This window comes from Cynara cardunculus (assembly GCF_001531365.2).
Source record: "Cynara cardunculus var. scolymus isolate 2C chromosome LG 2, CcrdV1, whole genome shotgun sequence".
In the NCBI taxonomy this organism is placed as follows: Eukaryota; Viridiplantae; Streptophyta; class Magnoliopsida; order Asterales; family Asteraceae; genus Cynara; species Cynara cardunculus.
Genome location: NC_037529.1, coordinates 22,586,692 through 22,647,712, shown reverse-complemented (window position 1 = coordinate 22,647,712; position 61,021 = coordinate 22,586,692). Strand labels below are relative to the sequence as shown.

The window sequence follows — 61,021 nt, the reverse complement described above, 5'->3', positions numbered from 1 at the left end:
CTTCTACAAACTGTGTCTTATCTTGTAGACCCTTTCGGGACCAACAGAGGGGTAGTTGTTGTGAGCCAAGGAATTGATGAGAGTTGTGTCAGGATTAAAAAAATTACAAGAATCCTGTTCCAAACTTCAAATTACCAGGCATACCACGTAATTTATTAGTTCTCAATTCTTTCGAGACTAATATTGAAAAAGGCAAAGCCTAGACCAATTCTTGTCACAACCCCACCAGCTACTCATTTATCACTTAACAGATAAGTGTTTCAATAACACTTGGGGCATCCAGCTCACAATCTATCAGTTTCTTATTCTGAGAAAGTTGATATTGAAACAGAATGATATATGTCCCCCCTTCAAGTCTTTTTGATCACGTATTGAGTCAGATAAATTTGTGTAATCCGCACGATTTATCTTTTTGAGCATAAACAAAAACATATGTTGCTTTATCTTTCTACACTACACAGATTTTGCAAATTATATGTTATTTTGCCAAAACATTCATAAATATGCTACTATTCAGCTATTGATGATTGAATGGAAGTCCTGGTGAGATGAACCTCATAAAGTCTCATATATGAAGTACATCAGTTGTACTTAATATATCTGTTATATTTACAGGACAATCTTTTTATAAGATTGAAAATAATTTCATAAGTTGAAATTGGTTGTTATTTTTCCAATCCCTTAATCTGAAAAGATTATACAAGTGGATTTGAAAAGATCTACTTACAACTTTATGAATTGACGACTCTCGCTGAAAATTTCATTCATTCTGTTGTATGATGCTAATGATTCTCATTTCATCATAAGGGGGAGTATGTTATGATGAATGAAATTATCAATTTTGGATGATAAAAGGGGATTATGATATAAAAATCAAGGGGGGATAACATTAAAGGTCGGCAAAAGACTCAAAGGAGTGTGACTGAAGATTATTCCTGTGCTACATTGTCTGAGAGTTTTTTAATGTGAAGATTATCTTTACAAAAGTTTACTGATAAAGATTTCTCAACGAAGAGAATGTTTAATTTTGAAGGAGAATGTTTATTTTTTATCTGAAGAAATTCGTTTTTGGGGAGAATGTTAGTTATCTGTTATTTGAAGAAGATTCTTTGAAGATCATATCTTGAAGATCATTTCTGAAGATTGTTGCTGATATTGTTCTTCATTGTCAAAAGAGAAGATCGTTGCTGTTCTACATTCGAGGGGGAGAATGTTAGAAGATTTTCTCAATAAAATATCGTCTAAAGATTTCAATATGAAGATTGTTTTGAAGTTTTTGAAAAATTCATAAAGAGCTTAAAGTGACAAAGTTCAAACGAGATTCAAAGTGCGTAAATTCTTTCAAGCCTGAATACAAAGGGGGAGAATGTTGGGACTAAATTTCAGTGTTAAATTGTATTCGTCTTGAAAGTTAATAATTGTCTATAATTATATAGATATCGTGTTTGACTTTGTAAGTAAGTTTGACTTTGACTAGAAGGATTCCTAGTTTGACCCTATATATACATTTGTCTTGTAGTGATTTTGTAAGAGAGTGTAAGAGAGAGCTCAATTGTAAAATTACGTACATAATAGAAGTGTTGACTATTTGACAAATCCTCTCAACTCTCCTCTAAAGTGTTCTTGAATGTTTAATGAATCTGCCATGGATTGTATGAAGATATATGAAGATTGATCATTTTGTGGACTTACACTTTGTTAAAGTTGTTTCACCACCATTCAACTTATTTGCTTCCTCTCTAATTGAAACTTGTAACAGGAAGTTCATGAGAATGATATTGTCTTGATTGCCTTGTCCTTGAGGATACGATATTGGTTCTTATCAACTTTATTACTTGTGTGACGACCATAATGACTAGTGTACACTTGCGTTATCCACTGTGGACTGTTTGCTAACCTACTGTTATTACACATGTTTCGCTCGTTACCAGAGTTAGACTTAAAATTAAGATAACACAAATATTTTAACTAATAGTTTATAGAGGCTACAAAGAAGTGCAACAACCTTCATAGGTTGCAAAACTGTATGGAAAGAAAGGTAAGATATGTACTATACTTGGACTTGTACTCATTTTGAATACTGCCAGGAAAAGGTCTAATTTGCACTTTGAAAGAAATAAGTTCAATCCAGTAGTAGCTGTTGAGAGTTATTGTTGTAGCAACCCATGTTATGTTGTAGCAAGGTTCTACCACACTCTGACGGTAAAAATCCAACCCGATCTTGCACCTCTACTTTCTGTTTATTGTTTTTTTTACCTCTATAGTATGTTAACTCATGCCCCAAATATTCCTTCGAAATCACCATCTGAAATCCCATTTCAAGTGGGACTAGTTAAAACTCATACTTTCAAATTCCCTAAGGATCGATAACATGGTATTTTTACCATTATTACCTCAGACGACATTGGTTGAATATGTATAATTGCATGATCTTCCAAATGTTATAGCTTTTTTTGGGGTTATATTTTTTGACGAACAAGTCACCGTTCTCGAGGACTTTGCAAAGAAAACAAAATTTTAGTCACTTTTAAAATATGATTTTTCTACCATCTTGTGTTACTTGTTTTCGAGTGGTGATACCAATGTTACCTCACGAGAACGTATTTGAATTGAATCTAAATATCAAAAGAACTTTCCATTAGAGAAGGAGGATGAAAAAAACACCACTTCCTGTTTTAACCCCTCCACCTATGGCAAAGGGGGTAAAAAAACATTTTTTTAAGGAATTTTTTCCCCGATAAGGGCCCCCTCCAAGGCCAAACCCGGAGGAGAAAAGTGTCCCGAATTGCTAACTTAATAAATGAAAGCATCATGAACTATGTTATTCCTGTTTTCAGCCAATTGCATTCAAGGATACTTAGACCCAATATTGAGGCCAACCATTTTGAACTTAGACCTGTCATGTTTCAAATGTTGCAAACAAGTAGACAATATATTAAAAAAATATAACTTTAAAAGAGAAATTACAAAAAAGAAATATGAACTACCAACAATTTTATACATATTGAAGAGAAAAGACAGGAGGCTATATATTAATTAAATAAAAGATAGAATGCAGAGTTGGGATGATCAAACTAAACCCAAAACACCCTTTTTATACTAAAAGGGGGGGGGGGGGGACCAAAAAGCAACAAACAAGCTTTTTACAAACAAAATAAGTGGCAATCAATTTATTATTTAGACAACACAATTCATCAACATCTTCTTTAGATATTAAGAACCGAGATAACTGCAAAAGATAAGAGAAATTTTTCATAAGATCTACCAAAAATCAGCTCTAAAAGTTGCTAAAACCGTCTAGACCTGTGGTGCAGAATTCCAACAACGTTCTCTTCCAAAATCTTGATTTTTAATCAAAAGTTACCATACATGTTGTTTCCACTTCCAAACTCTATAAACAAGAAACATATAAAATAGACTCTAGTTATCATTCGAAGATGTAAAACACAAGAAAATAGTGGAGAAAGTATGCTATATTATCAATACAAATAATACTTATCAGACACCGAAGAAGAATTGTGAAGAAAGCATGCTCATTGGAGCCAAAGAAGCATGGGAGGATCGGTGGGCGAAAGGAAGGGGAACGTGTTCTCTAGTGTGAGATGAGATGTATATATATATGTATATATATAGGTATGATAAATAGTTAATTACTTTTTAAATTAAAATTAATTATAACTAGAAGGGTACTCGCGCAGTGCAGCGAGACACATATTCATTTTAATGTTTCGTTTTATTTTTTGTCTCTGTTGATATATAATATGGTTTATGTGGTTTTGATAAAGATAATGTTTTTATTTTTGAATAAAAATAAATTTAAAGATGTCATAAAAATTTGAAAAAAAAATATCGATATTAATATCAAATTAATTATTTAAAAGTTCTCATTTTTTTTACAATTTCTTTAATTTAATTTTTTATCATAATTTAATGTAGGTCTAGTAGCGAAGTAATTTATTTTTACCTTAACAATATAATTTTTATAAAGATAATGAGATGCTTATCCTGTATTTAGAACTCAATATTATAAATCTTTTATATTTAAATGAGATGCTTATCTTGTATTTGGTTATGTTTATCTGAAGTTAGTTACACGAATTCAAACATGAAATTTTAATAAGTTGTATTTACGCACAATTTATTTGTAATCTGTATCAATAAATAGTACTTCATGCATAAAAAATGGTTTTTAAGGCAGCGTTTGGTACGCAGACTAGACAAGACAGGACGGGACGGGACATGACAGGACAGAACAGGACGGGACAGGACTAATTGTCTGTCCTATGTTTGGTACGACTAGGACAGGACATGACAAAACTGTTAAAATGACCAAAATTACCCCTAAATGTTGTTCAATGTTATTTTATATCATATAATGATTGTAAAATGACAACAAATTAACCAAAATATATTTTAATTACATAGTTTGTGTAATCAAGTTTAATACATTTAATATAAATCCAAAAAAATGACAAAAGGGTGTTGACGAACCAACCCGACAATAAACTGTTGGATTGGAAAGCAAATAATGTGTATATCCCCAAAGAATGGCTACAGAATGAGCCTCATTCTAACCTAAACATGCTCTGCTTACTCTTATGTAATTAATTACCAAAAGTAGTTAGCCTGCATCATCCAAATGTGCTTACTTCTTATTAAAAGTGCTGTTAGCCTGCTCCATCCAAATGTTTGCAAGAAATTGCTTCCTGGCATTCTAGACTATATGAATTCAATATCACAACTAGTGAAAACCGTACCGATTGCAGAGGAGAAGAGGCGATGGAATCGTACGCAGGCAAAGAAGCAAGATGAAGAAATGGAGAAATCATACCGATTGCAGAGGAGAAGAGGCGATGGAGGATGGTGGAAGAAGACGATTGAGCCGATGTGGAAGAAGACGAGGTTGTGATGAAGTAGACGATTGAGCCGATGTGGAAGAAGACGAGGTTGTGATGAAGAACACAAATGGTGGGATAATTAGGTTTTTTAATGGAAGAAATAAGGGTAATATAGTCATTTTATATTCTGTCCCATGTTGTTCCACCTTTTTTGGTGGAACAAAATATATCAAGTTTTGTCCCATGAATTTTAAAAATAGTCCCATCTTATCCTATGTATTTTTTGTCCATGGCATGTCAAACATGAGACTATTTTTTTTGTCCCGTCCGAATGTAGTCTGCATACCAAACGCACCCTAAAGAGTTTTTGTCAAATACTTTATAATATAGTATAGATGATAAATGCTTAGAATATGCCTGAGTTAACAACTGTAATTTAACGAAGTTAGTCATAGGGACGAAAAGCGAAATGAAACAAAAACCACAATGACAAGAAATTTTTGTGAAGACTAGGGACTAAAATAATTATAAACGCCAAACTGCAGGGTCTAAAATTGTAGTTTGCTTTAAATTAGTTGTGTAACAGAAACGTCAGCTTGAGGGGGCTGAAATGACAATCTTTAAACTTATGGGCCAAACTATATAAACTATGAACAAAATGTCCAAAAGTTCAAAAAGTACAACCCACAAAACCTTTGTACTTAAAACCCTAAACCCTAATTCTGTTTCACCTTCCTCCGTAAGGCATTTGCAGTATCATCCTCCATACTAGGAATAATGCCGATGAAAGCAGAAGCACAAGCAAGGGTTTCAGGGAGGCATAGATTGACGCCACACCTACCGTGCGATCCCGACTATGAGCCCTTAAGGGAGCTCTTCAGCCATCATATTCATTCATTCGATCACTTGGTCGAGTATGGTTTAGAGAAGGCACTCATGAACATAAAGCCCGTCGAGGTCGTCGATCCTAACACCAAGTTGAAGCTAAGAAATATCCTTTTGCTTGTTTTCTTTAAAATTTTGTTATTGTAGTAGAATTTGAATTATTACTCTGGTTTGGGGTAATTTTCTTCTTATTACTTATTTAATTTTGATTCTGGAATAAATTGAGAAACCTTCATTTGCAGTTTTTTTTTAATTTTGTTAAACTAGAAGGTTTTATATTCTTTAGATTGAACTACATATCTTTCTACTAACTGCTATATTGATTTCCATGGAATTTTTTTTATCAAGAAGTGTTACAGATTAGGGTTTATTTTTGCGGCGTTCTAGATTCCAGTTGGCTACTTATTAACTTAAAGTTTATGAATTAATTGTCTTTCTGAAGAAAGAAGATAATTTCTGAATAAGTTGGCTTGTTTTTAGTTGATTGAAAAGGGTTCTGGAATGTGATACTGATACCTTTTGTACAAGTCTCATACTTGAGGAGCCAATTAGAGATTTCCTTGTTTGATTGGTTTATCCAGCCATTCTGCGTGGCATGTACATTTTTGTTATTTTGTTTCATTCTTGACCCACATCATACTCTGGTTTGAAAAACCTGAGCTATATCCACCGCAAAAGGAGCGTGGAACATTTCGTGAAGCTCTCTCTCCGTATGAGGTAGAACTAGTGCAGCAACAAAATTTTACTCTCTTCCACCGAAAAGTAAAACTATGTAAACTTATTGGATTATTTCTATTTTCTTACTACAGTGTAGACAGGCTAAAATTTCATATACTGGTAAATTTTTGGTGGATGTCTGCTTCAAATATGGCGATGGTCCTGGTGGAGCTGTTATAAGAGAAAAAATCAATTTTGGGCAGTTTCCTATTATGTTGAAGGTAAGGGAATGTCCACTGATTTATTTTGCACCGTATGCACTCAGTCAGAAACTGCAAGGTACATTAATTATGTTAAAGGTAAGGGAATGACGTCTTAAACGAGTCAATTATGAACAGGGGCCTTTATCCAATGATCGCCTCAACTTTATATGCTCTAGATGGGCCATGCTGTTTTTATGTTAGACCTATGTGGTTACAGAAAACTAAATAGGAATAAAAGAAGAAGAATATAATTTATTAGTATGGTAAGTTGATGAATGACTGTTGAAGAAATGTAATGAATACTTGTTTTGTAAGACTTCCAGTTGCAATTGTTTAAATTATACGTGTAGTTGTCAGGATAGTAAATTTGTAAGAAAGGGGAAGGTGGGATTTGAGTGGACACATATAGGTAAAAGAAGGTAAGGTAGGCTTGTGGTGAACCTAGATGGACTTATGTGCTTAGTTTTATTACGCAAATACAGATCGCCTTGTGTGATCACACAAAGCCATTTCTCATATCTATGTTTATTGCTTATGTAGTTAGTATATACTATAGTATGTACTAAAGTTTAAGATGTATACAGTTAACAACTTGATGATGCTAAAAATGTTTATAAACTTTTTGCAGTCTAAACTTTGTCACCTCAGAGATGCTGATCATCAAAAGCTGGTGGCTTGTAAAGAAGAACCATCAGAAATGGGTGGGTGAGTAATTTTATACTTTATTACCTTTTTTATGGTATATGAAGGAACTTTAAATTTTTAGCTGCTGAATTAAAGGATGTTCAGTTTGTCACTTTATTCACTAGCCACCATTCAGATGATCATCATATTATGATGTTTTCATCCCTTACTCTATTGGTTTAACTCCAGAACATGTTTCACACAATGGCACAGTTCAAACTAGATTATCTTTTTTAACAAAACTTTTACTTATTTGTTTGTTATGTAGAGGTTGATGACTTTTATATAATTTTATACTTCGATGGTAATTTTTGACCATACCACCAGGAAGAAAAGATATTGAATTTTGTGCCCCAAAAATGATCACCAAGTGAGACCACCAATAGGAAACTTTGAAAATAAATATTTAGAGAGAGAAATAATATTTTACTAGAAGAATGAAATATTTTAATATTATAATCAATGTTGGATTCTCCAAAATGGGGAATCTGTTGGAGATGAATGTAATTTTTTTTTATGGAGATTTTGACTTTTGGTTCTCCATTTTGGAGAAATTTTGGGGAATCTGTTGGAGATGTTCCAAGTGATATTCATTGAAGAAAAGCAAGAGTTATACGGCCAATGCCAGTCTGGCCGTTCTGTTTGATGCATGCAGTGGAGTTCTCTTTGTTTACATGCTTATCTTTCTAAATTTCTTTCGTACTACTTCTAGTTATCACTGTTTTTGTATATGACCGTATGTGGTTTCTTCATTCCGTGTTGTAGGTACTTCATATTAAACGGGCTTGAGAGGGTTGTCCGATTATTAAATGTGCCAAAGAGAAACTATGTAAGTTACTATTTATGCTATACAGAACTAACTACAATCTGTTAAAGGGTGTGGTGAAGATCTCAGCCAAATAAGTTTGTAACATGCATAGGTCTTTGCTCTCTACTTATTTATTTTTCTTCTCTTTATATTTGCCACTTTCTCACTCATCAATTTCCATATATGCAGCCAACTAGCATGGCCAGAAGTGCATTTCGCAATCGACGAGAAGGATTTACCGATAAAGCTGTGGTGATAAGGTTTCTTTTCTTTCTGATCTCCGAGTAACTACTTCTAGGGCTCTCCATTCTTTTTTGTGGATTTAGAATATAATTCTCATGCGTAGTTTACCCTATGAGTGGTCTCGAACTGGAATCTAAAACGCCCTATAGGTATATGCTTGGAGGTGAGTTACCTTCCTAGAGCAAAATGGCAGAAATTCTTTCTATACCATTCTGTTAATCATTTCTTGGAAGAACAAGGCTCTACTGTAGGCAGTTTTTGAGTCATGAGGTAGCAGTTTATCACTAGTTTTTATTTATATTTTAGAAAGATAGCAACTAGTGTTTCATGCTTCAGTAGTGTTAAGACTGTGTTCTGATGTACATTTAAAAGGGTCTAATGGGAGCTGCTGAGTTTGTTTTTTAGAGATTCCATTATTTAGGAAGTAGTGTTTGAACAGAAAAGCAAGATAAGCTTGTCTTTGTCTATATGCTCTTAGGAGGTTCTTTGGAACAAGCATTTAGAAGTATGATTACAGAATTCAACTCATCTTCTTTTGCATGATAGAACTATAAGATCTTTGAACAACTAAGATTCATTATTTTGCAAGGCACAGTTCTTTACCCTTTTGCTAGTAAGTGTACAAATTTATTACAATGATCTTAAGTTCTCAGGTCTTTATGAGCACAAGCTCTCCTAGAGCTTCTGAATCCCGATTATCATATAGCTTTTGTCAACCTATCCTGGAGAAAGAGTTAGAAACCTTGGCATCTCTTTTATATAATTTAACAATGTAGATGAATATTTTTTTTAGATGGTTCCAAATATGTATTTTCAGGTTTCATGGCTTTGATCAGAGGATACATAATTTTTATGTATATGATCAATTGATCATCTATAAACCATATTTATGAATGTATTTTGGAATTGACAGCAGCAAATACAAGCTCTTGTTTTTCAAAATTTTAAAGCCATTGTATAGTTATATTTGAATCATGTGGTCTTCTTGCTTCAATGCTGATAGTTTCTTTACATTTAACAATAAGTATATTTATGAAGTTGTTGGTTGGTTTTTTGTGTTCTTATCCCAGATGTGTTAGAGAAGATCAATCGGCTGTAACCCTCAATTTATATTACCTTAGCAATGGGAGTGCAAGGGTTGGATTTCGGTTAGTAATGATTCTGGTCTTGTAAAAGTCCTTGGTTACTTTAAATAATCACAGCTGACTATTTTTAGTATGACATTTGTAGGATACGAGGGAGGGAGAATTTGTTACCTATAGGACTTGTTTTGAAGGTATTTTTAGTGCACATTTGTTCAATATATTATTTTGGTCGTCTACTCTTAGATGGAGAAAAGTCTGTTGCTTTGTGAATTTGTTTATTAAGGTTTTAATTTGCTTGGCCATGTGGCTGCAGCTATATGCTTCCTATTTTTCTTTCTTCTCTTCTTCTTTTTCCATATACAACTGTTCTATTGTTTGGAGATGTTCCTTTTTACTTGACTTGGTCCAATATACACTCATCAACAAGCATTCAGGGTGTTGAAGGAACCTAAAGTTGGCAGTTGTTCCCGACTTAAATGTCCTTTTTCTAAACTGTTTTTGGACTTGGGAACTTCTCATTTTTATTTAAAAAGGATTATTGCTTGCTATTTGTTTCATCTTGTAACTTAGAAGTATGATATTGTTTTACTAACTTGAATTGTTTGGCTTATGCTTTTTATCTCTTGCTGGTTTTGTTATTCGTTTTATTTTATTTCAGTTGAGTTTTGATATGATTTAACACACTTACCATGCCTATGTAAGGTCGTTATATATCTAATTTTATGTTGAAACAGTAGCACAATATCTTGATGCTAGTTCATTGTTAAAGTTCAAATTTAATGTTTTTACATATGGAATGATCCACATACTCGTAATATTTAAAGGTAGTTGTTTTTATAATGTCTTTAGCTTTCCAATAGGTGTAATTGTACATGACATCTACTGAACTCTGAATTGATTGGGCAATGCTTCAGCTCAAACTATTTTAGTGATTGAGCACTGAGAGAAAATTCTCTATTGATAAGGTTTTTTATCGACAAGAGGGATTGTCTTGGACCTGTTGGAAAACCTGTTCACAGCCTTCCTATTAAAGGTGTCAATACACTTTGTTTTATATAGGTATTCTTGAAGTAAGGAAGCCTTATCAAAAGGTAGTTCCTCTTTTCTTTGGTGGTGAGGAGTGCACATGCTATGGTCTTTAGTCACTATTTTTTGTCGGGTTATTGATACCTAAACCCCGTATGTCTGTAAAGTGATGCCATATGATAATACAGTCTACATAGGAATTCTTCAACAGTTGAAACTCAATAATGATTCGCTTAGATGTTGTGGAGGTGTTCTTTTAACTTTCTGTCTTCTAGATTTGATCTTAAGTTACTGTTCCGTTAAGAACTTAAGCTGCAGCTGGAAAGTGATCAGATATTCAAACAGCTTGGTTTTATCTACGCTTTATTTCTTGTGCTCTATATAACATGTAGACACATGAGCATGATGCCTTAATCAATTATTATAGCAGGGGTTTCCGTAAAAGTTTCTCATGTTTTTTTTCCTCTTCCTCCTTCATTAAGGATGTTGAACATTTGCCTTTGCTTCTTTGACATGATTTGCTTAATGGGTTATCTTGTTCCCTTGCAACAGGCACTTATTGATGCTACTGATCATGAAATTTTCATGAGTTTGATATCCGTGTACAATGATAAATATGAGAAAGCAAAAGGTTCTGTTGGCACTCAGATTTTGAGTGAAAGGGCAAAAATCATTCTTAATGAAGTTAGAGATCTGTCTCTTTTTACTCGCATTCAGTGCCTGCATTACATTGGTAATTGTTATTCTGTTATCACCTTCTGTTCCTATTCATATTTCATAGTCAACTCATATTTAGATGCATAAATTCCATTTACTTTTCTCATTTTAATTAGGAGAGTACTTTAAACCTTTCATGGATGGCATGGAAAACGAAAGTCACTCTGCTGTAAGTCCTACTACTTCTGTAAGAGGTTCAGTTATCTATATGTGCACTGATACAAAAGATGTAAAATAATGTCACAGATATCTTGCCAGAGACCTGTAGGACTCTCTGTAAATGTGTGTGTGTGTATATATATATATATATGTATGTATATATATATATATATATCTTTTCTTAATTATCTGTTGATCTATCTTTCAATCAATTTTGTGATATAACTTTTTTTCTTTGTAAGCTTACTTCAACTTCCTTCTTTTTGTAGGTTGCTGATGCCGTTTTAAGAGAATTCATATTGGTCCATCTTGATAACAATCATGATAAATTTAATCTGCTGATGTAAGCAACTCTCTCATTATTATTATTGCTTGGGTTATGTGGTAATGTGGCAGCAATGTTGTACGTACATATTTTTCATAGCAACTATGCATGATCTTAACTTTTTTCCAGCAACCTTCATGTTTCTTGTTTTTACTTTGTTCAGTTTGTGGGTAAGGGATGGGATTTCTTGGCTTTTAAAGTGCTGACATATGTTCTTTACCAGCTTCATGGTGCAGAAGCTTTTTTCTTTTATTGATCAAACCTCTGTACCAGACAACCCTGATTCATTGCAAACTCAGGAAGTTCTGCTGCCAGGTCACTTGATTACAATATATGTTAAGGTAGAAGTCATTTCCTTCCATAATAAATATTTATGCTAGAATTGCGCCCATTCACAGTCTCTGAGGTGAGACCTCATATACTCTTCCCTTTCCATGTTAGAGAACAGGAAAGTAAACATTTGAATCATTTGACTATCAAATCAAAATTTAAATATATCTTTTCTATTAAGTGAATGAGCAGAAAAATACAAGTTGATCCCAAATGTGAACTAAAAATTCTGAATATTAGCTACATCTTGTCATACTTCTGAGGTTGTTGGAAGGTTAACAACAAACATTTAATTATATCATGAATGGTCATTACTACTCCATATCATCGTTCATGAAGCATTGCATGTTGAACTCCTACCTCAGGTAGCAGATTCCCTATAGCATCTCAGATGAAACTTTTGTCATGACAGTGTACCAACCTGTTTTTTGCTCTTCTATGGCACAAGTTTATCCAAGCACACAGTAGTGTGGTCACAAACATTGTTATAACCTTCCATGCCAATAAACGCACCACTATAGCTGTTATCAAAGCTGAGGAATTTCATTGCAATATATTTCTGAAGTTACCTTGAGATTTAACCAGGACATGTGTTTCATCACCATACTCGTAAATTTTTAGTGAAAGCTAGAAAAAAACAGGTGAACAACAAGGGGCATTATAGTACACAGGATACATCCATCAAATACGAGGGAGGACACCCTGTTACTTAAGTAATTCTTGATGAGGGTGATATTTGTCCGAGAACAATGATAAAAATACAAGAATTATAGTACACAAGATACATCCATCAAGTACGAGGGAGGACACCCCGTTACTTAAGTAATTCTTGATGATGGTGACATTAGTCCCAGAACAATGATAAAATACAAGAAGAAAACAGGTAGGGGAGTAAAGGAAGAAGGGTCAGCCAAACTTATTGAAATTTTTTGCGTTTAACAACCTAGATTGGTGGACAGTTTTATGCATAGGAAGGTTCATGTATTATCAAATTTGGTGTATTAAAGTTTCCTTGGCCATGATTTGGGATTCGAGTTATTGGCTTTAGCTGGGCAATAGGCAATGGATTTTTATTTTCTGCAGTTTCTGTTGGAAGATATGATAAATCTCAATGGGTATTTTCTAGTATATCGTTTCCTGCAAGGAATTCCCTTCTTGAACTTGATTTGTTCCAGGGTGAAAGTTCTTTGTAAGCTAACTCAACTAGCATGGATTACACAGGCCATTTTTGTTGATGAAAAATCTTCCTATTTTATGCATCTCTTTTATTATGAACTGATAAAAGGAGATCTAATTTCCCTTATAAAATCTAGCAATTGCTCTCATCTTCTTTGCACATGTATTCTTTAGTTATAATATATGTTGAGGATTAAGGCGGGGAATGGAGGGCTGTAACTGTTAATAAATGAATGTTCAACATGACGTTTGTGTATTAACATCGTTGCTTTCTCATTTTCAGGAAAAATTGCAGGAATGGCTGCTAAAAACTAAAAGACAGCTTCAAGAGGAAACTAAAAATAGAAAGAAAAACTTTGAGTTCGGCAGCTGTATGTTCGATGCCAATCTATTACTTATTTTCAAGCCGTAGATAATGTTTAAAATGAAATTATCGCACAATCCCCATATATCTTCTTTGGTGGTCAAGTCTTAAAGTTTGAAGAGTATCACTTTTAACTTTGCTAATCTAGGGAAAAGGAGTACAGAGTTAGACCAATTCACACCAAGGATGAGAATCATAGAGAAGCTGATGTCTGAATATGCAGAGGTTTTACTCATTGTTCAATGGTGAAAGTGAGAACGAGGAGATCTTCCCCGACTGTATTGCTAGCGTTGATTGGGGGAATGTGCTTTTAAATAGAACATCAGATTAAGAAGTAGATTTAATAGAATAAAGGGAGGTAGGTATATGAGCCATATTAGTACTATTCAGGTTTGAGCGAACTGAGATGCCATAATTGGCTTTCTGATTATTTTGTTGCATTCTTGACTCTTGAGACGAAGTAGCTGCCTGATTAGTGGGGTACACTTCCTGTTCCCGTGTACAAGAATGATGGCAATATTCAGAGTAGTAAACACCATGGCACATAAATTGTGGAATGGAGTTCATATCACTTTTCACATCATTAGAAGGCTTTGTATTGATGTGGGTTATGAGAAAGAAAATTTTCCATTTTTCCTGCTGCTCTTGGATTGTCTTTTTGCTTTGGTGAATTTGTTGTGTCTTTTCTCATTATTATTTCAATTGTTGTATCATTTATGTTGGTGTTCAGAAAAGCATGCTACTATTAATCGTAGTTTGTATGGCTCCTCCATTCAATGGAATTTTTTGGCTATTGGTTTTTTATCGGTGAAACACTAACACAGCAACCTCTTATGATATTCTTTTGGATGCCTATACTGCTTGTAGCTTATATTCTATAATGTTAATTGTTATTTTGTGTGGGGCATGAGTTGATGCAAAATTGGCATGCAGCAAATGATGTTGAGGTTGTTCTGGCTTTCCATGCCATTAGAATTTTCTTAGTCCTGTTCTGTAGTAGAAGTCAAAGCCTGTTGTTTTACCCAAAATAGACATGGAACTTTGGTCAAGTTAGATTTCTCTCATGTCTTTTTGGCTTGGATTATTGCAGTAGCTGATGTGAAGAAGGCACTGGATAAAAATCCTGCAAAACAGGTTGGTCTATCTGTTGAAAATATGCTAAAGACTGGAAGATTGGTTACACAGTCGACTCTTGATCTGAAAGAGGTACTGCTTTTCTCGGTTTACTCTATTTAATCTTGTAGAAAATGTTATCAGTTTAAATGGATACTTCCTTAATAAATTCACAGGCATAAGCTGCTTATATTGATGAAAATAAGCTATTTATGTATCATTATTGCAATTTATTTTTACATGAAAAATCTTAATGTTCTATAATGCTCATGAACTCATCTGAAATAGAACTAATTCATTGTAGCGTTGTAAAAGAAAAGGGCATGAGGCTCAATTTATGGTTGCGATCGTCTGTGTATAAGTTGGTAAAATTAACTTTAGGTGCCATGTTTCTTTGCTAGAAAGCTGGTATGACGGTTCAGGCAGAGAGGCTCAATTTTCTACGTTTTGTGTCACATTTTAGAGCTGTTCATAGAGGTTCATCACTTGCAGGGCTCCGCACCACAAGTGTGCGTAAGTTGTTGCCAGAGTATGTATAAGTTCATGTATTCCAGTTCTTTTCATTTACTTAATGGTATCATATCTTCTCACCTTCTCTCCCTCACTCGGTACATTCCACATATTCACAGATCCTGGGGATTCATATGCCCTGTTCACACGCCAGATGGGTCTCCATGTGGACTGCTAAACCATATGACAGCTTCATGTCGTAAGTTTACACATCTGTTGATACTTTTTATGTTATACATTTGAAACTGTTGCCTTTGATAATAATTTTCTTTAAAACCGGAAGTCATGGAGGACTGTAACAAGAAGCCTTCTATCACAAACTAGTTGTGTTTGTTACTATGTGGAATTAAATGCATTAAGCACATTTTTATCTGTGTACACTACCATAAGATGTATATGAGCTGTTCTGATTTTCCTCCTTTGTCTCCGTCTCTGTTGGTTATTTCATATACCAGAATGACGCTCAACACTTAGTGTGCTGACACTACCAAAGGTTTTATTTTTTTTAGAATCTGTCATGTAGGCTTACCAAAATGTGTATCATGCTTAAATTTATCATAATTTCTAATATTTGGTAACTTCTCTATCGAGAATATGGCATTATTGTGGTTTTTCTGTTACATTGGGTGTTGGCATTTTACTAGGAAGCTATGCATGCTGTTTCTCCAATGCATGTATGTATGAAATTTAGATGGCAGAGCTCTGCATTTTTAATCTACATTATTTGTATCTAATGTTTTACTTCTTCTGATTGTCCCGTTACTGCGTTGATAATCAATTATAGGTATCACCTCATATTATGATTCAGAAGGGATAATTAGAGATTTCTCAAAAATACAGAAGTCTATTCTGAGTGTTCTGGTTGGGGCTGGTATGATCCCTGCATTACCAAAACTTGTAAAAGCTGGTCCTCCAGAAGTTCTTCATGTTTTACTTGATGGCCGTGTTGTTGGTGCTATACCCACTGATAGAGTGGAGAAAGCTGTCAGCCACTTACGAAAATTAAAGCTATCAGCGACTTCAGCGGTTTGTTTCCGTTCAATGTCAAAAGTTCTTTTTGTTTATTGCTCTCCAGGTCTTAATTTATATAAATAAACAGATCCCTGAAGATCTGGAGGTGGGATATGTACCTATTAGCATGGGGGGAGCATTCCCTGGTCTGTACCTGTTCACAAGTCCTTCACGATTTGTTCGACCAGTTAGACAGAAATTTCTACCTCCTGAAGGAAACAACAATATTGAATTGATTGGGCCATTTGAACAGGTAAATCCATTGATGTTTAGTTTCATACAACTAAAGTCTCAGTGCAGTGCTAGACTCGCCATTTTCAGAAAATATTTAGGACTTGTGTTCATTGCGTGTTGGCAGGTTTATATGGAAATAGAGTGTGCGGATGGAGGAAATGGTGGAAGGTTAAATGAGTTTCCTGCCACTCATGAAGAAATTCATCCAACAGGAATACTTAGCGTTGTTGGTAATCTTACCCCATGGTCTGATCATAATCAGAGTCCAAGAAATATGTACCAGTGTCAGGTCCTGATTTTGTGTTTGTTAGACATCTTTTTGATATTTTATTTTATTTTTTTCTACAAAATTGTGACAATTTTCATTGATTTACTTCCAACTTGCTTCTCGACTTGCAGATGGCAAAACAGACAATGGGCTTCTCTTCACAAGGGATCAATTGTCGCGCAGATCAAAAGCTGTATCACCTTCAGGTTCGTTTATATCAATACATATCTCTACGTTAGTCTTTTTTCCCACTTCTATGCTTCCCTTTACCTATGCCCTATCTTTATGTAAAAAGTACCAACATTCTTGTGCCATTGTTAACTGTTTCTCTCTAAATGCTACTTTTTACCGTTCATAATTTTTTTGAGTACATGGGAAAAAATCATTGGACAAATTGATTTATGTCATTCTGATATGGCTTTTAAGTCTGTTTTGTAGACGTGGGTTTCTTTATTGCCACTTAAGGGCTGTTTGTTTACCTCTTAATAGTTCCATTAAGAGACAGCCTCTGAATCGCTAAGACGTGAATTATGTTTGGCAAATAAGTCTGCCTCTTAATGGTTCTAAAACCCTTTGAATGATTTTGTACCTTAGGCCTCCCTAAACCATTCAGCGCGCTAATTTCATTTTGAACAATTACCAAACAACCATATTTCATTTTGCACTATATCATAAGAGCCTCTTAATCATTTTGACCACTTAATCATCCTGCACGAAACCATTCAACAACAGCCAAACAGCGTCTTACATTTGTAATACTGGGTGTCACATTATTCACTTATTTCTGTCTTTATCATTGTAATTTTACTCAACCTGATCAGTTTTTGCTAGAATACTAACCACCGATAACATACACTTGAATGCTAAACGTCGTAATACTAGCCAATTATGTCTCATCATAATTTTTGCTAGTCTGAACTTCGGAGAGTCACATTGTTAAACTTGGAAGTGATTTAAAGGCTTTTACTACGTATTTGGAAGACTTGTATTTGATTGTCGTTTCTCATTAAGTTACCACATTATGCTATAAGAATCTTTTTGTTGCTTTAATTCTTCATCTTAGTGTTGGATGAATGGAAAAGCCACCAAACTTTTTAGTAATCTTCCCATGCAGCCTAAGGGTAGTATCTTCAAGGGTGTATTTTACACCTGCTGCAATGCTCTGGCTACTTATACTTTTTATTCTATAGTGTATTATGTATTTAACTTCAAAATATTATTTTCTTTGAAACTTGATCACATATTTCTGTTTAAAATATAAATCATCACTCTTAATTTTCTGTTATATCAATAAATTAAGTTGACATGATTTTTAATTCTTCTTGGGCTTGGTCTCCCTGTTGAGCTAGGTCTCAGTTTATTAGTACTTGATGGTGCGTTGGTTTAGTGATTTGTAATTCTCACAAGGATCTGAACTCATGATAGATACCTAACATATCTTTTTTGTGATTTGTAATTCTCACAAGGATCTGAACTCATGATAGCTGCCTAATATATTTTTACAAAGTTACAAGAATTTGATACTTTCATTTTTTGAATTCCTACTATGATTTTATTGAATACTCTAAATCTTCTGTCCTGGTATCACAATATTTTTGTAACCTATTTAGCAATTGTTGTTTCTAGATATTAGATTCATAATAATCCCCAATTGTCTAGTTCAAACTTTGTGCTGGTTTCACCTGTGCTCAGTTATTCGTTATATAATTTGCTCAGCATTATTGGAAGGTTTTTTCTCCCAAAGAACTACTAAAGAGTTCCATTGTGTCTTTGTTTACTTGCAAGCTATTAATCTTTCTAGAGTTCGGCTGTGTTTGAGATCTTTTTGTTTGCTAACAGGGACTCGTTATAAGATTCTTATAAGGATACAAGTCATGCAAATAATTTATACTGTGCCTAGAGTTGGTAGCTGCAATGAGTTTTTATTACTGTAAATGATTAGATGTCTTCTTTATGTGTTTTTAAAATTGGTTATCGCAGACTCCTCAAACCCCAATCGTCCGTACTGCTACATATGAAAAATACAGGATCGATGACTCTCCATTAGGGACAAATGCCATTGTTGCAGTTCTGGCTTATTCAGGGTAAGTGTTTTATAGAATAAGTTACCTATCTTTTTTGTTTCCTGATTAATGGTGGTCTATTTGATCTATGTCATGCAGATATGATATGGAAGATGCCATGGTGTTAAACAAGTCATCTGTTGATCGTGGTTTTGCTCATGGGTACATTTACCAGGTACATTTACAAGTATCTTTATGATTTACTAGTCTATGTTCTTTTAGAAAATCGTCATTTTTCCCACCATACACTTTTTTGCAAGCCCGGGTCTTCATGGAAAGAACTGTTCTACTGTCTGTGTAGATCTGACAGCCGACTCTACTTCAGAGTGGGATATACTTGGTTCATTTGGTTTTGTTAAATTCAGGGCATTGGTTAATCCATATAGATCTTGTCCAGCAACGTAAAGAATGATGCATTGGGTTTTTTAGATAAGAGTTGTCATCTTTTGTAATTAAATATCCCATCTGGCTTGGTCAACTGGCTGGCTCTTGGCAAAAGTGACAAATGTGATTCTCTTATGGGTACGATGGTTATTTTTGGTATATCTAACTGTGAAGGTGGATAGCCTCCTTATTTTTTTTGGTTCGAAATAGTAACTTATATTTGAAAATCACTCTTTCAGTGTGTATGGGGCTGTTAGGTTGATTTTCCATAAAGTAATGTATATATAAAGTTCTCTGTGGATTAATCTGTCTATATAGATTGGGAAAAACATTTTCATAGATGGAAGGAGTGTGTTTTTTAATTGGGAGGGGCAGGTTTTGAAAAAACTTGTCTTTCTGCGTAAAGCTCTCCCCCCTGGAAGCTTACTGAATAAGCCACTATATATATCATTAACCCACTATCAAACAGTTATATAGCTGACCGAATAAGCTGTGAGTCCCATTAAGCTCATTTAGCTGCTAACAGACAGGCCATATGTCTGGCTTACTTTGTACATAGTGGGGGGGGGGGGKGGTTGAGAAAAATCCTACTATATAATTTCTTCGTGTTGGGAAGAGTCCATGGAAATTGCTTGTCTTATGGAGCATCCATCTGAAACCAGATTTTAAGTCACTTCCGGCCTACTTTTATCTGTCATATCAATTATACTCTCATATATAGTGGAAGCTTGATATCAAATAACCTCTCTGAATTCTATTTGCAGACTGAGTCTATTGATTTTGCTGATGAGAAGATCAAATCTGATCGTGGTCAGAGAGTATTTAGAAGAAACTATACAAAAACGGAAACACATTCATTCATCGATTCAGATGGGCTCCCGTATATTGGGCAGGTTTGCTTATGCTTTCCACTTTTTATGTCTTATGGTGTATTTTTTTCATCAGAATTTACGATGTCGACTGTTAAAGTGCTTATTACCAACTTTCAGATGATAAAACCAGGCGAGCCATATTATAGCACGTATAATGAAGTGACGAGTAAGGCATCCGATGCAAGGTTGAAGGGCTCGGAGCCTGCTATAGTTGATTATGTTGCAGTGGATGTGAAAAACAAAAAGCAGTTACAAAAGGTGATTTTCTTTTTTATACTTCAGCATTGCATAGTTTTATTACTTTTGTTTGTTAAATGTATCAGGGCTCGGAGCCTGCTATAATTACCTGAGGATGGACAACTATTTTATGTTTGCTACTTTTGTTTGTTAAATGTATCAGGCTCTCTATCTCATTATAAATGCTACATTTATCCATTAATATTTAACTAGAATAGAAGGGCATAAGATCAAATCAAACAAAATGTTATGATTATTATGAGTAATACACTCTTGCTGCTCTTTTTAGTTTGATCTGAGATAGTGAAGATATAAATGTTCAAATTTATGTCTAATAGTTCAAATTTTAACTTTTTAACATTTATGAAGTTGCATGGAATGTTAATGTTAAACACATTAATCAAAAAGCATTTTTGATCACTTCTATATTAATCTTTTATGGTTATTGTTAATATCCATTGTATGGCCTTGTCATTTTGCTTGAACAGGCAAACATACGTTTACGTCGTGGCAGAAAGCCTGTAATTGGTGACAAGTTTAGCAGTAGACATGGGCAGAAAGGTGTATGCTCTCAACTCTGGCCAGATGTTGATATGCCGTTTTCAGCAGTTACCGGAATGCGACCAGATCTTATTATCAATCCGCATGCTTTTCCTTCAAGAATGACAATTGCTATGCTTTTAGAATCAATTGCTGCAAAGGTATATTTCTATGCTCAACTATGGGGCTGTTTGGTTGGTTTTTTATCAAGTCCTGTATGGATAAAGCTATCTGTGTGGATTAATCTGTCTGGGAGGGTTTTTTCATGGATGGAATGAGCATGTTTTAACTGGGAAGGGCAGGTCTGGAAAAAACTTGGCTTTCTTCATAAAGCTCCCCCATAGAAGCTCAGTGAATAAGTCACTTTTTATCATTAAGCCACTACCATATGTTCATGTATAGCTGACCGAATAAGCTGAGTCCCATTAAGCTCATTTAGCTGCTAAGAAAACAGGCCCTACCTCTGGTGCATGCTACAAGTTAAACCGTATCATTGAACTTCTTGTGTGGTACTTCAAAATATGGTTGATTTTCACCTTAGTAAAATGGACATATTAGAGGGCCTTACTGGGTCGGTTTTGTTAATACTCCCTTTTGTATTTATTGGGAACTGTGTGTTATTATTTGTTTTGTTTCTTTAAATAATGCTGTTAGTTGTACATGCAGCAGCAATCTAATTTGCTGCACATTTAAGTATAGAAATGAGTTCTAACCTATGTACTCACATAGTAATTTAGCTCATCTATACTTAAGTACATCTACATGGGCACAGCAATTAGCTCTTGGTTACTATAGATGCACTATTGAAAAAATATGTAAGTTACCATTTATTAAATCAAGAGTAAATTACGGATATTATATATATATAGACGGAGGATCGTGTGAGAATAAGAGTTAAGGTGGGAGGCGTAAGAAGGGATCTGGACCTTGTTCATCTTTATTCTCACCCCCATCCCATGAATTGCGCTTCTCACTGGAATCGATCTGGTGCATCTAATTAGTGTTGATCTTTAATTAGGATTGGTCCAAGGATGGAGATCCCTTCTTACGCTTCTCAATACTCACGATAACTTCCATTCTCACCGGCGCCCAACCCTATATATATATATATGGGGATGATTTTGTCTTCTTAAGAAAATGGGATGGAATGGGTATCAATTTCTTCTCCCTTGTGATGGAATGACCAAATCTATGAATAGGGGAATAACCAAATCTATTTTTAATCAAGTGTTGGCAAGAAAATTGACAGCCAATACTATTTTAATCATTATTTGTTATTTTTTGTCAAATTGGTATTTTATATTGCTACAGAATGTGCATAACTTTGTCTTGTTACAGGGAGGTTCTTTGCATGGGAATTTTGTGAATGCAACACCTTTCTCTAGCTCGGTTAAGAAACCGGATGGAACCCCAGAAAATGAAAGTGATTCACTTGTTGATGAACTTGGTTCTTTGTTAACTGCTCGTGGGTTTAATCACTACGGTGTGGAAGTTTTATACAGTGGAGTCTACGGAACGGAATTAACATGTGAGATCTTCATTGGTCCGGTTTATTATCAAAGACTTCGGCATATGGTTTCTGACAAATTTCAGGTACGTGATCTTTTTTGATAAAATTTACAGCATTCTTAGATTTCCTTCCTATTTCTACTTTGTCATCAGATCGTACATTTTAAGATCCACAAAATTTTCATTTTTCACTTAAAATTTGATTCGATATCAAATTTCTATTTAGCACTTCATACTTCATTTCTAACCAACCAACTTTATTTGCAAAAATGCAAGACAACGTTAGTGTTTTTTTCCCGCAATTTCTAAGTTTGTATACATATTAGTTCTTACTATTAATTTTCCATGACTTTTATCGAGTAATAGACTTTTAAATCGTTGCATTAGACTTTTTGTCGGGAATTGATCATCATTATGGTGAAAATGCTCAAACAGCACTTTTGTCCCAATTCACTTTTTTCCAAACTTTAGTGATCCTTTTTGGGAACAACTGCTTTCCTTTTTAAGGTAGAGGTCAGATCTGCGTACATCATATTTCGCTCGTTTTTAGTGTTTCTTTTTGGGAATTTATGCAAGAATTGCAACAAAAAATCTAGTGCGATAGTAATCTAGTATGAAAATTATCACTCATTTTTTATTGCATACTCGGAAGTTCTACGTGCCCTCGGTGATAATATCATTTTAGAGCAATTTCTTAACCATAGGAACGAAAATTGTAATTTACTATCATTTAACTACTTCCCCCTGAAACGAAGTGTTATTATTTCTAAATTTTCCAAGCTGATAAATCATCAACACTCGGGTTTCAGGTTAGATCAACGGGAACAGTAGATCAAGTTACACGACAGCCTATAAAAGGAAGAAAGAAGGGAGGCGGTATTCGTTTTGGGGAGATGGAACGTGACTCCCTTCTTGCACACGGGGCTGCATATTTATTGCATGATAGGCTTCACTCGAGTTCAGATCATCACATAGCCGATATCTGCTCCATTTGTGGAAGCATTCTCACGACGACACTAATTGAACGTCAGAAAAAAACAATGAGGGAGACCAAAGGTTTACCCCCTGCAAGGGAACCCAAAAAAGTTACGTGCGTTTCTTGCCAAACAAGCAAAGGTATGGAAACCGTCGCTATGCCATACGTTTTTAGGTATTTGGCTGCGGAATTAGCGGCCATGAACATACGAATGACACTCCAACTAAGTAATGGAGCAGGTGCTTGAAAACCAATTTCATGCGGCCTACCGTTTGATCCCAATTTTGAAATGTTGTTAAGATGTTGATCTTATGTGCACCAATCGTGAAGCGACATCTAGGCGTAAATTTTTCTGATGTAGAAGGTAAGAGTATGTGAACCAGAATGTTTATAGTGTTATTGTGTATGATCGATTCTTACTTTCTTTCTTTCTTGGTTTTTATTTTGTTTGAATATTTAAGAGTTCGACAAATCCAACACATTTCAGTTGTATCTTTTTTTTATTCAGTTTATTTGATTAAAGCATCAAATGCTAAATGTGTATCATTGTAGGGCATAAATGAACCTCAGTTAAGGGGCTGTTTGTTTGCCTCTTAATGGTGATATTGAGATGGAGCCTCTTAATCTATAAGAGGCAGGAGCTGTTTGGCAAAAAAAAAAAACCTTTTAATGGTGACAATATCCTCTTAATGATTGTGTTTAGGGTGTTCCTAAATGATTCAGATGTAAGTTGTTTCATTTTTACCCTCCCACTTCTCCAGCCGCCTACTCATCCCACGATCCTGTTGCTCTCCCCGTCGTCTCATCCCACGCTCGTTCCATGGTCGACAATGGCGGATTCTGGTCTCGTCTTCTTCTCTGTGATTGTTACGGCTCTATCCTCTTACTTATTTCATCTCTTCAAACCTTCCCAAAGGCATTTACAGACTCATCTCCCTCCTCCCCATCTTCTACCTTCTCACCATCTTTCCCGTCCTCCACCTTCACCATCGCCGTCGCCACCTTCTTTACTTGGCTGGCCAATTTTAAGCTCCTCTTCACTTTCAATCACGGCCCACTTTACCCACCAAAATCCCTTATTCAATTCATTGTCGTCACTTTCCTTCCCGTCAAAATTAAACCCCAATTTTTCAACCCCAAAAACAAATCGAGTGTATATCTGTGGATTGAATCGATGCTTTTCCCCTTACTGATTAATTTTGCGTATAATTACAAACACGAATTGAATCCTCACGTTTTGTTAATCGTTTATTGTTTTATAATGTTTATTCTGATTGATCTTTTGGTATTCGTTTCGAACGCCGTCATCGGAGCGGTGGCGGGAGTCGAGCTTGAGCCGCTGTTGGACCTCCCGTCGCCGTTGGACGAGCCGTACCTGTTGACCTCCTTACAAGACTTCTGGGGTCGTCGATGGAACCTCATGGTAACAAATAGCCTGCACACACAGTATACAAACCCGTGAAATATGTTCTTCCGGCGAAGGAATGGGCGACTGCGATGGCGGTCATGGCGACTTTTATCGTCTCCGGTTTGATGCACGAATTAATGTTTTACTATGTAATACCTGTGAGTCCCACGTGGGAGATGTCGTTTTTTGTGTTCCATGGGATCCGTCTCATCATGGAGCTAAAGGTGAAGAGAGCAATGGCCGGAAAATTTGAATTGATGACGGTGGTTGCAAGGTTGTTGACGGTGGAGTTAAAATGGTAATTTGTTGTCATTCAGAGAACAACTACCAAACAACCTTGTTTCATTCAGCACTTAACCATTCTGATCCTCTTAACCATTCGGAACACTTAACTATTCTGCACTAAATCATTCATCAACTGTCAAACAGCCCCCAAGTCTGAGTAATAGGTTATTCGAAGTTGATTAGAAAAGAGAGTATTAGGCTGGGAATGATTTTTTTAAGTGTTGGGTTGGATTTTGAATATTTTGTTTCAATGTTCATGCTTAGGCATGGGAATGGGGCGGGGATCTTAATCCATGTCCCCGTTCCTGATTATTTATCTCAATCACTGTCCTCGTTCCCATCCCCGTCGGGAAATATAATCATATTCTCATTCCCAACGGAAAAACGAGGATTTTTTTCTCGTTTATGTAAGTTGTTTTAAATTAAATATGTGAGAGACCATACATGTTTAAATTTCAAACATTTTCAATAAACCTAAAATCAAAATGAATTTAATTTAATACAAAAAAACTACAACATTATATAAGAACTAATAACATAAAATAAAAAAAAAATCAATTAAATCCAAAAAAAAACTTCAAGTCACATGTACCAAAAGATATTGAGTAATATAAAATTATATCGAGTAATATACAAAACTTATCAAGTAATTGCATTTTGACTTGACATCCAAAATATTACATATTAACTTCCATAAAATAACAATTTTAGATTATAAACCTAGTTAGGAAATAAGAAATTATGAACTACCGTTTTAGTTGAAATAAATAATATACATATATAGGGGTACATTCGAGAAAGAACTGATTAGTTTGTGGTAACTGTGGGATCCAATCTCAACCACAAATCAATGGTTAAATTAGGAAATTGATAATTTTGGTAATTTTAAATTAAAATATTAATTAAGGGCATTTTAATCATTCTATATTTTCTCTCTCCTCCCTCCTCTCTCCTCTCAACTCTCTCCGTCAAACACCTCCTCTTTCCAACGAACACCATATCAACACATGATGCACACGATACGTTTCACAAAATAACGAAAAAACACAGTGTGATACATTTGGTAAAGAAAACATTACCTAATATATTGTGTTACACTTCGTAAAACAACAAAAATATATTGTGATACACTTCGTATAACGTAAAAAATACATTGTGTTACACACTATGATACCATATATGGTTGATTAATACAACTGTGATACCACTATTTTACCACTGTGATACCCAAAAAGTTTTAACGGTAAAGAATTATATATTTATTTTCTCAATTGTAATTTCATAAAAAGAAACTTCCATAATTTGTTTGATTAATAAGAAAACAATATCAATCTCTTTAATTGATAATCGTTAAAGAAAAATATTAACAAAATTACTAATACACTCTTTTTCTTAATTAAGGTAACACAATTAATATAATAAAATGATTGACTCATATTAGACCTCACAGTTACGACAAACTAATTAGTTATCATTTGATTAGGCCCCTATATATATATATATATATATATAAAGATAGAGAGAGAGAGAGTTTGTTTCAAATGCAACCATGTCCATTTGTACAACCAATGCAACTCAATTAATTGAGATATTTATAGAAATGATGAGAGTTTATTTCTTATGATTTGAATATTTATGGAAGATGACTAAAGTTCATTAATTATGATCAATACTTTATGTTAGGAAACAAACAAAACTTCTATGAAATTACATATTCATCGAATTAAATGGATGGTTAAGATTGAGTTGTATTGGTTGTACAAATGCAAAGGGTTGCATAATAWMTMWMYWRKWKAKWTATTATGCAACCCTTTGCATTTGTACAACCAATACAACTCAATCTTAACCATCCATTTAATTCGATGAATATGTAATTTCATAGAAGTTTTGTTTGTTTCCTAACATAAAGTATTGATCATAATTAATGAACTTTAGTCATCTTCCATAAATATTCAAATCATAAGAAATAAACTCTCATCATTTCTATAAATATCTCAATTAATTGAGTTGCATTGGTTGTACAAATGGACATGGTTGCATTTGAAATATACCCCATATATATATATATATATATATATATATAGGGGCAGGTTCAAATGCGAACCGTCCAATTCTTAAAAACCGTGTGAACCAAATTCGACCAATCAGAAAATTCCATTTGTTTTCAATTAAATTTAAATAATAAGAGTGTTTATGTCATTTTGTACATTTATGTAATAATTATGGAAGTTATTCATTCCTATTAATTAAGGAATTAAATAAAAGAAACCGTAAAATAAAGGAAATGTTTCACTCTTTTAGGATATTACATAATTAAAATATTGATTTTAATATTTGGTATTCATTGAATCATGTTTCAATTTATGAAGATTTACGCCAATAATATGATGAAATCGTGGTTTCCTGCTGTGAGTGAAATAAAAAAAAACAAATATTCAAGAGAATCAAATAACATGAAGARGTTTCATAAATGAGTGACTTATTTGAGTCTTCAATAAATATGGTATACATCATGAAACATTGTCATTGTAAAGAAAAAATTCTTATTCTAAGTTAGGCGAGAGTCGTGAAATTTTTTCATTGTGTTCTTAATAGTTTTGTGTTTCAGGTTGATTCGTTTAATTGGTGTAATGAAATGGGTTTATCACGATGAAACAATTTCTGTTTAATGAAACAATTTTTTTTTATTATGTAATTGATTCAATATATAATAGTGATACAGTTTCATTTTAGTGAAAATGGAATTAATGATCATGAAAAACGTTTGATGTGCAAAGGTTTCATTACGAAGTAGTTAGGCAAATATGTTGATGTTGGTGAAACATTTTCATTTTACAATCCATTCGAGGTTGAATACCTAGTTTCACGATGAAATAGTTTTATTTGATTTTATATGAAATTAAGGTTCATTTAAATGTTCGATATGCAAAAGTTTCATTACGAAATAGTGAATCAAATAGGTTGATACCGATGAACAATTTCATTTCATTTGATATGAAATTAAGGTTCTAGTAAAGCATCACTGTTCAAAGGTTTCAATAAAAAAAAATTAAGAAAATAGGTCAATGCCGGTGAAACATTTTCACATTTTATTTTCATTTTACAATCGATTCGAGGTTGAATAACTAGTTTCACGATGAAATAGTTTTATTTGATTTTAAATGAAATTAAGGTTCATTTAAATGTTCGATGTGCAAATGTTTCATTACGAAATAGTGATTCGAATAGGTTAATACCAATGAAGAGTTTCATTTCATTTAATATGAAATTAAGGTTCTAGTAAAGCATCAATGTGCAAAGGTTTCATTTAAAAAAAAGTTAAGCAAATAGGTCAGTGCCAGTGAAACAGTTTCATATCATATTTAACTGGAGGTTGAATAATGTTTCATGTAATATGAAATTAAGGTGCAGTTATTTAATGATGATTAAAATGTTTCATTGCAAAATGTTTAAGCAAATTTGTGGGTGATAGTGAAACAGTTTCATTATCTCGATGAATGACGCTCGATGAACATGTTTCGTCGTGATATATTATAATATAGTTAATCAAATAGGTTCAGTCTGTTGAAATAATTTAATATTATACTTGATTCGAGATTGAAGAAAAAAATTTAAGATGATGGAATTTCATTGTATTGTATATGACAATAATTTTTATGTAATATTATGAAATAATTAAGAAAAATAGTTTATTCATCCTAAAACATTTTCATTACTCCTTTTTTGAAAAGATTCATTAAACATTATTGAATGTGTTGTGTTTTATTAATGATTTTGATATAACTTATTGATGGATGATATTTTAGAATATGTTAACATTAAAATAGTGTATAACTTAACAAATTGAATACCAATTCTACCCTTTTTGCATAAATAAAATGAATATTAATTATTTTTTAATTTTTAATTTCCTAAAATAAATTGATATAATCTAGGCCATTGATCGAGAAAATAGACGGATGAGATTAGTTTACACGGTTCACACAAATGGTTCAAGTTTTCATTTGAACGCTCCTCTATATATATATATACATATATATATATATATATATATATAACGGGTACGCGATGAGGCGGGGAGTACCATACCCGTCCCCGATTAAGCGGAGAATCCTCGTCCCCAATCGAGGCGGATGGACTGGGTTCCCCAACGGGTCAGGACCCATTCCCATGCCTATATTCGCTCCTTTATCAATTTTGAGTTGTACTACCTAAAACTGAAGCTCGTTTATGGATTCTAACTTGAAATCAATCAACTTATTGATTAGTTCAGCTCAGCCTGATAATTTTAATATTACTCTTAAAAATATGATTAAACCACAAGGGTGGTGCCTGATCGGTTTGAGCTTGGGCTCCAAATGTCAAAAGTGTCAGGAGATTCTAAGTTCAAATCCAAGAAGAAATAAACGTCTTTTATGACTACGGAGATTCAAATGCGGTGACTCCGGGCTACCTGCAAAGCAGGTGGTCGTCCTGGGATTAGTCGGCTCGTATAGCGGGTTGAATATCCAGGTTAATAAAAAAATATTATGTTGGGTGGAAAAAGTCTGTTCAAAAAATTTAATTATATTACTTGTAAAAATATTATTTCTATATTTAATTTTTCATTCTTTTTTCCCAAAAGAATAGATCCGAACAGAAATATGTAAAGATAAATAAGCAACTTAAATTCATATTACAAGTTGGTATGGTATGGTTTGGTTTCCCAAGTTTAATAAGAATAGTTATTATTATGAAATTAGTTATGGACATCTACATGATGAAATATATAGAAAAGAATAAACTTCCAAAAAGAACCGGATATGGGTTAAAAAGTCATAATCTCCCAAATTCACTACGAAAATTAAGCAAATTGTAGATTATAAACGACTTAAGAAAACATTCTCTCAATCTAGGTTACGAGTCAAAAGTTTTGGTCTTCTTAAGTTTACTATAAATACGAATACAACAAGATGGTTATAAACAATCTACAATATTTAAGCCGTTTGTAGACCTTAAAAAAACGACTTTAAAAGAATCATCACGAACCAAGTTACGAGTAAGTTATGGCTTCCCAAAGCTTACATCTAGATTACAGATTTTACGAGTCAAAAGTTATGGTATCCTAAAGATTTTACGAATATAATTACCAACTGCTTATGAGATCAAGAAAAGATTACGATAAATTTTTACTAGTTTGTAAATCTTGAAAAACTAAGTGACTTAAAAAGAGTTATCTCGACGTAAAATTTTAGTAGCCTCGCTAAAATTTACTATGAAATTGATTACGAACAAATTACGGATATGTTCTCTCTTCGTAATCATTTCCTAATCTCTTGGTTACCATTTCATAATGACTAGGTCAAAATATGCTTAATAAGCACCGACCAGTTATAACTGATACTTACCCCTCTCTCTCTCTCTCATTGGTCAAAGTATAATTGGTCCTGGTCCTGGTCCGGATAGAGGTCTTAACCAGTTTTTGAGCCTTCATACCAACCTCTATCTACTGGTGTTTCATACATGTCATTGTGCCATCGATGACATGACAGACGACTCACCATCGTCGTGTAGCTACTCTACATATTATCCTACTCATAATCAGCATTAGCAACAGCATAAAGATCAACGATGCTCATTTTTCCGTATAAAAGGTTATAAATGTACATAGCCAGTCACTGAATATCTACATCACCATCCAAATGCTCCATTATTAGCCAAGTACATGTATATTGCTCAATATATTTCATGACTCGACTAGAATACATACACAAATTTATAGCAAGTACCTATGATCCATCTCTTGCTTGCAACAATTAGCCTATTGTGAATTTACCACTTGAATTTCTTCTACTACTGTAGGTCTTATCGTACGATCTCAGCTGATGAATGGGTGGTCAATTATGTCTTCACAAATCACGACTGTGTACCTGCATACCATAAATATGTCGTATCTCAGGGTCATTGGTCCAGCAGTATCCAAGTTCTGGTAGAGTCGGGCCTCCTTAAGAGGTCAAAGGGTTCAAATCTCACCAAAGATGGGGAGTGTACGTAAGTATTTGCTGTATATAAATAAAACTATATTATGTACTTCAAAAAAATTATGCTGGCAACCAAAGTTTTACATTTATTGCCCATAATTAACTCATCTTGCTAGATAGTGTTAACTGATAAACATTAGACCCTTGATTCTTTTTGAGAGAATCAAATTTGAAGAAAAAAAATTGCATGTATATCATCATAAACGATGATTACGTTGACATGGTAAGACTCTAAGATAAGGGATATTATTAGCCTAGAAAACGAGTTCCCAAGAAACATACCGTATGGTTGGTCTTCATCCGGGCAGTAAGCCAAATTATCATGATCTAGAACGATTATGTAGTTGGCATTGTCATAGTGTGGGAACCTCGTCCCACAGGAATAACACCAGGAAGACCTCCCACGTATTCTTCATCTTGTGTAGAACCTGCATCAGAAGATACGTTAATCTTAATATTATTAATTGTTGATTTATATATAAAGAAATACGTTTCAAGACCTCATGAATATTGGACCTTTGTGAAAAATTAAGCATATTACTTTAAAGAAAATGTGAACAAAAATGAATTCAGAAAAACTCAATCACAGAGCCCCCATCCCCCCAACACACAAAAAAAACCATAATCACCACCACCTACAATTGTATACTCGAAATTCTCGCACACAAACATCTAAAGCCAGAAAATTGGCAGCATGGTTTCACCTGTAACTTCGTCACCAGCCTGAGCACCAGCTACGCCAATACAACAGTACAAGGACTGGTCATCAATCTTCAATTGTTCGTATGCCAGGTATACGTCCTCAATACTCGCAACTCCATACAGCATCGTCATATCTTTGATGCATGAAATGTCCTACAAAAGACATTCCCAAAAAAAAAAATAGGATCATTTGCAGCCGAAGGGAGAAGGATGATTGTGGTAGATAAATCAAAGTAATGGATTTAATATTAAAGGGTCAAACAGTATCCAGTAAAGTTATACAATAGTTTATATCTAGTAAGATAAGATAATATATTAAGAGAAGACTTTGAAGGGTAAATAGTATATTCATCAAGGTTATAAAAGAAGTCCATCCAGTGAAGTAAAATAACATATCAGGAGTATTAGGGTGGATATATCGAAGCAATGGGAGTCGATTTTTAAAGGGTAAAATAGTCTATTAAGCAATCTTTTGGAGTAATTGAAAATCACCTTCCTATGGACAGAAGTGGCCTGCAAATGAGCTATCAAACCGAGCCAGTAGGCATTTGACTTTGTTTCAGCTTCATGTTTCATCAGCAAGGTCCGTTTCGCCTGTCATGTATACAGTGATAACTCAAGTATCAGATCCATAATTATTAATATGCACACCTGATGAAATTACAGGTTTATTCATCCTCAAGACTCAAAAAAAAGAAGGGCAATGACAGAAGACGTTATGCTTCTAGATAATATACGTAACGTATATGAACTTAATGTAGAACTTAATACAAGGCTCTTCATCATCAACAATAACATCAAAACATGTAATGCCATATGGACTTAACGTAGAACGAACCCGGTCCAATTCATGTTCAGCAATCCTTTTACTATGCAAGCCTCTTAGGACACTCTTGCAAGCATCAACAGCCCTGTGTACCTGGATTAGACTCCCAACTGGTTAGACAATCAAAACATACCCTCTCCCATATAAGGAACTACTTCTAAGCTGAAGTGACGCACCTTGCTCGGTGTAGATGTTACAGAGATAACATACCAACCAAGATTCAGCCTGTCAAATAGGTTTAACTCGAAAGATACATCATATGTTAATCCTTGGGAGTCTCTGACTTCAGTGAAAAGCCTGGAAAAACATCAGTTTTGTATATCGTGATCAATATGATCAATACCAAGAGTTCTATAAAGCAACTACACATATGCGGAAGACAAACATAGAATTACCTCGAATTAATTATCTCTGCCAACAGCCCCACAGCAATTGCAAAATACAATGGGTGATTCCGAGGTCTTCTTTGCATGTCAGTATTGATGTTCTCTGCCTTCACGAGCTGTCCTTCGGTTTCTGGTTGTACATCTGTAGAGAAAATTTCAAATGTTTGTATCCTTGATAGATAATATACAAATCCCTGTTAAGCCAAGTTGAATAAGATCTCATTCAATTGCGAAGAAACACAGATAAAGCGGTCGAGAAATTTGTTAAGGCAACTTGATTTATGAACATATGAGAACATGATTCAGGTTACCATGTTCGGATTGTCCTTTTAGGGTTTCTTTAGGATTTTGTATTTGGCCTGTTGGTCAGTCTTGTATCATATACGTTTGTGCTTTGCTCAATCATACGAACTTTATCCCCACAAAACAGCAGGACAGACCCAAAAAAAAAAAAAGAATCAAACGGTGACACCATTTGACTATAAGAAACAAATATAGGGATATTTTTCATAAAATCATCATTGGTCAGTTGCTTAGTTCAATGCTTTTCATATGTGAGGTATTGTGTTCAAGTTTTTTATTGCAAAAAAATTCAGAATCATAATAAATCAAAAATTAAAAGCTAAAAATTAAGAAAATGACACTAACAGGATTCGAACTCTGATCTGGGGTGGAAGAGAAGTCTTGCAAACCAACTCTACCAAGGGAAACTTGTGTTCTCATTGCAGTTTCAAAATATTTATGGTGGCACACAACAAATTAATACGGTGGCACTTTTCAAGACCCTATAATTTTTTACACTACAATGGATGAACAATACGGTGACACGGGCCACCGTATGCTCTACATTGGGTCTGTCCATGCAAAACAGCCAACCTCAACTTAACTGTCTCATTTTCTTTGTCAATTTGCAGTGAGGAAATGCTGGTCTGAATCAGGATCTAAAGATTCAATGTTTGTTTGAATGTCTCTTCGACTTCTTTGCTTTATGTTGACTTGGGAATTTGTTAGATATGCTGCTGGGGTAACATTAGGGCAGATGCTACTTTTGCTTAATATATTTGATTTCATGTAACAAAAACACAGAAGCAAAATAATCGTATATCACGAATGCTTACCATTCTTAACTGACATATTACTTATGGACTCAAGAAGATCTGTTCCATCAACTGTAAATCCCCAGCGGTTTGGCGCAGGGCCTGCAATATATGCACATGCTCGCTCATCAGTGTCCTTCAAGAACACCTGTCAAGTAGGAAACGAGAGATGAGACCACATATAGATTATAGAAATGTTCAATAATAACCACACATGATAATCAAAGAAATGTAATTGAGACAGCAGATACTAGCTCAGATTCTGGACAAAATCTGAATATAGTTTTTATTCATGCAGGAATAATAAAAAATGGCTAGAAATATTTTTGCTCACTTGCTGAAAGTGCAACTCATTGGGAGAAGGTCGAAAAAGGATTGGGGTATAACTCAGTGCTCTTGCGGCACCTCTTGTTGCTCTAACAGTGCCTAGGTAATCCATTACACAAGACTCGATATCCTCTTCTGAAAAGTCCCCGACAAGGCTCACCTATTAAATGGATAAATTTGGCATCAATATCAAATAAAAATGAAAGTTCCACTCAGAAGATTCTCACAAGTCAACCTAAATTATAAAACAAGAAAACACACCTCCATGTTATCACTAACAAACTGATTCATCACTGCATCTCTTACGCTCTGCAATGTTAAATTTTCTAACGAGTATGGTGTGGGCTCAACAAATCGTTCATCTCCATCCAACATAGCAATCATGAGCTTATGAGCAGTTGAGCGTTCCAAGCTTTTCGGAATAGAGCGATAATATGATAAATATAGTTGTCTTGCTCTATCAAATGCGTCGTCAAGCCAAACACTATGCTGCATAATGACCACAAATGTAAGGGTACAACTGAACATAAAATATTAACATTTCATGTAAATGTCTACTCTGTTTAACGAGCATACAAAGAATAGACAATCAGCCAAAATAAAAATAAATTGACATCAAGGATCCAAACCAATCTGGTCGATATCTGGTTAATCATATCATGTATGTTTCCACATCCCCTTCCCCACATATAAATAGTTTGTGACTTTACAATAAATTTGGTTGGGAAATCATATTTACCTCAAGTACCATATGAAGCAACTGGAATGCGGCACGCATTCCATTGTCTCTTGTGGTAAAACGAAACTCCATACAAAGGAATTCTTCTGTGGACTCGAGTGAACAGTTAATCAGATGATTTACACAGAACAGCTCTACCTGAAATAGAATTGCATAAGACCAGACGTAAATTCCAGAATAAGGAAAAGAAAAACATGTAAAATAAACTTGTATGTATACACATAATGCATGCATACACAAATGACTTTAGACAAATCAAATTAGTAATACAAAATGTTAGTAGATAAGTGATATATTACCTGTTCCCTTGAAAAGTTCCCCACACGTCCTCCCTCACTCAAAGTTCGAACGCCCAAAACAACAGCTCCCCTTGCTTCTGGTGTTTCTGCTGCTCGTCCACCACCTACTATAAGCCGCATCACCCCGCCACATGTTTCACTTTTGGAAATCTTGTGAATACAAAGAGTATTAATGTCACATAGATGATAAAATGGAAAGAAATTTGAAAAATCAGAAGTAAACGAATGTGAACAACCTCAGTTTTTGTGAAAAGAATAACAACTGAATAGATGGCTCTAAACATAATACAAAAGTAAACCCAAGTAAAAGTTTGACTTCTAGCAGGAACCAAGCAGCCAAGATTAAACATGGACAATATGTACCTTGTAGTTTATAGAAATCCCATTCGAGAGACGACGCTGTGTGATCCCTGTTTCTCTGTCATGAAGCTTAGTATCATTCAAATCTAAACCAACAGGTACAAAAGAGGGGTTAAGTTGCAATTTCAAATCATGCAGCTCTGTCGAGGTTATCAATTCCTTCGGTACCTCAAACTGCATACAAAAGATGGTAAAAGAAGTCAATAAAATGTAGTCATAATGTCCAAATGCAAGTTCTAAAATCAAACTTTTAATCAAAGCAAGCTAAACAAATACCTCTGCCTCGGGTTCTATAGGTTCCTTCAAACCTTCTTCAATTGCATCTGTTATCTCACTTGGGGATATCTTGAACTCAATTTCACCTGCTCCATCAACATGTACTTTCTTTGGAACACATGCAACAATGGCTGCAGGAACGGGTGCAGATGCTTTTCCAAAATCTGATATGTACTCTAGCACTTGTGCACCGACAAAATTCACCTGCATCCAATATGTTAAAAGATATTCCAAAATGAGAGGAAAAAACAGAATGACGCTTACAATCCCCCCCCCCACCGGACTACAGAAACATAATCTTCATAAATTCTCTAGATTAGCTTTTAGGGGTCAAGTTCAGGGGAAAACCGTAAAAAAATAAAAATAAAAACTGAGGAACACCCTGGTAACGATGGTATGCACATGTTCATACAAGTAATTTGTCCGTTATGCACATGTGCATACCAGTAATTTGTAAGCAATTTGTCCGGTATTCACATGTGCATAAAAACCAAGAAACAACTTTAGTTACTTGTATGCACATGTTCATACTGTCCAGGTAAATGGTTACCACGGTGTTTCTTGGTTTTTTGGGGGGTTTTCCCCTGAACCTCCCTCTAGCTTTTTACCAAGTATAATGGTCCAGTTTACAGAAAATATCAGAGGACAATGACGGATGTGCTTGGCCTTTCTTGATATAGCCAAAAATTTTGGACATTTTGTTTAGCGGGTGCATGAGGAATTAGACCCAATATGTCACTCAAACATAGTAATATGCAAATAGATTCAGCAAATATTATAAAATGAACATTACTTCTTCAAGAGTGATTGTTCCAGCAACAGCAATTAAGCTTTCATGACTTTGTTTGTGATCCATAACCCTATGGCCAAGTGCATCACTCTCCATAACGAAGTCCAAGTTATCCACTGATGATATATTATCACTCATAGCAGATAACTGTTCGCTGTCCTTTAATAGAGCGTCCAGATAACGCGCCAATTCTCCTTTTGTAACGCCAAACTCCTTAAGCCTGCGAACCTGAATCAGATCGAACATCGTAAAATAAGAACCAGCGCATATGAAGATAAAAGTACGTAGTCATGGGGACAATTCAATTTGTGCTAGCTGTTTCAACTGATTAAGAACACATAGGATACTTTTATTGACGATACAATACTCGATTGACGAAAAGTACAAACCTCTTGCGCAGCCACTTTAATTGCACTTTGCCAACTCTTAGGTTCAGCGCTTACTGTAAGAGTAGTAACAGTGCATCCCTCCCTTCCAGAGTCACTATGATCCAACTCAATGGATGTAAACGGTGGGCTAGAACTCTGAAAAATGTTACCTTCCATTAGAAAAATATTTACACAAATAGCAAGTCGTAAACAAGAGAGCAAACCAAAACCCATGAGATACACATGCACACACATAGGAGCATTTTAATTTATGTACACCAAAAATTTAGCATGGAATATCTTCAGCAATGCATCTGTTATTAATCTAAGCCACTGCACCAACCAAAGGAGCTAATTGTCGGGCTTCTGTTTGCAGTATGTTCATGTCACTAAGTACTACACTTTTAAATATCGAATAAGTTCTTTAACAACAATACCATATTAATGTAGGCATAATTTCAAGGAAAGCATGGAGAAAATAACATGTTAGATTTAGCAAATGATGCAAACCGACGCAGATTCAACCACTTACTAAGAAACAATCATATAATTCCATCCTTATTCTTTCAATGAATCTCAATAGGTTCAAAGTTTTGGGATTACATCCTAAGAATGATTGTTCACTGTTTCTTTGTTGTACTATATTCCCTCTTTGAAACAATAGAACATAGATTTAAAGAATTATTATGCACACTAAATGAAACATCACACAATTAGCTATGTAATGACTAGCTTTTGACTCTTGTAAGACTGGCCTGCACACTTTTTGAAAGAAAATGCAAGAAGGCTTGGAAAACATGATATACAAGTCAAGCGTCATTGGCATAACCTAAAGCCTGATTAAAAAATGATCAACTATTAAACCAATCAAATAAACCGAAACCAAATGAACCCAGTAAATTCCACATGAAGTAGGGTCTGGGGAGGGTAAGATGTACACATACCTTGACTCTACGCCAAAAGGGTAGAGAAGTTATTTCTGTGAAGACCCCCAACTTTAAAAAGGTTTTCAAGATAAAAAAGTGTGTATAGAACTTTTAAAAGTTTAAGAGAACCAAACGAAACCCAGTAACCCCACGCATAGGTAAGGTCCAGGGGTAGGATTTAGGTAAGACCTTTCCCTGTTTCCATCACCAGTTTGCAAAACAAAAATTAAAAGAAACAAAAGAGCAAGCTACATGTGAGAGTGTGTGAAAACAAGCAATGGGTACAGCAAATAGAAAATGCAGCAGGGACAGATGTGAGGGAAATAGGTTAAAACAAACAAAATAACACAAAGCGCAGTGCTGACAACTACTAGTATAAGAAGAGAGCTAAGACTAGTGAAACAAACAGGTTTACACAAGTAAACCAATCAAATCAAACTGCTATTCACCTTGCACTGATGAACATCGTCATGCATTACTCTTACGCATTCAACTTTTTAATTAAAAGGCCGACACCGCAATAGCTCCTTGTGGACAATCTTGTCCACTAGTGGATCTATTATTGATGATAAAAACTCGCATGAAATGATTAATGTTTGAAAGTATGGAACTCTTCCGATATGTCAATCATCGTTAAATTCAATCACAGGTAAGTTGGATTAAATTGTATATAATTCTTGAAAAACAGAAAAAACCAAGACATTGATGATGAACAAGCAAAACAATTGTAAAGCAAATTAACATGAAAGATGATGTCATAACAAGGTTGAGTTATGATTTGCACATGTAAACCACCTTATATCTTGAGTTGATGCGAAAATGCAAAGCCGAAAGAAATATCCTCTTCATAAGAACATTACGCAAATCACCATATGTCTGAACCTTGTTCACAGGAATCTGCCAAAAGATAATCAAGCAAAACTCAGGATAAATGAACGGATAGTACAATTTTATGAAAATGGATGCAGCATAAGGGTATAACAACACAAAATACCCATGTGCCAAGGTGACCCTTTTTACTCGCTAAGCAAATCTCAATAATACATGATATACCTTTTTCTCAGATATATATATATATATATGTGTGTGTGTGTATACATATAGAAGGGAAGTAGGCTACAGCTTGTGTAAGATAAGAGGGCCTGCTAAATTGAGAATTGTTTGTGATTTATAATAGATGGAACTCACACGGAATAGAAGATGTAAAATTATGTGAACATGTCAATATTGGTGTCACTTAATGATGTACATCTTGTTAACGCAAATCAGCAAGTGTGGGTTGTTTGTTTCAGCACTTTTTTTGAATTCAACAAATACAATATAAAAAGGATCCTATATCGGAGGTTGCCTTCCCAAGATAGCAACACTCTATAAACAGATCACTAGAAAACACACATTTCCAACAAAAACTTGTGCCATCTCTCTCCTCAGTATTTTTTAACTTCAACAGATGGGAAAATCTTCTGTTATTGCAGTTAGTGAGATCAAACAACTTATTTAACACATGCGTACATACACACGGAGATTCACACAAACCGAAATACACACAAAAACCCAGATCCTTGTACAAACAAAAACACATGCAGTTTTCATACAGAAAGACACAAGGTAATCTTCACTCGATACAAGTTCATCAAATTCAAAAGCTCTCTCACACACAAGGTCTGGTTCAAATACAAACACTAATATTCACAAGCATGCACATGCATATTTGCATGCTATATTATGTGTCATTTCTCTATACAATGGGCATATATCTGTCTGTTCTAGCCATCTGGATCCATCCACATAGAAGCCTAAACCTAATAATGCCCAGCCAATATATTCAGCATCCTTGCAACATGTTCTTGTACAAAAGTTCTTATTAAATTGGGAAATGCACTCCAGTACAATTTAACAATTGACCTACATATCGTGTCACCAGTTGGGCTGATGAGAAAGAGAGGTTTTTTTTCCAATTACATAGCTGCTAGATAGGCCTCAAATTTTGAATAGTAACATCAGCAAGCTAGTAAATTGCTGATACATAGTCAATGACCATGAAGCATGAAGGACGAACTGTCGAGCATAATTGAAAGCATTAGAGCAACCTGATACCACACAGCCAAGATCTCCACAATCAACTCCAATCAATCCTCGAACTTACCACCAAAAGTTGGCTATCCACCAATCAAAGCTTGATGTGCCATTCATGGGATGCAAATACATTGTCATTAATAATGAGGCTGCTTAAGCCAAATGAGCTACACCACACTGAGTGGCACAATGAAAGAGGCATAAGTAGCTAAAGATGATATCCATGAGTAAGAGCCTGTCTGTTAGCAGCTTAATGAGCTTAATGGCACTCACAGCTTATTCGGTCAGCTATACATGACTGTTTGGTAGTGCTTAATGATAAGAATGTGGCTTATTTAGTAAGCTTCTAAGGGGAGCCTTATGCAGAAAGCCAAGTCTTTCTCAAACCTGCCCCTCCCAATTAAAAAACATGCTCCTTCCACCTAAGAAAAAACTATCCCAAATAAAAGTCTTCCCATCTATATAGACAGATTAATCCACACATACAGCTTTATCCATACAGGACTTAATGGAAAACCAACCAAACAGCCCCTAACTTATATGCACATGAAAATTTGCAAGAGCAAGAACAATTGGTGCATAATCCCATTAAAAAGTTAGGGTGTATAATTATGAAAATACATGTGTATAATTATGATTGGAAATTTCTGGGTCACTTCATACCTTACAGAACATGTTAATGGAAAAATTTTGAAGTAGTTCATGCTGAAATATCTGGGGTGACTTTGGATCCTCGTTTCTCCCAGGAAGGGACCAATTATGCTCAACAGGAGGACGAACTGCGTGCCTTTCTTTTTTAAGAACTTTTGATTGGTCCACTGGAAGAGGTGATCTGTCATGTGAAGAATCAACAGATATACCTCCTGTGAACTTAGGAACAAGAAAATTAGCCATTGCACCAAATGCACTAGGTTTAGGTGCTACAGGAGTCTCATTGTCAACATGTTTCTGCCCAAAAACAGCCTGCACAAAATTCTTTGAATTAATTTAATTCAAAAAGCCACTAAGGAGCCATTTCTTCTGAAAACACTACTTTAACCAATTTTAAAAAATGAGCATGTCAACTTACCTCGATGTGGTGAACAGTCTTCGCAATGTTGTCTATATCCCCAACAATATACAAAGTCGCATTCGCTGGGAAGTACCAACGCTCATGGAATTTCCTGATTTTATCTGCATCCCACTTCTTAATCTGCTCTTCTAGTCCAATTGGGAATCTTCTACTCAGCTTATTCTCAGAATGTAAATGTTGCAACAACTGTGCTTAGAAAACAGTAGAAGGATTAAAAATGCTGGCAAGAATAAGAATACAAGTGCATTATCTGCATATTTTCAGCAGTTAAGTTGAGAGATGCTATATGGAGCAAGGAAAAAAGTATATTTGCTATTGAATTGTTCATAAGGGAGTCAAACTCCCAGCTCAGTAAAGAAGAAGAAGAAACTGAGTGCATTGTGTGTAACTTCCCAGCAGCTAAGTTGAGGGGTGCAAATGGAAAAAAAAGGGAAGGAAAATACTTATAATTCCTACTGTAGTTGTTCTTATAGTGCTCCATCTATCTCCTATGATCTATCGGCTTGTTTCTCAAGTTCTCTCCTCAACCAAAAGGGTTACAGAAGCTCCACTTCAGGTTGACAAGATTCAAAAATAATAATGAACTTTGACATGTGTTGGCAGAGACAGAAGCAAGGAAGCACATATCCAATAGCCATGCAATCATGACATATCCACATCAGGTGTCCTGAACCTGATACCCTGTCCATCCAGCAGTGCTGGAGCTACACGGAAGAAGAGAAGAATACTAGTAGCATCTACCTGGCAATCAACACGGTACTCAATAGTGTTCATCATTTGCAGCTCTGATAGTATGGCCCGCCTTTCTTTTTCAACCCGAGAAGCAAGGAATTTCGGGAAAAAAGCTATCTACAGCATAAAAATAATAGGCATAATAATACACATTGTTAGAGATCTTATTTAACAAAGTGATTAAATAACAATTGTTAATTTGTTATGATGAAAAAACAAAAGGATTACACTTTGCAATAAACTATTCTCTTGAAGGATCAAATTTCTAAACCAGATTATACCTCGTTTAAAGCGTCCAAAACAACTGGAAGTAGATCATCATCAACATCCTATTGAAAAAAGCAAAATTTATTGTGTGAAGAAAGATAGAATGCATATAGAGGTTTGTATAGTAGAAGATAAACAAAAAAGCTTTCAAATTCATTTTTTTTATAATGACTAGCTAGATTTTACATCTAACCAAAAGATCGTAGGGTTTGGTTTCAGGCACATTATAAATTTAGGTACGGTACATGATGATTATGACTACTGGATCTTCTGTAGACAAAAGAACCAATGGTCAACCACAAGGGTGGTGCCTGATTGGTTTGAGCTTGGCTCCAAAGGTCAAAAGTACCAGGAGGTCCCAGGTTCAAATCCAAGTAGAAATAAAAATCCCCTTATGGCCACGGAGGTTCAAATGCGATGACTCCGGGCTATCTGCAAAGCAAGTGGTTTTCCTGGGATTACAGGTTAATAAAAAAAATGGTTATTTTGGTCTTTTACCTTAAAAAGCCAAATTGTTATTATTGGATGACTCCATGGGAGCAGCCTTGAACTTCTTCACCATAAAACACTCAAATGAAGGATGCTGGTACAATTACACTCTGGGTGTTTATTGAGGATGTTAAGCCCTCATACCAGCATCTGGTGAAGTATTTTGGTTGGGTTGGGATATGAGACAATCATGTAGATATTATCTCATGTTATAGGACTCGATTTTGTGTTTTCCGTTAACAACTTAATGCCCTTCTCTCATACATGATTTTGTGTTACAACTCATATCGCAAAGGGTACTTCAACACACGGTCTTGTCTCTACTAAACAAGAACAAGTAGGGTTGGAGGATATTCATTTCAAAGACTAGTCACATGTTCGCTTTAGAATAGGACCATAAGAGATGTACAACTAGGTCTTGTGTCCTCCTCGAGGAAAATCTCATATCTTGAAGCGTAAGAACTAGTTGTTTCCCTTTAAGTACATACTTCAAGTATAGTGATATGGCACCTACTACTGATGAATTTATTGGGTTTTCCACGTTGCTACAAAAGCAGGTGATTTCCCACTTGCCATGATGGAGATGTATTTAAATATCATATTGCTACTCCAAAAACCAGGCCTTGAAATACCAAGTTACCAAATATATTAAGGTGCATTGCCATTTGTTCATGAGACAATATACATCTATATATCATCCTTTTATCGAGCCACTTAATATACTCCAGGTCTGCAATATTCTACTAACTCATCGTAGATCACTGATTAATCCTATATTTAGCAAGATGTGTACGTTTGATGTGCATATTGTACCTTGAGAAGTGTTAGATATCAATAGTCAATGCATAGAACATATTCGTGAGTTCAATCGGAAATGCAAAATATAGAGCATTATTAGTTATATTCATGTCTCTCTCCGCAAGCTCCTTACACCATATACTCACTTTCTCTCATAATATATACATTGGGCCCATTTATTTTATAATCAAGACTCTTTTCAATGTGGTACAATATCAAGTATCATTAATAGCATCCAAGTTTCAAAATTTCCAGTTTGGTCACTAAAGTTTCCTTTGTACACATTTAGTCCTTAAACTTTAAATGTTAGCGTCAATATTGTGACTTTTTGATGCAGATGACCATAACTCCCTAAGAAGTTCAGGATTTACTTTTGCAAGAACTTAAACTTCAATAAATTTTATAAATTACTTTAACCCCCCTCCCCCCCCCCCGGTTCAACTGCCTTTGCGATCAACGTCTCTCCACTTCCTCGATTTTACAAGCAATAAAAAGGGATCTACAAAAAGAACAACAATGGAATCAAACGGAGAAGAGGCTGTAGAACTGGCCACACACCCACACCATACCCATGATTGACATGTCCATAATGTTCAACAGCAACCAAATGTGAATGTCACCGTCATCACCACACCATTCAACGCCGTTTGATCCTATCCTCAAGAAAGCCGGACTCCTTGTGGGTGTCTCTGAAGTTCTGTTTTCATACCAGAGGAATGTAAAAATCTAGATGTCCTCCCGAGTCATGATCTAGAACTACAGTTTCCAGCTCCAGTTGGTGGTGAAGGAGAGGCGACTTGGGATTTGAAAAGAGAGTCCTAGAGTTTTCTGTGGGAAGATAATGATGTTGGGATATGGTTTTGATGAGATTGAAATCAGAAATGGGACAACAGAAATGTCGTAAACTTCCTGTGAAGTTAGCTGATGAGTTTCAGTCACCAAAAGCCGAATGGGAAAACCAGGGACGATGATGATGGGGTGAAGTTTCTGGTGTATTCAAGGGTGTCACTTGTTGAGGGGAGGTTTGGGGGTAATATATATAAATTTGGCTATGTTTTTTATGATTTGCAAAAATACCCACTGAACTTTATCTGAGTGTTATGGTCATTTTTTTCCAATATTCCCCAATACGAGACTTTTACTTTTGGGAAGGTTATAGTAGCCAAAGCCATTGGAATTTTTAGTTTATACATTGGAAAATTCCATTTTGTTATTAAAGTTTAGAGACCAAATTTGTTCAATAAGAACATTAATGACCAAATTTGTTCAATAAGAACATTAATGACCAAAACAGATATTTGTGAAAGTTGGTTGCTCTTTAGTAATATTATTAACCTAAACAGAATTATAAACATTAAACTTAAAGTAATCAAATAAGCTACTACAGTAATTAGAGAGCATGAAAGAAAATAGCAAGTACAAACCTGTGTACAAGTTGGTGAATGGATGTGAAATACTGTATGATGAAAATCTGTATAAGCATTTGAGCGTGCACCAGTCCTTAGAAGTTTCTCCCGCTTCTTACTTCCAAGAAATGCGACATGCTCAATCATATGTGCAATACCTTGCTCATCATCTTCCTCATCAATTGATCCCGCATGAACCTCCATGTGGGCTTCAAACCTTCACATAATAAAATTTTAGTATGTTAGGTATGCCAAAGAAAGGAATTATAATGTCTACGCATTTCACCAGAAAACAATGTAATAGCTTCAGAACCACAAGTTGGCTGATAAAATTACCCAACTGAAGCATTTTGTTCTCACAAGTAAAATTCAATACTAATCTCCAACAAAACAATAAGGATTAGCTCTACATAGAAACAGCAAAGCAAGAATCAATCAAAAAATGAGACTAATAACTGATGGATGATAAACATCTGCATGAGAAATAAACAATGAAAAAGACTAGAACACATCAACAACATGAATCTTCTGTACCGTTTGTGTGGATGGCAATCATCATCTTATGCGCATGCATATTTAGATCAGTATGGGTGACAGAGAAAGGAGGAAAGGAATGACTAATGAGGTCTAAATACTTGATAAACAGAAAAGAAGTTTTTGCATACTAGATGCACTATAACTTTCTACTTCCTATTATTAATATGATCCATATGCAGCAAGCACAATACATTTGCCATTCCTCAATATTGAAGTTCAACCCAAAAATCTGTTTCTTTTGATTGCTAAGTGCATAATGATCATCCCTGCTCTATAAAAAACCGTCATTGGTGTACAGGAAGTGGATTTAAGCATTGTCAAGTATAAGACGGTGCTTCATGTTGAACAACTGAAAATAGCTACACATTAAATTCCATATACATATAAGGAAAGAATAAGGTATGCATTCTGTTTATGGAATCACAATTCGCATATATGCTGTCTTACAAAGTTAGACCTGTTTTGGGGAACTTTGTTGGGCAAGATGAGGTAGCGAAGTCCATTCTCTAGTTGTCCCCTATACAACTTTGGATGGGATGGAAGTTCAGAACCTAAAAATCCCTGTAACTCCCTCCATTCGCTGCTTTCTGTGTCAACCATATAATCAGAAGACTGCTGCTCCAAAACACCCTCTGGCCAGGCTGTACTTGCTGCATGTGGCTCATCAGGACCTACAGCTGCACATCGAACTCGAACCTGTTTTTCCTGAGGATGCACAATGTATAGATCAGATACACTACAAGGTGCAATGAGTTTTCGCAGTTCATTTTAATGTTAACATGCAAAACCTTTTCAATCAGCTAACATTGTCAACATTTTGCACCTACCAGTTCCAAAGAAACAAAAGGAAAGAGAAAAATGAAATATAACCTATACATTAAATAGAATATCAGAATCAACGATGAAAACATCTTCCTCATAGCAATAACGCATATCGTTATTATGTCCCACGCCAATAATGCCCAATGCCAATAGTATCTACAGACGTGCAGTTTGCCAATTTGACTATTAGTCAGAGTCTCAGAGACAGATGCAAATATCATACACGGATAACATTGGATTTGAATTTGGATTTGGATTTGGATTTGGATACAGATGAGGGTTATTGCTCCTTCGGGTTATGGACAAGTCAACTACAAACCAATTTCACATTTCTTAGAAAGGATTTGCATAGGATTGTAATTGTCAAGAAGATAAACATGAATTTTAAGAAAAGCTTTGACACAAGTCAAATGCAGAAAGAACGTACGACATTGCAAGACAGTTCATCCAAAAACCAAGTTCTCCAGATAAGTTGATTAAAACAATAAAATAATCTCTAGCATTTTCATGATCAGTATGAAACTTTATGAACTCCCAATTTTACTAGAGATAAGTTTTCAAGGTTATATGGAGTAACCAAAGGGCCTTCGGCCTCCCAAGAGGCCAAAGGGTTCAAACCTCACCAAAGGGAGGATATTGTGCGAGTTTATTTGTTGCATTTGCCATATATAAATATGGTATGCTTAATAAAAGGTTATATGGTGTATAGGATACACAACGTCACAAAAAAGTGACATATAATACCCAATTGAAACACATCGTTGTGTTCTCACACTTTTGTAAAGCCTTTGAGGAGTTGCAAGCTTTGGTACCATATGGTAGAGATTTGGCATCCTAGGTTCTAGGAAACCACTGTGTGTTTAGTTATATCTAGTTAATTTGGGTTGCTAGGCTTGTCTAGTCACGCGTGGATGGCACACAAGATTAAGGATAAAGGCTACTGAAATTGGCTAAAGAAACCATGAGTCCCTTGCCAAGCTTTCTTTGATGGAAGGAGCTTATCTAATAGTGGATGCAATCTTGAGAAGGCCACAAGGAGTGGACGTAAGCAAAAGTCCATGTCACCTTAAATTTATGCCAGAATCTCTCTTTTTCTATTCTTTATTTAATGTATTTTAAATATTTGTGCTTAAAATACATGTAGCTTTTTGTGCATGTACACATTTTATCAACTTTTCCAAATGGAGGCCAAAGTTAGGCACATTATCAAAAGTCAGAACAGCCTATTCCATCCCCCCCCTGCGTTTTCCCCTCTAGGACATGTTCTCACAGATCTCATTCTAAGTGTTCTGATATTCATTGTAGAAAGAAATTCCTCTCATAATTCTCAAAATATGGCTAGAAATACCAAAAGCTCTTCATGTACTCTTGAAAATGTATCCAAAAAAGCAAGTAGTCTTGACTGTCGGCATTCACAATCTTGTAGCAATGCCTCCACACAAGAGGAATTAGAGAAAAAACCATCTCCGTTAATCAAGATAATGTCGCAGTTAGCATGCACATTGCAATTAGATCATTGATCCTAGTTCCATCAATTCTAGACATGACCAATATTCCCCTCTAATTGAGCATTTACACGTAACTTACTATCATATAAAAATATAGATCTAAATGTCTCCGCGAAAAATGGAATCACCTCTGGCCACAATTCATGCAGGAAGTTTGTCATGTATCTTTCCACAAACACAATCTAGAACTTTCTTCATATCATATAAAGCACCCATCTTCCTCCATTCGTGTAGGTTCCTTCATAAAAAAACATCTAACATGTCTAAGGAAAAGACATCTATGCTTATAGTTCCTAATCCTCCACTACTTAGAATTGAGGTTTGGTCTGCTCACATGTAAGGAAAGAGTGATGGACAAAGAGAAATTGTATTAGCATGTCATACGATTTAATTTAGTGTTCATTTAGGTGGAATTTATATAGTATTACTTTCATGATACCTAGGGATCTAGAGTATTCAAAATAATGCATGTACTTTCTTTCTCCAAGTGGTATTCGGGTTTCTTTCTTTGTGAGAATTGTAATCCAATGGTCTATTATTTAGTTTGAGAACATTTTTATTGACATTGTTCAGTATTTAGTTATTGTTCCTATCCATAGACTTCTGTGATTGCTTAGTTGCAATATAGCTTTCTTGTCTTATCTTGCATCAAAAGAAAATGTAACAAATAGAAAAAGAACAGGAGTATGAGCTTGCAATAAGGTCATGACAGATTGACATCTCATCGAATAAAACTGTTCATTCATATGCATATAAGTGATTGTGATTCTATGTTTCGTGATTTCCATAAAGAAAGGTGTGAGAACTTCAGCAAGTCCAGGATAAATTTCAAACTAGCCTCCTGGAATGCACCTACCTTCATATTTTCCTTTCAGTAATCATGTTTTAGATAAAAAACATGAAAAGTTTCATGTTAAAAAGATAGAATATATAAAGGTAAAAGAATATACAGGAATATAGCATAAACAAGCAAATGGCACGCAAAAATAATACCAAAAGGTTATCCATCCAACTAACTACAACTAGAGAACTTACAAATATATTGTCTACTCCATGCTTTGACAGATGAAACCTAGATTTGTCTGAGAACACTCTTGGAGTAGATTTGCATATAAGACCTCGTTTTCTCCGCCCGTGATGAAAGCAAGAGAACCTTGTACATTGATCTAGCAATGGCCTCTGGATCAACGGTTTATCTGATGGAGAAGTGCATCTATCCCAAGCAGTCTACAGATAAAAGCATAAGATTTAGTCAGATAAACTAAGCAAAATAATGCCACACAGCAAGAAAAGTATATATACCTCTCAAAATTATCAATTCTAATAGAGAAACAACCATATTATTCGAAGAAATACATAGGGCAAAAAAATAGATGCATCAGGTATATATCAACTTTGTCAACCGTTGAAACTTAGTTGGATTGTTATAAAGAGCATCATTGAAAAAGAAGGTGATTTTGTTGTCTTCGATATAAATTTGAAGACATCTACTATCAATCAAGGTGTGTAAACCAACAGTCTTGCCTCTTTTTGTCCTTGGGGTCATTACTCATTTCAATCAAGATCAACTGATATGTTGAGATATCAATATCATGGTTGTAGTTGCCCCTTTGCCTTAGCCAAGGCTTGCAAGAAATTTCAAAAATGGGCCAAATATACAGTTCAATTGAAACTTCTCCTACAATCAGTCACCAACATCTACAATTGCAAAGTTTGACTCACCAATAATTCAACAAAAATGTTTTTTTGACTATTAGTCAAAGTTCTAAAACACACATCAATAACTTTTAACCATCGCCATGGTCTAAAAGTTCACTTCAGCTTCAACAAAGCCATCCAAAAACAAAATCTCTCCAAACTCTAGACACGATATATACGAACCGGCAAACAAGATTCCAATATTATTTTGCTCCTTTTACCAAATTAATCAACAAAGAGAACAAAATTAGATAAAGAAAATACCTTAGTGGTAAAGTAACGAGGCGAAGCAGCGGCAGCACGGCGGCCATGTGAATGAAAACACCGCAAGGTAACAGTCTTGTTGTTCTTGGTGGGTATGAATCGATTCGACGGCACAGAATTTGGGTTTCTTGAAGAAGAGGAGGTGAAAGGGGATTTAGACTTCACCTGTAATGGGACGGAAGCGCATATGATAGATGAAGCCTCCATCGTCTTGTGAAGGAGAGTTGCAGGTGGAGCTCGAGAGGGAGAGATGAAAAAAAGGGGGAGCGACTTTTATCCTCACATAAGAAGAAGGGTCTATTGAAGGCCAATTTTGATTTTTTTGTGGCAATAAACTCCCCTTTCTTTTTCATTTCCATTACTTCTGAAATTCATTGAGTGGTCGGTTTGCTTGGGTCCGGGTCCGGATGCTCCGTTTGATTGTCTCCTCGGTTTTGAAAGCTTGGTGATAGGGATGGCAACGGGGCGGGGATGGGGCGGGGTTTGCAATCCCCGGCCCTGGCCCCGGCCCTGGTTTATACACACAGTCCCCGGCCCCGGTCAACTTTCGATCAACCCCGGTCAACCCCCGGTCAACCTTCGGTCAACCCCTGGTCAACACCCGGTCAAATAAAAATAAATAAGTTTTTTCTAAGCATGATCAACATAACAACATAATTACATCATATATAGTCTTGCCTAATAAAAATAATAAAATTGTAAAATTAACAATAATCCAAAGAAATGTAAAATTTAAAACAAGTGTTAATATAATTACATCATATCTAGTCAAGAAGAGTAGAAGAGGATTGAAATTTGGACATATCAATTACAAAGCCCAAGTCCATAAGTCCAACAGGCCGCACATATCAATTATAAGCCCAAATAATCAAAATGTTAATATTTATATATATACCGGGTGTGGGGCGGGTCGGGGGATACAATACCCGGCTCCGGCCCCGGCCCCGGTTTGCCTCTACCGGGGATCCCCGGCCCCGGTACCCGTTTTAGCGGGGAATCCCCGTCCCCGTCCGGGTCGGGTGAACCGGGTTCCCCACCGGGTCGGGCCAAATCACCATCCCTACTTGGTGATGGTCTCCATCGGTTTTGATTTGGTTCCAAAGGCTCGATATTGGTACCAAAGGTCTCTTGGTCCAACAGGATCTGGATTGCTGATAAGGATCTGATTCAGACCTTATCAAAAGTGAAAAGGTGTGTGTGAGTATTTGTTTTATTTAAATATCATGTACTTCAAAAAACTCCAATATTGGCTTCATTAGTTTGGTTCGGTTTTAAAAGCTCGAGATTGAGTTGATTGGTTTAGTGTAAATCAAAGCTCGGTATAGGACCAATAATTGATTTAGGGGTTGTTTGGTTGAGTTTCCATTGAGTCGTGTATATAAATAAAGCTGATTGTGTGAGATTAAATAAATTGGGTGGGTTTTTGTTTGGGAGGGGCATGTTTGAAAAAAAAAAACTTGTCTATGTAAAGCTCCCTGGAAGCTTACACGAAGCCACTTTCTATATCATTAAGTCACTACCAAACTGTCATGTTCAACTGACCAAATAAATTGTGATTCTCGTTAAGCTTATTGGGTTGCTAACAAACAAGCCCTTTAATCCCATCAATCTGTAACAAAACCAAATCTTCACTTTGCAATCTCTCGTCTTAGACAACGAAAGAACGAAGGGGACGACACTGGCAACCACGACAACTTGGGTTTCTTTCCTTTTTCTTTTCAATGGACGACACTGGCAACAACGACAACTTGGGTTTCTTTCCTTTTTCTTTTCAGTCGGGTTTTTTTTCTATTTAGACACGCTAACATTTTTTTCACAAAAATCTATCTTTATAAAATTAAAGTACAATGCATTGACATTGTTGAAGTTCACATTATCCCGACTTGGACCATTTACGTTCAATATATAGCGAAACTTCATTTCTTTTATCAATGACTTATTTGGATAGTAATCTGACATAGTTCCATCTAAACCAATATATCAAAAAAAAAAAGTCAGTCTTTTTGTTAGAAAGTTAAGCTGGTAGGTTATATCGGTCAAATAACAAAACTCAACAATACGAGTTTTCCGATAAAATATCATTTCCCAAAAAAATAGACAACTTTCGTGTAGTTTTTTTTCGTAAAAATAACCAGTTTTTCTAGTGACAAATACCTGATACATGTACCAAAAGTAGCATACCAGTATACTTACTAATTGTAATCCATTTATTTAAAAATGGTTGTTTTTTGATATAATTTATTTTAGACAAACTAAAAAAACAGTTTTTTAGAAGGAAAAAAACAGAACAAATGAACTGAAAGGGTTTTATTTTTTTGATCATGTTTGAATTATAATTAATTTTGGTTTATCTACTTCTATCCATGTGGGGAGGAAAGAAACATCTGTATTCTATCATGAAATTTATTTTGTACACGGTTGGAGGTTTCGTTTTTCTCTTAATGAGAGTTCTAAGTGTCGGTTTATATGATTCTAATGGACCAACATTAAAATTTGAAACATTAGTTAATCATGTCGATTTACATAAGGTTGAAAACGATGTCCAACACAGCACCAGACAAAAGGATCCTCTAACACACAGTTTGTTAATTAGATCTTACAGTGTTGACCAATTTCACTATACTATATCGACATCTCCATCAATTGGATAGGCACCATATGTATTTACCACTACATATGCAATACAAAATCAAAGGTTTTTAGCTTCAACTTCAACACCATGGTTCCAGATTGAAAACAAAGTATCCACAAACAAAAATTCTCACACTGTGAACAAAATACCTGGAAACAAAAACTCAAATTGATCGAGTAACAAGGACAATCTATACATATCTAATTTATTCATATGGTGGTTCCACATATAACATAGAAAAAAATCCATGGTGAAGTTGCAAAAAAATGAAACAGAAAACCATTCATTGATGGATTTGTAGAGAAAGGAATCTGTAACTGCTTCAACTGGGATTCCTGTGATGGTGGCACCAGGAAAGGGAGGGGGAGATGGGGTTGACGGGGAAAAGGGAAGGTGCGGGTGCAACTGAAAAGGGAGATAGAAAGAGGGAGGCCGGTGGAAGAAGAAAGATGATGTATGTGCTCCCGTTACAGATGGTCGTCGAAAAAATAGACACCGGAAAAGGCACAAAGACCTAAGGAAGGCACAGGGACGAGTTGAGCAATAGACAAGAATGATATGTGATTTACTCTACCAATGTCTCTTAAAAAAGAAAATGAAATAAAAGTATCAAAAGATGAAAATATCTCACTTAACGGAGAAAAAAAACGTGAGGGACCTAATTCATAACTTCTATATAACCACATGGACGATATATGCAATTTACTCTAAAACAAAAATATTTTATTTTATTTTATTATATTAATAAAAGCAAAACGATTCACAACAATGCAAAATTAATCATCGTGCAAAAGTATTATATCAGCTTTTACAGTTATATTTTACATCAATTTAATACCAATCATCTTTTAAAAATGGTCTACCTTGACACGTTAACAACTATTTTAAGTTTATAATACATGTTTTAATTATTTATAATTAATTAATTGATATTCATTTAGATATTAACATTAATATGATTAATTGTAAATTTATCATTAAAATGATAATAAAAATATTTGAACTTTTTTGTGATGAAAACCAATAATATCTACTTGGAAGTTTTGACAGATGTGTTACAAGTTTTGGTCTATGTGACAATATCACATAGACTTGTAAGTATTTTGAAAGCGTAATATAAAGGCACATATGGATGGTCTAAACTCCACCTTTTATATCGTATGTTTCGATGAGCCTAGAACGTAACATCCTTCGTTTCCGTGTCTAAATTGAGACCAAGTGAAAGGTGTTACAAACATTTTTTTTCATTAACCATTCGCATGTGAATATAGAAAATATGTTTAAGTTAATCAGAAACGACTGAAATCAAAACATAATTTTATTAATATAAAACCATTTCGATGGATCATAGTTACAAACTTACAGTACACAATTTATTATTCTAATATATACATATATACATATATATATATATATATGTGTGTGTGTGTGTGTATGCACTACAACAAAATCGGTTTTATAGGACACTCCCAAATTCTAAGTGTCCTAATAAACCTCTTTATAAGACTTAGTTTATATAACCAAAAAAATAAAGTGTCTTATCTAAAGGTGTTGTAATAAGTTTATATGACGTTTTTTGACGTCGTAATAAGTTTTTTAGGACACTTTTAATATAAAGCGTCTCATTATCAACTTTAAAGGACACTTTTGAGAAAGTGTCCTATAAACTCAATTTTTTTATAGGACATTTATTTTTATAGGACACTTTTAAGAAAATGTCTTATAAACTCAATTTTTTATAGGACATTTGTTTTTATATGACATTTTTTTCAAATAGTGTCCTATAAAGTTGATAATGGGACGCTTTTATATTAAAAGTATTCTAAAAAACTTATTATGACATCAAAAAAAAGTCATATAAACTTATCACAACACATTTAAATATGACACTTTATTTTTTTGGTCCTATAAACTAAGTCCTATAAAAAGGTCTATTAGGACACTTAGAATTTGGGATTGTCCTATAAAATCGATTTTGTTGTAGTGATGTATGTATACTAAGGCACAACCTGATACCGAAACCATGTAATACAAACTGATACAAAAACTTGACTACGTCGCAACTTTGGTAGCTCCCTTAAACCATCTACATTTGCCTTGAAAGCATGGGATGATACTAATATATGACACATACTTAACTATTAAGCATTAGTTGCTTAGTGTTTCAACTTTATGCATCAAATATCATGTACTCAATTTTTTATAGCATCATAACATAAAGTAAACATGTTGATATGTTCATAAGATTCACAATTTTAAAATCGATTTCCACCGTGGATGCCACACCTTCCAGTATTATTTCGGAACCCTTCGTCAAGAGTCCAGGGTCATTTCTACAACCCCTTGTTGCGGTTATTGTTGATCCTCTATCTCATTGATTTGATGATAATCCCCTTTACCTTACTCGAAGTATTTATGTTTCTGTTTTTCAGTTCCAGCGATCATCACTGAGTAAATTCAGTGATCGCTGAAGAACTTGTAATGTAAATCCAATCAGCGACAACGATACCTCAAGAAGACAAAACTCACACCAAAGAACCTTCAGCAAAAGTCGAAGACTCAAACTGAAGATTAGAGACTGGCGAGTACGTGATCTGAAGCGGTATTCAATGATTACAACCTTGTCTATATATGTGTGAAGACTGCCCAAGCCTCAGCAAATGTTGAAGAGACCTTCAGGTTATTCCAGCATTCAGCGATCAAAAGAAGCTTGTTGAGCACGATTGTTTTTGTCTTGTCCTTGCACACACAAATGACAATCTCATACCCTTTCTAAATGTTAGTACGGTACGGAGTCGATTAGTTGACTATATTACCCACCAACTTTGTGAAAGGATGTCTGTTCATGAATAGGCTTTCGTACTATTCACTATAGCAAAAGACAAGCCTTCCTTTTAAGGCTTGACACACGTTCTAAACCTACCACGTTGCATTAAATGTGCATTTAATGCAATGGGTATAAATAAATGTGTTCTATCTCCATGCAGAGATACTCACTCCTTACTCTAAACTTACTCACACTTAAGTAAAAGAACACACACATCTAAGAACAAATACGCTCATCTTCAAGAGCAAGTTAGAATCTCTTTGTTGTATTCTAAATAGTTCTTTCCCAGATAAAACTTACTTTCTTCTAAGTCTTTAACAATAAATCTTTTCTTTATTTGCTAATAATTAGTGTGTAACTTTAGATTGTTTAGATAGGTTTTATTTACCTTATCTTTCCGCAAACAATATTGTAAAATATGTATTGATCCTTCTTTATCAATATATATTTTAAATTTGAAAAGTTTTCTGTGTTTGTATTCATCCCCCCCTTCTACAAATTGTTGTACATATCTTGTAGACCCTAACTGAACCAACAAGTGGTATCAGAGTAGTGTTTTATCTTCTCTAGTTGTATTCTGCATTATATTATCTCTTTTTTCGATAATTTTATTGCTTTTAAAATGGCTTTACAAAACATAAACACACACTTTGAAGATAATGACTCTCTTGCCAAATCTTCCCGATTCATCCGAGACAACTTTAGTCTCTGGAAGGATCGGATGTCCCTCTTTCTGGAAGGCGTGGATCCTGAAATTCTGCACTACATAGAAAATGGACCATATGTATCATTTGCTATTTCTTCGGCTATTCCTGAAACAGCTACGACTGCCGCGATTCCTGAACGGCAGATTCCAAAGCTCCCTCACTAATGGAGTGATGAAGACAAAAATAAAATAGCTATAGACACTTGTGCTAGCTCTATAATAGCTATGTCTCTTCCTGATGAGGTTTATCACTCTGTGATGAAACTCAGAACCTCCAAATCCATGTGGGACACTTTACGTGTTCAATATGAAGGAACCTCTCAGGTTCAAGAATCAAGGAAGATCAACTTAGTAAGGCAATGTGAAAGCTTTCTTTGTGGAAAGAATGAGACACTGTCTGAAGTACATCAACGTTTTAATTATCTTCTTATTGATCTTAGGACTGTAGGCAGGGAATATTCTAATTCTGTAACTTTAACTAAGTTTCTAGAATGTCTTCCTGAATCTTGGGATACTTATTCCATGTGTCTCAAGATGTCCAATGACATATCCTCTCTTTCTCTTTCTACTCTTTACGAGATCTTGCTTAATCATGAGTAATCTCGTCAACTGAAAAGGAATCTAATCAAAGATCCTAGAGAAATGAAGAGCTCTTCGTTAGCTTTGATCTCTGAATAAGCTTCAGCTGAAACCCCTTCTTCTTCTTCTTCTTTCTATTCTTCACTTCCTCCTGTTATTATTACAGAGTTAATTATACTTAATTTTAGGATGTGTCAGAATCTGATCTTGCAGATTTTGATGAATCTCTGGTGTTATTAACTAAATCTTTTAGGAGATTCGCCAACAAAAGCAACTTCTGCAGATATCCCTCGCTGACCTTAAAGAAAAAGCCAAAGTCTGATAAAATAAACAAGGCTTCAGCGATCTGCTACAACTATCACCTCACATGTCACTTTGCAGGTGAATGTAGATCCAAGAAGACTGCGACGCCATCTTCCAAATCCCATCCTCTTTCAGGTCCAGGGATGATAAATACCTAAAGCTGAAGGAGAAGTACAAGAAGATGAAGAACCACCAGCAAAAGGCCAAGGGTCTTGTCGCTGAAGAGCATGATTGGGCTGATTCATCTGATGAATCGTCATCTGATAAGGAAGATGTGGCCTATCTCTACTTAATGGCCAAGGATGTTAAAGAAGAAGCTTCAGAGACATCTACTTCAAATGATCCCTCATCCTCTTCTCCTACTCAGGTATGTATCTTGAATGAATCTTCTTCTTCTTCTTCTAGCCTTTCTGCACTAGACATACTGACGGTGGATTTTTACAATGGCCTTAATGGCAAGTCTAAAGTAGAAATGCTTAATATTGATCTTCAAGAACAGTTGAAGATTTGTCATTCTAAGATCAAGGAACTGACCAAGGTTGAAGAAACCTTAAGGATCAGGTCATTGTAAACCAAGCCATCACTGTTGAATGCGAACAGGCTATCGCTGAGCGTGAGCGAGCTATCGCTGAACTCAAGGCTGAGAAGGCTACCATTGAAGGATGGTGCAAAGCCTCTGTCAAAGTCTCTGAAATCATTAACGCTTAGATCCCTGCCAAGATAAAGACTGGTCTAGGATTTTCCTATGATCAGGAAGAATATGTCACTGACAGGTCCATGCTCAAGTTTGGTACCTTTGTCTCTTCCATTCCTGACACTTCTTCTTCTCAGTCTTCTTTAACTGAGAGTCATCTTGATGGAACTCCCTCGAGTTCAAGTTGCAATGACAAAGGTAAATCCATTGTCATAACACCTCTTCCCAAGAAGTCTAACAAGAATCAGTCCTCACCCGATCAAGAGCGTCAGTATCAACGGACGATCCAAAGACGGTGGAACTCTTCTCTCAATGCTCATCACCAGGGACAATCTCAATGTCGTAACCGAGTACCCTTCCTACCTTGGCCAATATGGATACAACGAATGGCTGGAGATCAGATAAGTCATTCAGCGATCCAAGTCCAGACATAAGCCAATTATCGAAGACATCATCAACGATCTCATCAAAAGGATGTCCAGGTATGTCGCAGTCCCTGACAGGCCATCTCTGAAGAGAGGAGGAAGGAAGAAAAGACCCTCTAGTCCTAATGATGGACCATCCCTAAGGAACGAACATGAAACAAGGTTCTCCTTAGATGAGGTCCTGAAGGAACATGATAGTATAGACATCTCTATGCTGAATCTTGATCTGCCAGAGAAGGGTCCTTATACACCCAATTGTATGCACTTCAAACCTGAGTTAGGAGTTATATTCCTTGACTATGAAGGTGAAGCAAGATTTCAGAGAATGTATGAGTTACATCTATGCCCAATGGAACATCTGGTCTATCTCATGTTCTGGATAGATGATATATTGTAAGGAAAAGTTGTGGACCAAAGGATACGAAGAGAAATTCTATGTCGAAAAAAGCTTGGAGAAGATGTACCTGGCTACATTAATCTAAATAACTTAGACTAGTTTTTTTTTCTTTGTAATATTGTCCACGTATTGTAATTTACTTACTATGTCTATTTTTAGTGATTAATCTTATGTTTTGTAAGTTTTAGACATGTACTGAACATCTTGTAATATTTCCATTGAAGATAATATAAGTATTTTTGTGCATCACTGAAAAAGATCCCTGAAAAAAGTAATAGGGACGCAAGTCTATGAGTTCCAGTGTTACTTTTCACATTCACTAACAATCTATAAGTCAGTGAATAAGCTTTCAGTTTCAGTTTCCATTCTTGTAACTTTTCTTAAATGTAACTTAAGAAAATTCTCCAAGTAAAGACTGCCTCACTGAGAAAGATTCCAAAATAGTTAAAAGGGACATGTACTTTATATGTTACTTTTCCTTACTGTTATTTTATAAGACAACTTTCTTTATGTTGTCTTGTTATTATCAAATAGGGGGAGATTGTTGATCATCTCTCTCATTGATTTGATGATAATCCATTTTACCTTACTCGAAGTATTTATGTTTTTGTTTTTCAGTTCCAGCGATCATCACTGAGTAAATTCAGTGATCGTTGAAGAACTTGTAGTGTAAATCCAATCAGCGAAAACAATACCTTAAGAAGACAAAACTCATACCAAAGAACCTTCAGCAAAAGTCGAAGACTGAAACTGAAGATTAGAAAGTGGCAGTACGTGATGAAGTGGTATTCAGTGATTACAATCTTGTCTATATATGTGTGAAGACTGCCCAAGCCTCAGCGAATGCTGAAGAGACCTTCAGGTTATTCCAACATTCAGTGATCAAAAGAAGCTTGTTGAGCACGATCGTTTTTGTCTTGTCCTTGCACACACAAAGGACAAACCCATACTCTTTCTAAATGTTTGTACGGTACGGAGCCGATTAGTTGACTCTATTACCCACCAAATTTGTGAAATAATGTCTGCTCATGAATAGGTTTTCGTACTATTCATTGTAACAAAGGACAAGCCTTCCTCTTAAGGCTTGACACACGTTCTAACCCTACCATGTTGCATTAAATGTGCATTTAATGTAATGGGTATAAATAGATGTGTTTTATCTTCATGCAGAGATACTCACTCCTTACTTTGAACTTACTTACACTTAAGTAAAAAAGCACACACATCTAAGAACAAATACGCTCATCTTCAAGAGCAAGTTAGAATCTCTTTGTTGTATTCTAAGTAGTTCTTTCCCAGATAGATTACTTTCTTCTAAGTCTTTAACAACAAATCTTTTCTTTATTTGCTAAGAATTAGTGTGTAACTTTAGATTGTTTAGATAAGTTTTATTTACTTTATCTTTCCACAAACAATATTGTAAAATATGTATTGATTCTTCTTTATCAATATATATTTTAAATTTGAAAAGTTTTTTGTGTTTGTATTCATCCCCCCCTTCTACAAACTGTTGTATATATCTTGTAGACCCTAACGGGACCAACAGTTATACCGTCTCAATGGGATACAATTTCTAAACCTCATTCCAACCATTTTTTTATAACTTGAACTCATTGATTAATTTCTCAATTGTGTAATCATTGGTGATCTTTATTTTTATTAATAGGCACATGTAAAACAAGAATCATGAACATAGTTATCATAATAGCATGTTTGAGGCAGAAAACTAGAGAATCATATGTGAAATTCAGTAACTTAAGTATGTATCACATGTTTGTAAACAAACCAAAACAGAAAATTAAGTAATCACCTGTTGTTTCAACCACTTAATTTATGTAGAATTCCTCTATCTTGACGTCTGATCTTCTCCTCTTCTCCTACATAAAAGATGGATTGTGTGTGTGAATTTTCTATTGGAGATTGCAATAAAAAGGTTAAAAAAAAAAAAGACTTCATGCGATACCCTTTCTTTTATTTTTAGTACTAATAATAAATATTTTATAGCTCTTTATTATTATTACTGTTGTTGTTTTACTAATATTTAACAGCCCTCATTTTCTTTTGTATTTATGGTGTTACAAAAAATAAACGATAGATTTGGCAAATGGATCCTTTGTTTTAACAGAGTCATCATTACTTGATGTATTTTTGTGTTTTTTATTAAAAAAAAAATGTTAGTCTACTCTACGAGTATGATAATATTTTAAAAAGCAAAATCAAAACACTTCGGTAATCCTCTTTCTTTAGTACTACGTTTTGGAATTTGGGAAGAAAAGGAAATAATTGAAAGTAAAAGAAATTAGAGATTTTTTTATTCGTGTTATCAATAGAAGCGGAGTGGATGGTTTAATGTCATCTTTTCAATACATTAATAAACTAAATAGATACTATGTACAAATATTATATTGGTGAAGTGATCCGTCCAATATATAAGGGTCCATTCAAGGAAGAACTGATTAGTTTGTGGTAACTGTGAGATCCAATCTCAACCACAAATCAACGGATAAATTAGAAAATTAATAATTATGGTAGTTTGAGTTAAAATTATAATTAGAGGGCATTTTAGGTATTTTTTAAAAACTCCACACTCTTCTTTCCTCTCTCATCTCTCCGACCTCCAATCTCCGGCATTCGGTGAACATTAATCCGGCAGGTACAAAGTAATCACAAAGATACACAATGTGATACCCATTGTGATATACT

At 35.0% G+C, this 61,021-nt stretch overlaps 2 protein-coding genes across 3 annotated transcripts; one reads left to right on the top strand and one right to left on the bottom strand.

The window, feature by feature from the left end:
• Window positions 1–5,557: 5,557 nt before the first annotated feature.
• LOC112505773 (DNA-directed RNA polymerase I subunit 2) lies at window positions 5,558–23,699 on the top strand. 2 transcript variants are annotated; one of them, XM_025109749.1, is made up of 27 exons: window positions 5,558–5,829; window positions 6,364–6,440; window positions 6,533–6,661; window positions 7,272–7,348; window positions 8,093–8,156; window positions 8,325–8,395; window positions 9,449–9,526; window positions 9,609–9,654; window positions 11,042–11,222; window positions 11,323–11,375; window positions 11,635–11,708; window positions 11,914–12,031; window positions 13,480–13,567; window positions 14,651–14,766; window positions 15,075–15,202; window positions 15,303–15,382; window positions 15,968–16,209; window positions 16,283–16,447; window positions 16,553–16,717; window positions 16,828–16,902; window positions 18,677–18,780; window positions 18,859–18,934; window positions 19,908–20,036; window positions 20,133–20,273; window positions 20,741–20,953; window positions 22,131–22,385; window positions 23,111–23,699. In XM_025109749.1, exons 1-27 carry the CDS (start codon window positions 5,616–5,618, stop codon window positions 23,522–23,524), a joined length of 3,573 nt encoding a protein of 1,190 aa, XP_024965517.1. In that variant the 5' UTR covers window positions 5,558–5,615; the 3' UTR covers window positions 23,525–23,699. The 2 variants fall into 2 exon arrangements, with proteins under 2 accessions (XP_024965517.1, XP_024965518.1); XM_025109750.1 differs by lacking the exons at window positions 5,558–5,829; window positions 6,364–6,440; window positions 6,533–6,661; window positions 7,272–7,348; window positions 8,093–8,156 and adding an exon at window positions 8,173–8,247.
• A 6,871-nt stretch (window positions 23,700–30,570) lies between these two features.
• LOC112508031 (stromal processing peptidase, chloroplastic) lies at window positions 30,571–50,087 on the bottom strand. The gene is made up of 25 exons (XM_025112813.1): window positions 49,756–50,087; window positions 48,829–49,020; window positions 45,921–46,168; window positions 44,945–45,143; window positions 42,248–42,295; window positions 41,976–42,083; window positions 41,232–41,420; window positions 40,826–41,125; window positions 38,882–38,983; window positions 37,182–37,316; window positions 36,796–37,020; window positions 36,003–36,206; window positions 35,730–35,900; window positions 35,367–35,516; window positions 35,068–35,205; window positions 34,590–34,817; window positions 34,336–34,488; window positions 34,023–34,149; window positions 32,914–33,046; window positions 32,695–32,815; window positions 32,531–32,611; window positions 32,185–32,286; window positions 31,695–31,845; window positions 31,273–31,418; window positions 30,571–30,879 (listed from the first exon to the last, which is right to left on the bottom strand). The coding sequence occupies exons 1-24, from the start codon at window positions 49,960–49,962 to the stop codon at window positions 31,327–31,329; spliced, it is 3,804 nt and encodes a 1,267-aa protein (XP_024968581.1). The 5' UTR covers window positions 49,963–50,087; the 3' UTR covers window positions 30,571–30,879; window positions 31,273–31,326.
• Window positions 50,088–61,021: the final 10,934 nt, after the last annotated feature.

Excerpts from the sequence above, each read along its gene's own strand:
- LOC112505773 (XM_025109749.1), top strand. The coding sequence starts at position 5,616 with ATGCCGATGAAAGCAGAAGCACAAGCAAGGGTTTCAGGGAGGCATAGA. Across the intron at positions 5,830-6,363 it reads CACCAAGTTGAAGCTAAGAA|TCTGGTTTGAAAAACCTGAG; the intron begins ATATCCTTTTGC and ends CCCACATCATAC. Across the intron at positions 14,767-15,074 it reads CGACTCTTGATCTGAAAGAG|AAAGCTGGTATGACGGTTCA; the intron begins GTACTGCTTTTC and ends TTTCTTTGCTAG.
- LOC112508031 (XM_025112813.1), bottom strand. The coding sequence starts at position 49,962 with ATGGAGGCTTCATCTATCATATGCGCTTCCGTCCCATTACAGGTGAAG. Across the intron at positions 46,169-48,828 it reads ATGGAGTAGACAATATATTT|GAAAAACAGGTTCGAGTTCG; the intron begins GTAAGTTCTCTA and ends GTGCATCCTCAG. Across the intron at positions 31,846-32,184 it reads CCACTTCTGTCCATAGGAAG|GACATTTCATGCATCAAAGA; the intron begins GTGATTTTCAAT and ends TGTCTTTTGTAG.